Genomic DNA, 72,089 nt, shown 5'->3' with positions numbered 1-72,089 from the left:
CTCCAAACTGGATAACCTCATTCTCAGTTTCCTACAATTCCTTTATCTTGTGCATCTTCCAGACTTACTTCTAGGACTGCCTCTATGTTCTTCTCTGCCAATGGCTCCAGCCTGACAGGTTTACAAAGATTGAAATGCTGGATCCCACTGTCACCAAAACAAGTATCTGAGACTTGAAGTCATGTTGACCCAGTTCTTTCATTTTTCAGCATTTATTGAGCACCTACTAGGCACTGGGGACTCGAGGATGAATATGACGGGGTTCTTTCTAAAAGCTCTCCAAGTATTGGAAAGAGGGTGGGTGAGACACAAGGTCAACAGTTCCTATAAATAGAGTGAATTGGAATCACAGCAGAGGGAGGTACCAACTCATGGACGGGATTGAGGAGGCTTATTAATGAAGGATTGTAGATGAAGTGGAAGGGAAACTGGCCTTGAGGTGTCAGTAGAAATTCCCAGGCAGAGAAGAGAAAAGAGCATTCCAAGTAGATGGAACAGCATGTTCAACACTAGAAAAGCAATAAAGGACATGACTTCTTGGGAAACAGCAAGAATTTTGGCGTGGGAGGGCACACAGTCCCTGTGTGGAAGAGAAGGCAGTCTTTGAGAGAGAGTGGTGAGAGATGAATCTAAGAAAGTAGGTAGAGGCCAGCTTGTGATGTCCTTGTGTGCTCTGTTAAGGAATCTGGAATTCATCCAGCATTCATAGGAAGCCACTGAAAGATCTCAAGCAGAGAGTGACATGATTACATTTGTATTTCAGATAGATCACACGGATAAGTGTCACCCCATTGTAGTAATCAGGCCCTTCCTTCCAGCCCTGCTCTTTGAGGATTTGAGGTTCTTCGGATTGATCCAACTTTTAGCTTCCATGATCACTACTGTTGTCAGATTTTTCTCTCTCTTTCCTCTATGCACAATCAACATACCCTGAGGATCCCCTTTACCCATCAGCCTGAGTTATAGCATTCCCTCAGGAAAGTAAGTCTCAACCATGTGTGGTTGTGTGCATTCTAGGAGAGGTATATCATTTTCACTTGAAGGGCATTTTCATAATACATAGGCCTTTGTAATACACTCCCCTCTTGCCCTGAAATTCTGATAGACCTAAGGTTTGAGAGGGTGGGTAGAGGTGGTTGGACAGACTATCATTTTCAAAAAGTTTATTATTTTAAAGAGTGGGGATCTGGCCATGGGAACTCTAATAAAGATCATGTACTTCTCAATACCGTGGTTGTTATTGAAATACTATAAAATCTGCATTGATATTTTAATAAATGATAACCTCTATAGCTGGTTTAATGGTGGCCCCAAAAAAGATATGTCCATGTCCTAATACCTGGCCCCTATGAATGTTACCTTATTTGGAAAAAGAGTCTTTGGAGCTGTCATTAAGTTAAAGATATTGAGGTAAGAGCATCCTGGATTATCCAGGTAGGCTGTAAATCCAATGATGAGTGCCCTTATAAGAGACAGAAGAGGGGAAGACAAGGACAAGGAGGAAGGCAGAGACTAAAGTTATGCAGCCACTAGCCAAAGAGTGTCTGGAGCGACCAGAAGCTGGAAGAGACACGGAAGCATTCCCTCCTACAGCCTTCAGGAGTGCAGCCCAGCAGACGCCTTGATTTCAGACTTCTGACCTCTAGAACGATGAGAAAATAGATTTGTTGTTTTAAGCCACCAGGTTTATGGTAATTTGTTCTGGCATCCTTAGAAAACTTATATACCCTCTTTCTAATAGATTATGCTTAATAGTCACTTTTCAGAGTGGAGACATTTTTCAAAAGTGTTGTTCGATGCTATAATGCAAATGAATTTCAGCAAGGTAACTTAATCTCTCTGAGCCAGTTTTCTCACCTAAAAACATGGAAAAAGTGATCCCAACCTCACAGAGTGTTAGACTATTAAATGCAACACAATAAAACTACCTAGCAGACAACTGGCAGAAAAGGCAGGTGCTCAAAGATTTATCCCTTTGAGAATAGGACACAACACGTACTGCATAGACACCCTGGTGAAACAAGGCTTTCCAGGAGAGAGCTGGAATAGTTAACATGCAAAGTCCTGGCCTGTATCAGAATCTCTTTTGCATGTAACCACTTACACCCACCTGGTGTCAGCTCTTGTTCTCACCAACTAACCACTGCCCTCTCCCCCAACCTTCCTTACTTCCTGTTTACGTAGATTGCTGCTTCCTGGCCAGGGGAACTGAACGGTTTCAGCCAGACTGCTTTTCCCCTGGACCTATGCCAAGACCACCTTCTTTACCCTCCTCTCATTCTGCTTCCTTCTTGTCTTAGAAGCCGTCACATTAATGAGGAGCAACCTGCTGCCCTGAGCAAGCCCCAGCTAAGCAGTCGGTCCTCTTCCTGGCTACTGGATAGAATCAGATGAACATGAGAAAAAAACATAGCAAGTATTATGTAGGCATCAAGAAACCTGTCCATCCCTGCTCACCGCAGCCCCACCAATCTATTGATACTGATGCTTTTTGCTTCAACTGTGCTAGTCACAATGCCCCCACTCTCAGGCCCAGCGCTGACCTGTTTGTGTGAAGCAGTCCTGACCAAGGCCAGAAGGACAGCAGTAGTTTGAACTCGACCAGAATGCCAGGTTGGAAGGCCATTGAAATAATCTAATGCGTGGTTCTCAATACAAGGCCAATGTATGCATCATCTGAGAGGCTCTTTCAAAATAAACAAACAAACAAGCAAACATTTGGAACTAGAAGGTTGGCATGTATATTTTGAAAAAAATGCCCAAGTGATCATGATTTTCTCCACAACTCCAGGCTTATCATCCTTAACACAGTAGATAAGAATGTGGACTCTGGAGCCTGACTGGATTAAAATTCTAGCTTTGCCCCCTATGAGCTGTGTGACATTGGACATATTACTTAACTTCTCTGTGCCTCAATTTCCTCATCTGTAAAACAGTAGAAATAATACCTACCTTTGTCATAGAATTGCAATAAATGAGTTAACGTGTGAAGACCACTTGGACGATATAAGTGTTTGCTATTATTATAATTACTTTTATCGTTGTTTTTACTGGCCCTCTGGAGGGAGAGGAAGTTGATCAGAGGATGAGATGCCTGAGTTAGTGATTTGAAGATGATACAGATGAAGGTGATGGCAGAGTTCATGGTATGACAGTGGAAGTGGCTAGCGGAGGCTGAATGGAAGGAAGACCATCTTCGAAAGAAGAAAATCTGGAGTAGTACCGAAGCACGTGCTCTTCTGGGACTAGAATGTCTGAGTTTAGATCCTGCCTTCACTACTCAATGGTGGCACAACCACAAGCAGACAGCTTAACTGTTTCCTCATCTGCAAAATGTGGATGATAATCACAGCGAACTGTCTTACGGGGCTATCATGGAATCAAATGAGTTAATACGCGACATGCTGATTTCTTAGACCAGTGACTGCCACGTAGCAAGTGTTAGCTCTTATCCTTATCGTTTTAATTGGAGATGAGAAGGTCAAGGAACTGAGGGGCCAATTGTTAGCTGGACATTGACGTTATCCAAGATGATAGCAGGGTTTGAGGTAAACAGGAACACTGTGAGTCAGGAGTAAAAGTCTTCATTGAATGAATGAGATGACCAGGAGGCTGCTGGTAAAGCAGTAAGGAGGAGGAGAGTGATACTAGCCAAAGGGCACCGGCCTCCAAGCGGTTGAGTCTTTCACAAGAAGCCTTTTTTTTTTTTTAACCAAAAGGTAGGCTATGTTTATTTAGAGTCACAAGCAGTTGACTGACTCAGTATGACTCAAACCACAAAGAAACTATTTCTACTTCACTCCTTTCTGAGTCCTAGGGTTGGGGCCCAGGCTGGCAGGAGTGCTGTCTGGGACCCATTCACAGGTTTACGAGTTTTTCATTGAGGGCAATCTGACTGCGTGAGAATGGCCAGGGAGGTCACCATCAGCAGGTCATTGATGTTGCTGTTGAGCATGGTCTCCAAGTCACTGGGAACTGTCTTGGGCACTTACTGGGAGCAAACAGGACCCCAACACCACATCCTGGCCCTGAACTGAGGAGATAAATTAAGGCCAAGAGGCAGAGGGAAGAGTCAGAGAAGGTGCTGGGGCCATAGGAAAGTTTTCTGCTTAGGAAGTAACAGTCCAGATGGCATGGTAAGAATCTGGAAGGTGGAGGAAGAATGGCAGTAAAGCTGCATTTGCTAAACATCACAATAAGTGCTAGGGACAATAAATGATCTAGATCAGTACTATCCTCTACAACTTTAAGTGATGATGGAAATGTTCTATATCTGCCCTGTCCACTATGGTAGGCACTAGCCACATGTGGCTATTGAGCCCTTGAAATGAGGCTAGTGCAGTCAGTGTTCCTAAACCATCACGGGGGAATTTTATAAAAATGCTGCATCCCAGGCCCCACCAAATCAAAATGTCTGCAGTTTGGTCCAGGACTATGAACCAGAGATCCCCAGGTGACAAATACACAGCCAAGTTTAGGAACTGCTGCATGATCTAAGGAGGCTGGAGAAAGAAGGTATCCATGTGGCTTAAATATAGGAAGGGCTATTATATAAGGTCTGATTTGGAAGAGTTTCAACTTTGTATTTTGTTCCAAGTGACATTGATAGTTTTTATTTTGAAGATGTTTGGCTTGGCTGATATAAGAAAATTTAAAACTAAAAGAATGTAACAGTAGAGAAAATTGTATTACATTAATGGTTTGTACTAGTGTTCCTATTAGGGGAGAATTAACTGCTTGAGAAGAACTATTTTGATAACTGCTAGGATCCAAAAGTGTGAGAGTGGAATCCTTTCTGTGTAAAAGAGAAGATGAATTTGAAATTTGGAGGGCCCTCTAGGATGGACAATGTTAGGGTAGAGGAAGGCTTGGGGAGAGGAGTTACTCAAGCTGGCAGTGGGCTGAGCACCATGCAATGTAAAAGCACCCCCCAAAAAAGCCTAATAAAGTCCACCAAATCACAAATGTTCTTTGAGCATGTTATTTAACCTCTCTGTGCCTCGATTTCCTCATCTGTAAAACAGTGGTACTATTACCTACCACTTTGTAATACCTACAGCTTTTTGGTTGGGAGTAACCTGTGAAAGAGCTGTTTTCCAGCTCTTGGGAAACCTTGGGTTGGCCAGGGGTAAATTAGATCCAGCACAACTGAATGCAGAAGACTGGAGGTAGAGAGGGTCAGAAGAGCATAAACCTCTGAAACTTCCCCAAAAGCTGGGGAAAGCTTTGTGTTATCCCACATTGTGGAATCAGGTGGCTGAGGCAATCTCATGCAGCTCTCATTGGTCAAGGAGGCCTCAGCTTTTATCTGGGTTATAGCAGGAAAGAAAATAAAACATAAAATGATCTGTGGGTCCTGCTTCCAGAACTCCCTGACCCTTAGGCTGGCCACATGAGCCGCTGCCCACTAGTGGGTCTCTCTGCTTGTGTGTCCAGTCTCTGGGGCTGGTCTGCCTGATGTCCTGTCCTCTCATCCCCAGAGTGTCCTGGTCAGGTCTGGCCTCAGCTCTTATCACTCTCAAGGGGTGTCACAAGGAAGTATGTAGATAATAAATGCTCTGGTGCTAGAGTCTAGGGGGTTAGGGAAGGGAGACAGCAGGGTGGGCCTGAGTGATTAGATATCTGATTTGAGGGGCGGGCCTGGTGGCGCAAGCAGTTAAGTGCGCGCACTCCGCTGCGTTGGCCTGGGGTTCGCCGGTTCAGATCCCGGTCGTGCACTGACGCACTGCTTGTTAAGCCACGCTGTGGCGGCGTCGCATATAAAGTAGAGGAAGATGGCCATGGATGTTAGCCCAGGGCCAGTCTTCCTCAGCAAAAAAGAGGAGGATTGGCATCGGATGTTAGCTCAGGGCTGGTCTTCCTCACAAAATTAATAATAAATAAAATAAAATAATAAGATATCTGATTTTACCTTGAGGGAAGCCAGGTTAGGCCAGGCAAGGCCATAGGCAAAATGGGGGCCTAGAAGGGAGGAATAGCTTTCGGGAGCAGGGGTGCAGAGTTCCCCAGAGCAGTTGGGATATAATTGAGACAGAGGGAAAGAGTAAATGTATTCCAGGAATATATGTCAGCAATTGAGCCTTAGAAGCCTCAGATCTGCGTTAAGTCCAAAGAACAAGAAATGGTCAAAAACGGAAGAAGAAGCCCAATGTCAGAAGCAGGTAAATGCAGGAACAGAGCAGAAGACAGGGTCAAGGCAGGATTGAGCAAAAGGTCCAGGATTTCTCGCCACAGTGCTAGGTTACCGGGGGATCCCTTTCCTCAGTGAGGCGTAGAGGTTGGGGAACAAAAATGTATGCCCTGCACATCGAAGCATACCTTTCTTGTGTGGTAAAATATATGTAACATAAAATTTACTATTTTAACTGTTTTTAAGTGTACAGTTCAGCGTCATTAAGTACATTCACATTGTAGTGCAACATCGCCACTATCCATCTTCAGCATTTTTCATCACCCCAAACTAAAGCTCTGTACCCATTAAACAACAACTCATTTCCCCCTCCCTCCAGACCCTGGTAACCACTGTTCTACTTTCTGTTTCTATGAATTTGCCTATTCTATGTACCTCATGTAAGTGGAATCACACAATATTTGTCCTTTTATGTCTGGTTTATGAAACATACCTTTTTCACGTCCCCTCAAAGTTCCTAAGGAACATGTTGTTGGACGTGCCTCAGGTCGTGTCTCTACCAGGTCTTCCAATGAACCAACCGCCCTCCCCTTATCCACCACTGGTTCTGATTCTCCCCTTGATGGAGATGTGTGCAGTCAAGAGGAAGGAGGCCTATTTTCTCCCTTTCCATTATTTCTGCTTGTGCTGCCAATTTGCCTCCTCTGTTCCCGGACCTTGATCACCACTACAAACGTTAGCTCCATTTAATCACGCCACAGCCTTTGTTAACCCCAAAATGAAACGAAGTTGCCCCTCTAAAAAGTGAAAGCTTTTTCAAAAACCTTAGATAGTTCGCATCTAAACAAGCACTTTTGGATTCAAACAGATGGCCATGAAGCTCTTTTAACTAACCAAGGTTTGGTCTGGGACTCACTCTGTGACAGCACCTACGCAGCCTCCCTCACCTATCTGATGTGTGCCAACAGTAAGATGGATATGCCCTTCCACTGCCCACCACCACCCCACTCTCACCTCAAGATGGTTCTCTACTTTTCCAGAACCAGGCCTCTGCCCTCAACCTAGGATTAGTGCCTACTTCATCATCCCCTTTCTGTTCAAGGGTATCAACCATCTCTCTATGGCCCCAATCATTAATTCCCATGGTCCTTTTTACTATTTCTCCTGGAAGGCCTGAGAGTCTTCGCACACCTCAGACCCCTGCTGGCTGCTGTGACCTCCCAGAACTCTCAAGGTGATAGGCAATTGAATCTCACCACGACCTTTGTGGCTCATGAATTTTATTTTATTTATTTCATTTTTATTGATGTCTTAACAGTTTATCACATTGTGAAATTTTGGTTGTACATGATCGTTTGTCGATAACCATACAAATGCCTCCCTTCACCTCTTGTGCCCACTCTACAGGAATTTTATTTTTGAAAGAGATGATGGAGAGGCAAGCTGGAGACTGCAGTCTCGTGAGCAGACACTGTCAGAGGGCTTTGCTGAAAGGCGCTTGTCAGCCACAGAAGGTCAAAAAACTATCACTCTCTTGGTCTGAAAGTGAACACTAAGAAGTAGGAAAGCACACGCGCTTTGGCAAAGTCAGGGTTCAGATCCTGACTCCGGCATCTACTTGGTGGGTAACCCTGGCAGATGATTTACTCTGGCTAAGCCAGTTTTCTCATTTGCAAAATGGAATAATACAGTACCTAACATATAGGTTATATCAGTTTGCATTAGTATTGGCTGTGAGAAACAGAAACACAATATAAGTGGTTTAAACAATACAGTTTATTTTTCTCTCACATCAAAGTCCTGAGGTAGAAAATCCAGATCTGCTTCACAATGTCCTCAGGTTCATCTCACTGCTCTTCATTCCTCCGGTGTGGGCCTCGCCCTCATGGTCCAAGATGGTGACTAGAGTGGCAAACATTGCATCTGTGTCCCCAGAAGCAGGATGGAGGAAGAGATGAAGAAGAAGAGACAAAGGGCATGTACCATCTGTCTTTTGAGGGAAATTGCCAGAAGCTGCCATACAACACTTCTGCTTGTTTCTCATTGTCAAGAATTTGGTCACATGGTCACACCCAGCTGTAAGGCAGGCTGAGGAATTCCAGGCAGCCTTGCACAGCTAAAAATTGTTAATCCTATTACTATGAAAAAGGGCTAAGGTAGATTTAGGGGGACGTTCTGAGGCTCTGTTACATAAGTTACTCATTGTAAAGATTAAAGTGGTCCATCAATAAACGTTGGCTATTTTTGCTATTCTTCCTTGAGGGATTACTAAGAAGTAACTCAGCTAAGCAGGGATGAGAGTGTCCCCCAAACTAGACTTTTGATAGTGAACATGAAGCAGTCTCTACAGAAGCCGGAATATAACGATGTACACCTGAAATTTACGCAATGTTTTAAACCAATGTGACCTTAATAAAAAATTTTTTAAAAATAAAAAAAGGGGCCAGCCTGGTGGCATAGTGGTAAAGTTCGCATGCTCCGCTTCGGTGGCCCGGGGTTGACAGGTTCGGATCCCAGGCACGGACATACACACCACTCATCAAGCCATGCTGTGGTGGCATCCTGTATACAAAATAGAGGAAGATTGGCACAGATGTTAGCTCAGGGACAATCTTCTTCACCAAAAAATAAATAAATAAATAAACAAACAAACAAATAAATAAATAAAATTAAACATAATAAAAATTTAAAAAAGAATTTCCCCTGAATGAAGAGATGTGGCTTTCATTCTACCCCTTGTCTTTGTTAAGATGGTGACTCACCCAGACATCGTAAACTATGAGGTGCTGATTTAAAACTTTCAAAGTTATCTCCTTTACAGATTTAAATAAGTGATATTTAATGGGACTCTTCTTGCTTTGAGAGTATCATATTGACTCACTATGAGCCAATCAGTGACATGGAAGGCAGACTTTCAGAGGGGAGCATACCAATATCCTAACCAGACATGGTCTCTGGAAGGGATGATTCTCAAAAGATCTGTGTACCTCCTCATACCCCATTCACCTTCACTGTGAGTTTCCTTTTCTGTAGCAACTTCCGCTGTCTAGGGCACGATCAGCACCATCTCCAACGTGAATCTGACTTCCCCTCTGCCATCAGCTTACATTCTGTCTGCGGTGCAGATAAGTGCCTGGAGAACATAGCTGCTTCTGTATCTCAATAATTCCTGCATCCTTCACTAACTGAGAGGATCTCTTTAACTCTAGACTGCCCCATCTCCCCCAAAGCCCCTGATGGACAGTCAGTGAATAACAAAGGCATTGGAAGAATTGATCAATTAACTGGGGACAACTAGACAGACTTCCCAGAATCACAGGGCCATAGTGGTCAGATTCCAGTCTAATGGCCTTCAAGAGACTATTTTAGCAGAACCACACCCATCTGTTTTTCTATTGAAATATTACATTGCATCCCAATATGCTAAACTGATAACAGCAGGGCTTGTCTATTGAAGGTAGGGAGGGCCCAGAGCCCACCCCAGTCGGCTTGCTTCTTACCAAGCACCTTCACTCCCATGTGAGGAGTCCCTGGGTACCTCCATGGAACCCCAGGGCTTGCGTCACTAGTCTCAGTTTGAACATCCCTATTCTGGTTCATCCTCTTGCTTTAAGAGCTGGTCAGGTGAAGGGGAAAGAAAAGTTTTGGAATCAGACAGGCCAGATGTCAAATATCGAGATCTTACTAGCTACGTGACCTTTAGGTCTCAATTTTCCCATTGGTAAAATGGAGATGATGAAAGCTGCTTTCCTGCATTGTAATGAGATTAAAGTGAGTTTATGAATATAAAGTTCCCGGCACAGAGCAAGTTCTCAATAAACGTTAGTTTCCTTCCTTCTTTTCCTTCCCCTTAAGGTAAGATGACATCTAGCACAACTTTAACAGATGTTTAACATCTTTTTTCCCACCATACCTACTACTGTGTGTGTAGATGAGTGTGCCTTTATGCATTGTGTCAAAAAAGTACAGGTCACCTCAGGTAGTTTTAGGAACTAGCAGCTAGTGATTACTGTAGTTTGTGTAAACTGTCCTCAGGCATTAATTGAGTTAGTGAAAGTACTATCAGATAAGGCTGTGACATAGAATTGATGGCAGGCTTCTTATGTTTGAAAATATCATTAAAGAAAAATTGGAGCTATTAGCCTGACTATCACAATAAAGAATCTGAATATTGTTGAAGAAATAAAGAATAGTTTCTCCTACCCCCCTGATTGGGCAGAGCAGCCAGAGCACCCTCATGCTCAGTGTAAGGCACTGTGGGTCACTTTATATAAAGGTGAAGGGAGGGGGAGGGAGCCATTCAAGCCAGAGGCAGCTCCTGAGGCATAGGATTCATGGACACCATCACAAAGAGGATGGCTCAGGCCTGGTATCTGAGGGAGTTTCCTAATTTCAGTCCTATTTCTGGGATCAGAGAGCAAGGTATAATGGATAACGGTTGTTGAAGGCAGAACGATGGCCCCCAAAGACATCCACCCTAATCTCTGGAACCCATGAATATCTCATGTTACATGGCAAGGGGGAATTATGGAATTACGGCAAGGTTTGTAAATGGAATTAAGGTTGCTAATCAGCTGACTTTAAGATAAGGAGATTGTCCTGATTATTTGGGTGGGCCCAATGTAATCACAAGGGTCCTTAAATGTGGAAGAAGGAAGCAGAAGAGTCAGAAGGAAATGTAATGATGGAAGCAGAGGGTGAAGTGGATTTGATGTGAGGAGTCAATCTACCATTGCTGGCTTTGAAGATGGAGGATGGCCATGAGCCAACAAATGCAGGTGGCTTCTAGAATCTGGAAAAGGTAAGGAAACAGATTGTCCCCTCCAGAGCCTCTAGAAAGGAACACAGCCTTGCCGACATCTTGATTTTAGCCCGGTGAGACCCATTTTGGTTTTATGACCTCCAGACCTGTAAGATAATAAATTTGTGTTGTTTAAGCCACCAAGGTTGTGATAATTTGTTAGAGCAGCATTAGAAAACTAATACAATGGGTGATGGGCAAACACTGGGCCATTATACAGGGAAGTGGTGGTGGGGAGTGTGCATCAGTGAGTCCAGCTGTGGGAAACTAAATATCACAGAAACATGTCAAGGCTTACAGAAGCTTAACAGTGGCCTCTCTGGCTTATTGGTTTGTTTCTTGGTTAAGGCAGAGATGGCCACTCTTTACCCTCCAGGCCTGCAGAGGAAGGGCAGCAGGCAGTGTGGGCAAACTTTCGCAAAGTAAGCCTTTCGTGCTTTTTCTAGTCAGTCACCCTATGATCTTGGGAACTAATGGTCTCCAGTGCCCCCACAATAGTCCCTGTTGAGGAATCCTGCAGGCTTTCTGACGCTTATACTATTAAGATTGCTTCTCAGACACAGACTCACACGTCCCTGTGAGAACCTGTCTTCCTCTTATAGATTCTCAGAAACTCAGTCTACTTTGCTTTCATCCTCAGAGCTGAGAAGAAAAGGAAGTACCTCAGCATGTGCAAATAAATACCACAAGATGATCATATTGTTAATGATAACAATAGATGCCATCTGAGTTTCCTAAGCACGCTTCACAAAAGCTTTACAGGCCTCATTTCTTTTAACCATCATGGCCTATAAGATACATGCTATTTTTATCTGCATCTTACAGATAAAAGAACTAAACTGCTGAGTGATTAAGAAGACTGTCCCAAACATAGAGTTAGCACGTGGTAACCCAGCTCAGTCTTACTCCAAAGCCTGTGCCCTTAGGTAACTTATCACTGCTTCCTGCTGCCTTAGGTACTACACTATTTCTCCAGAACTAGCTGCAGATTGGGAAGCTCCAGCTTCCTGTAGCTCTCGCAACCCAGGACAGAGATGATGACTGAAAATCACTTCTAATAATAAAATAACTAACATGGTTAAGAAATCTAACAGCATTCTTTCTATCCTGATTCCCATGCCATATTGGCCCACTAAGTGACATTCCCTCCTCAGGCTCCCAGTCAAATATATCCATCTCTTCCTGGTCTAACTTCCCATCCCCTCTTCCCTATTTCCTTACAAACTCCGTTTGCCATGACTAATGGAGGAGAGGAGAAGGAGCAAGAAAATAGGGTGAAGGATGAGGAACTAGGCTGGGCAGGTAGAGGGGTAAGAGTCCCAAGCCCTATAGGAGAATGGGCAGCACTGGTGCCCAACAGGTCTAGAAGCTGAAGGCTGGGGTCCCAGCTGAAGGCTGGAGTTCAGAGCCAAGACTAGCTCCCAGCTCAAGCAGCGTACCTCATGCTTCCTCTTCCCTGTATGCCTCCACCCCATTCCTACTTGGGATTCTCAGATCCATCTTACCAGAGGTAAAGAGGCAAGCCATAAGGGAGAACATGAGAAACGAAGAAAAGAAGCAGAAAGATTCAACAGAATGCTGCTCCAGTTTAGTTTCATTTACAATCTCTTGACTGCTTCCTCTGAAAAGCTCCATCCCTTGCCGTGATGCCCCCCTCCCAACGTTGTGCCCTTGAAGATTCCACTCTGTCACTGACCTACATCAGAGCTCTTTCTCCCTGGGGAAGATAAGTGTCCATCTAGGTGCCCAGGCATCCATTCAACAAACATCACTGAATACCAACTCTATGCCAGAAAGTGTTCTAGGTGCAGGTGATTCAGAGATGAACAAGAAAGATGTTCTCATCAAAATGAATCTTTCCAGAGCAGAGTCTTATGTAAAGGAATCCAGAAAGCCTTTCCAAAGCAGAGTCAGCCAGACACTCAGAGCTACCATGAGGGTCTAGTCTTTGAAATAGACTGATACATTTACTTAAACTCTAAAGTTCCTTAAGCCTGCCGACTCAGATCCTCCAAGTGTATGCCTGACTTTACAAAGGCACAGGTCCTCATCATGCAAAGAAGATAAAGGTTTCATCTTAGATGCCAACTCGGATTGACTGGGAGTGGTTGCCTGGAGTCCTGTGTTGAGAAGGATTGTGAAACCCCACCTGGGCTTGAGCAGGAAAAGTCTCTGTGGCAGACTAGCAATGTCTGCCACCTGTATTTAAAGGTTGAGTGATGGCAAATGTGCTACACGTTAGTATCCTGGCCCTAATGTAGATTATCGTCCATCTTTCACAGTTGTTTCATATCTGTTCGTTTCCTAAATAGGCAACAAGGTCTAGGGAAGATAGCATTACGCAGTGGAAGGAGCACTGGAAGCTGAGCAGAGGAGCTTTCTTTTCTTTTCTGAAAGGTAGCATGGTGGGATGGAATGAGCACAGGTGTCCAGAATCAGAGAGGCAAGCTTTGGAGCTGGGCGCCCCACTCTTCCACAGATATCTGATCTTGGACATGTTACAGTTGGTTCTTGTTTTTCACGGTAGTTATGTTCTGTAGTCTCTGAGAACACTGAATTAGCAAATATAGAACTATTACTCCCAGAGGAAATACAGGGTTAGGTTCCTGCGAGCCTCTGGTTGCAATCTTTTTGTCAACCAATCAATACATAACTTTGTTTTATGTGTGTTTCTGTTTAAAGACACCTTGTTTAACATATATTATTGATTCATTAATATTGCCAACAGCACTATAGCTCATGCCTGAACAAAGCTTATCTAACACATATTTTCTCTGTAAGGTATCACAGCCTTCTTGTGCTTAGGAACACTAGACAGCACCTCAACATCTGATTGGAGATCACTTTAAACGGCAAAATCACCAACAAACAGCACAAAAATGTAAAACCGTGGCACTAAATAGACTGCAAAAGGAAATTTGTTTGAGAGCTAAAACAAGAAGGCAGAGCAGGGGCCGGCCCAGCCCTGTGGCATAGTGGTTAAGTGCGTGCGCTCCGCTGCTGGCGGCCCAGGTTCAGATCCCGGGCACACACCAATGCACCGCTTGTCAGGCCATGCTGTGGCGGCGTCCCACATAAAGTGGAGGAAGATGGGCACAGATGTTAGCTCAGGGCCAGTCTTCCTCAGCAAAAAGAGGAGGATTGGCATGGATGTTAGCTCAGGGCTGATCTTCCTCACCAAAAAAAAAAAAAGGCAGAACGTTGCCTTGTTTACCTCAGCTGGGAATGTGCACATTGAACGACTCAATTTTCACCACTCTGCACATGTCTGTGAATGACTGTGCAAGCACCAGGATTATTGATTTCAGGTTACAGATAAATTTTAGTGAGTAACCAAATGTGCAAATACAGAATCCATGAATAGTGAGGATGGACTATACTTACCTCTGTGAGCCTCAGTAATGGTACCTCCCTCACTCTACAGATTAAATGAGAGAAGGTATGTAAAATGCTTCACATGATTCCAGTTAGTTCTTCTTTATACCAAATATTTGCATTTTTACCTTTTGTACCTTATCTGCCATGCTCAATCCTGAGAGATAAGTAGATACCAAGAAATTTCCAGCCAAATGTACCATTTTTATCCCTGGAGTATAAATCAAGAACTACTCACACTAGCTCAAGTAGAAAAGGAGGTGTTTTGAACTGATGTAAGAGGTAATCTCCTGGGGCACTAAAGTGCAGAGATCAGCACAGCTAGGCCACCCTGGAACAGGACTGAAACAGGAAGATTAGAAGCAGTCCCATCTCTCACATGGCTGCGTCATCTGCCATCCGTACATCTCTCTGAGCATCTACTACACTTTTCTACTTTCCTCAGCGCACAAGTTTCCTCTGCTTTCTCTGGCCTCCTTGCACCCTCCTGATTTGGGCTCATATGTGGTTCTGGCTTCCACGGTGCTGATTGTGGCCTGAGTCTACATGGCTGGTACGCACCTGTGGTCTTCGCCTGTCTAGCACCCTTCTGCCACTTCTGGTGACAGAGGAGCTGACTGCACCTTTGGCTCCAGGGTTGGCCTGTGACCCAGGCCTGGCCGTTGACTCTCTCTCTTGAGAATTGTTGCTTTCTTGGCTATCTTTTATCACTTCTGTCATTACTCTGTATATCTTTTTGCTGCCTCATGGCTTTTGTTTGCTCAGAGCTCTTGTTTACTCGTGGTTTCTGCTTACTCATGAAGTCTAAATACTGCCTTCTCTCCATGTCTTTCAGCTTCTGCTCTCACTTACAATTTTTTTTCTTGTCTCTCTAGTTCTCATTCCTGAAAGAAAAAAATCACTGGCACAGTTCATTGCCATTTATTTGGACAAAACTTCCATGCCAGGATACGCTATAGGTTAATGTCCAGCCTATGGATCAGCTGCTTCTAATTAAGTGCCTGCCATTGTCCAACAAGCTGTGGGAAGGGGTGTAGGGGTAGGAGGGGTGCATACAGTATTGAATGTGGTCACCTACGTTTAAGGATTTATATCAAGCTGGTTATCCAGACACCTTCTTTTTCTAACACCCCAAGTCCAATCTATGAAGAAATCCTATTCGCTCTACTCTCAAAATATGTTTAGAATGTAATCACCTCTCACCATTCCCACTGCTACCACTCTGCTCCAAGCCGCACTGCCTCTGACTTGCATTACTGCAGCAGTCTGCTAAGAGATCGCCTGATTCTATAGTCTATTCCCAACAGAGCAGCCAGAGTGATTCTTTTAACACCTAAATCTGGGTCATTCCTTTGCTTCACATACTGCAAGGGGTCCCGTTTCACTCAGAGCAAGAGCCGAAGTCCTTGCCTTCCGTATACTTTGACCTCACCTGCACCGCTTTCCCCCTTGCTCACTCCACTCCAGCCACACTTGCCTTTCCTCAGGTATTCCAGGCATGCTCCCACCAGACAGCCTTTGCTCTAGCTGCCCCACCTGCCTGAAGCACACTTCTTACAGACACTCCTTGACTGACTCCTCCACAGCCCCTGCCTGACCAACCTATTCATTACTACAACTGTAGTGTCAAATGCAGTACAGTAAAGACTACAGTATTAAATACTATAGTTCCCACATAGCCATTTCCTCTTACCCTGCAGTACTTTTTGTTCCTGTACGTATCACTTTCTAACATACTATATAAATTACACTTATTATTTATTGCCGTCTCCTCCTGCTAGAATGCAAGTTCCACAAAGAGAGACGCCTTTGTCAATTTTGTTCCCTGATGTATCCTGAGGATTTAGAACAGGGCCTGGCCCAAACACGCCATAAATATTTGCTGAATTGAATTGAATTCCTTGGTAGTGAGCTATAAATGTCTAGGTACACTGAGACTTTCCTATGCAATATAAAATATCTCTTTCAGGGAAATTTATAGCTCCAAGTGCACATATTAGAAAAGAGGAAAAGTCTCAGATCAATAATCTAAGCTACGATTCGAGAAGCTAGAAAAGAGCAAAATAAACCCAAAACAAAAGGAAGGAAACAACAAAGATAAGAGCAGAAATCAGTGAATTTGAAAGGAATACTATGAACAACTCTACACACATAAATTTGACAACTTAGATGAAATGGACCAGTTCCTGGAAAAATACAAACACAACTCACTCAATATGAAATAGGTCATTTGAAAGCACTCTAACTATTAAAGAAATTCACTACATACCTATCAGAATGGCTAAAAAAAAAAGTAACACCAAATGCTGGTGAGGATGCAGCGAAACCAGATTACTCATACATTCTGGGAGGGACTGTACAATGGTACAGCCACTCTGGAAGACAGTTTGGTAGTTTCTTAAAAAACTAAACATGTAACCACATACAACTCAGCAATTGCACTCCTAGGTGTTTATCCCCGAGAAATGAAGACTTGTGTTCATGGAAATATCTGTACATGAGTGTTTATTGCAGCTTTATTTATAATAGCCAAAAGCTGGAAACAACCCAGATATAGTTTAATGGGTAAATGGTTAAACAAATAGGGTATATCCATTCCATGGAATACTTAACTATAAAAAAAAAAAGAAGGGGCCGGCCTGGTGGCCCAGTGGTTAAGTGCGTGTGCTCTGCTTCAGCTGCCTGGGGTTCATAGGTTCGGATCCCAGGCGCGCACCAACACACTGCTGGTCAAGCCATGCTGTGGTGACGTCTCACATAAAGTAGAGGAAGATGGGCATGGATGTTAGCCCAGGGCCAGTCTTTCTCAGCAAAAAAAGAGGAGGATTGGCATCGGGTGTTAGCTCAGGGCTGATCTTCCTCACAAAACAAAACAAAACAAAACAAAGCATATTATTGATACATGAAAAATCTGGATCAATTTCCAGAGAATTATGCTAACTGAAAAAAGCCCAAAAAAGTACATATTGTATGATTCCATTTATAAAGTCGTCATTTTTTTTAATTGAGGTCACACTGGTTTATAACATTATGTAAATTTCAAGTGTATATCACTATATTTTGGCTTCTGTATAGACTGCATCGTGTTCACCACCAAAAATCTAGTTTCCATCCATCACCATACAAATGTGCCCCTTTAGCCCTTTTGTCCTCCCCCCACCCCCCTCCCCTATGGTAACTACCAATCTTTTCTCTGTATCTATGTGTTTGTTTGTTTATCTTCCACCTATGAGTGAAATCATATAGTATTTGTATAGAGCATTCTTGAAATGACAAAATTATAGAAATGCAGAACAAATTGATGGCTGCCAGGGGTAACAGACTGGGTGGGGTGAGGAGAATGAGAGGGAGGTAGGTATGGTTATAAAAAGGCAACGTGGGGATCCTTGTGGTGATGGAAATATTCTGTATCAATATCAATATCCTGGTTGTAATACCGTACTATTGTTTTGCAAGATGTTACCAGGGGTGGGGGGAAACTGGGTTTATTAGTCAGGGTTCCATGGAGAAATAGAACCAATAGGATAATATAGATATAGATAGATATAGATATAGATATATAAGAGGAGATTTATTATAGGAATTGGTTCACACGATTATGGAGACTGAAAGTCCCATGATCTGCCATCTGCAAGCTAGAGAACCAGGAAACAGAGTGGTGTAATTCAGTCCAAGTCCTAAGGCCTAAGAACTAGGGAAGTAGATAATATAAGCCCAGGTCCAAAAGCCTGAGAATCAGGGGGCCAATGGTATAAGTCTCAGTCTGAGGCCAAAGGCCCGAGAACCAGGATCACTGATGTTCAAGGGCGGGAGAAGATAGAAGTCACAGCTCAAGCAAAGAAAGCAAATTTACCCTTCCTCTACCTTTTAGTTCTATTCAGGTCCTCAGTGAATTGGACCATGCCCACCTGCACTGATGAGGATGATCTTCTTTACTCAGTCTACTGATTCAACTGCTAATCTCTTCCAGAAACATCTCACAGACATACCCAGAAATAATGTTTTACCTGGACATCCCTTAGCCCAGTCAAATTGACACATAAAATTAACCATCACACTGAGAAAAGGGTACAGAGATCTTTCTGTATTATTTCTTACAACTATACATGAATTTACAATTATCTGAAGATAAAAAATTTGATTAAAAAATATCTCTCCCTAGATTTTAAGATACTGTGGGCTACATTTAGTTATAGCTATTTTAGGGGGAGAAGACAAGTACTTTATTAAATTTAATCACTGATTGTAAAACTGCATCTCAATTTCAGAAATGTTAAAATGTGGGAAAGTACATCTTAGAAACTAGGGAATATGTTAGTGTGCGTGTTTATTTGTGTAATTATACACACTAGACACAGGAAACCACTTGGAAGAAAAGACACCAAAATAACAGTAGTTATCTCTAAGTGGTAGATTATGGGCATTCTCTGTTTTTTTTTAGCTTGTCTGCATTTTCTCATTTTTCTATGCTGAACACATACTACTTATGCAATTTTCAAAGCATACCATATTGTTAAAACGTTGTTTAGACCAACCCTTAATCCATTGCTTGAAAACTTGCAACCAATCTCCAAATAATTAGTTCAGTCTTTCATATCAAGTAATCAATATTTCCCAAAGCAGCCCAGGCAGCTCTCATTGTTAGAAATGTTGAAAGCAAAGGTCTGTACTGCCTGTGCCTTCAGAGGGTTTAAGGACATGGATTCCCAGCACAGGTCAATTAACTCAGCTTATTCATAGAGGAAAACAATAAACACCATCCGCATGGCTCAGAAGGGCCAGGCACCCCTCCAACATTGTCAAGAGACACAAATCCCTCTCTGCCAAGCACCTCTTCTCACACCGGACAATTCCTCATTTCCTCAAGTGGTCAGCAGGAAACAAACAGATTTTAAAACGGTTGTTACAATCAATGGCCAGAAACAAAAAGTGTAAAAAGCAATCCATTCACAACCAAGACCCCAAATCTTCATTATGAATTTTAAGGTCAACCTAACAAGAACCATAAAGAAAACTCCAAAACCTTAATGACACAGTAAAAGAAAATCAAAGTAGATGGAGAGTTATCCCTGCTCATAACTGGAAAGACTAAGCAAATGATACAGTATCACTTCCCATTCACAGATTTAATGCAATGTTAATTAGTGGCGCATTATGAGTTTTATAAATAAAAAATACAAAATAATTGTAAAATGCACACGAAAAGAAGCGTACAAAAATGTTAGTGTTCTGAGAGGAAAAAGATAATACTGCAGAACTTCTGTTTCCTGGATTTAAAAACACTGTGATGTCATAGGACAGCAATGATCAAAACTCTCCGGCAGTCAACTCCCAATGGAAGGGGCTGTTCTGAGTCAGCATGGTGAAGGAAAACGTGGGGGAAGAGGACTGGGTGAAAGACCACTCAAAGGCGATTGGGAAGGCTTTTTTGTTTGCAAAACAGAGACCTCCTCCAAGGTCGCTCAAGTAAAAGAGGGCTTATTTTAAGGCTATAACAAGCAATTTCACCTCATCTAAGCATGGAAACAAAGAACAGTCAGACTTTGCTGCCCTAAAACCATGAACCAAGGCAACTCTCCATATCTCAAGAACCCTTCCTAGTGCATCCCCAAATCCCGAAGTTCTGAGCACCAGTTGGGTGACACCTCACCCCACCTCCCACCCGCCCTGCAGTCCCAGCCCCTGAAGCAGTGGCAGCTCTGGAGGATGTTCATACCACCTCCTCACTTTTGCTCTCCCAGTGTTAGAGGTGGTAGCTGCTTCCTGAAATATAAATCTCTGGTTTTCCTAGCTTCCCCTTTTTTTCTTTTCCAGCTTTCCAACAGCCATGTAACAAATTCCCTGAATTAAATCCCTTCTGTTTAAGTGTCTACAGTGGCTCCTGTTCTCCTGATTGGACTCTGATTGCTACACTGCCAGCTCCAGCACTGCCCTGTTTTTTCAGTCCAGCCTGCACAAATCACAAACTGTTTCTCTAGACATGGCCACTTTGAGCGGATGGTCTGTCACCTCAAATTCTGGTGCAGCTGAGAATAGGACAGCCCAGAAGCTGGTGGCACTGGGAGTGGGTGAGTGGTATGGGGGTGAGGAGGGTTCACAATTGAGGAAAGACCACAAAGAGATTTGAGCAGAGTTACCCAAACACACAAAGAGCAAAGTCTGATATCTGAAATCCAGAGAGAAATCAGTGACTGGTAGTCACTGAGGTAACCAATTGGGATGAAAGCCAAAGGCAGGTACAGTTGCAGTCGTGGGGAGTAGATTCCAGGAACGGGACTGAGACAGACTGGGACAGAGAAGTGGACATTTCAGAAAAGTCAGGGGCAGCTACGCAGAGACGTGCTTACACAGAGGGCTGGATGGTGTCAAGTAGAGTCACATAAAGGAACTTGGGAGCAATAGCCATTTATCTGAGTTTGCCCTAATGTGACATAGTCCCTGAACTGCCCCTTCTTCTTTTTATCTTCTTAATAATTGTCTTTTATTTCATGATTAATATTCTTGTTTTCTTCATTTTATTTGAAGAGATTCTCCTTTTTTAAGTGATGAAAACAGGATATCAATTTTGGAATATTAAAATATTTAAGGAAATCGTTAATGGCAAGGTTAATGGGTTTTATGCTATAAAACACAAAGCCAAATATTTAATTAAAAAGTGAACTCACAATAAAGAGCAATGAAATTTCTCTGAAATTTACCACTGAAAATAAATGTCAAATAAAGTTTATTATCTATAATATGTAAGAGACTGATAAAAATATGAAAAGATCAGTACCCTTTTTTGGAGTAATAAATACCCACAAGATATAAATAACAAAAAGTACAAAAAGTAAATAAACATTTGGGAAAATTCCCTACTTCACTAATCATTAAGGAAACTGAATTCAAAGCAATGATGAGGTAACAATTCACTCCACTATGAAAAGTAAAAGTGAGAAAAATACAATGTTAGCATAACAATGGGTAAACAGGCACTTGAACATTGCTTAAGGTACTGCAAACTAGGAAAACCTTTCTAAGAAGTAACATGGGAATATACCTGTTAATTCCACTTCAAGGAAGAAAATAAGAAAGACTTTAAAAACTATTTTTTATATCCATACTACTTATTATTGTAAAAAACTGGATATAAGTAAATACCCCAAATAAAAAGAATAAGTCATTATAAAAATATTGACATAGTAATACAATAGAATATTGAATTGCTAACAAATCTATGAACAGCGTGTATTAATGGAAAAGAAAAAACAAAAATTAAAATAGTACGAAAACAACCTCTTCCCACACATCTATGGACAGCTAATCTTCGACAAAGGAGCCAAGAACATACAATGGAGAAAGGAAAGTCTCTTCAACAAATGGTGTTGGGAAAACTGGACAGCCACATGCAAAAAAATGAAAGTAGACCATTATCTTACACCATACACAAAAATTAACTCAAAATGGATTAAAGACTTGAATGTAAGACCTGAAACTATGAAACTTCTAGAAGAAAACATAGGCAGTATGCTCTTCAACATGGGCCTTAGCAACATATTTTCAAGCACCATATCTGACCAGGCAAGAGAAACAATAGAAAAAATAAACAAATGGGACTACATCAAACTAAAAAGCTTCTGCACAGCAAAGGAAACCATCAACAAAACAAAAAGACAACCTAACAATTGGGAGAAGATATTTGCAAACCATACATCTGATAAGGGGTTAATCTCCAAAATATATAAAGAACTCATGCATCTCAACAACAAAAAAGCTACAACCCAATTAAAAAATGGGCAAAAGACCTGAGCAGACATTTCTCCGAAGAAGTTATACAGACAGCCAACATGATAAGATGTTCAGTATGATTAACTATCAGGGAAATGCAAATCAAAACTACAATGAGATATCACCTCACGCCCGTCAGAATGGATATAATTAACAAGACAGGAGGGCCGGCCCCGTGGCTTAGCGGTTAAGTGCGCCCGCTCCGCTACTGGCGGCCCGGGTTCGGATCCCGGGCACGCACCGACGCACCGCTTCTCCAGCCATACTGAGGCCGCGTCCCACATACAGCAACTAGAAAGATGTACAACTATGACATACAACTATCTACTGGGGCTTTGGGGAAAAAAAAGGAGGAGGATTGGCAATAGATGTTAGCTCAGAGCTGGTCTTGCTCAGCAAAAAAAAGAGGAGGATTAGCACGGATGTTAGCTCAGGGCTGATCTCCCTCAAATAAATAAATAAATAAATAAAAACAAGACAGGAAACAACAAGTGTTGGAGAGGATGTGGAGAGAAGGGAACTCTCATACACTGCTTGTGGGAGTGCAAACTGGTGCAGCCACTATGGAAAACAGTATGGAGATTCCTCAAAAAATCAAGGATAGAACTACCATATGATCCAGCTATTCCATTGCTGGGTATTTATCCAAAGAACACGAAAACATCAATGCGTAAAGATACACACACCCCTGTGTTCATTGCAGCGTTATTCACAATAGCCAAGACTTGGAAGCAACCTAAGTGCCCATCAAGGGATGAATGGATAAAGAAGATGTGGTATATACCCACAACAGAATACTACTCAGCCATAAGAAACGATGAAATCCAGCCATTTGTGACAACATGGATGGACATTGAGAGTATTATGTAAAGTAAAATAAGTCAGAGGGAGAAGATCAAATACCATATGATCTCACTCATTAAGTAGTAGATAATAACAACAACAAACAAACACATAGAGACAGAGATTGGATTGGTGGTTACCAGAGGGGAACGGGGGAGGGAAGAGGGCTAAAGGGATAATTAGGCACATGTGTGTGGTGATGGATTGTAGTCAGTATTTGGGTGGAGAACATGACATAATCCATGCAGAAATAGAAGTATAATGATGTATACCGGAAATTTATGCAATGTTATAAACCAATGTTAGCACAATAAACAAAAAATTTAAAAATAAATAAATAAATAATAATTAAAAAATAATAAAAAAAGAAAACAACTTCTTGATATGTGTTGTACATGTATTTATACAACAATAAAGATTTTAAAAGAAAGCAAGCAGAATCTTATAAATGGCAGATATTTTGTGATAAAGGCATTCTTTGCACTTTTTGTTGATCTGTTTAGAAATTTTTTGGTTGGATCACCTCTAAGTTTGGTTAAATATCCATAAAACAATAATATATGCAGTTTTCAATGAATTCTCCCAGATAATCAGCTATGAAATTTGGCAGGTGATATATATCACAATTCTCTATCCTCCTCCAACTCATCCCCATTTGAGAACCCCTAGAAATAGCTCAAATTTAGAACAGAAACTCCTACCACTTAGTTATTGTGGTGGATTCTGTGGTACGCTGCATACCTAGATCTCCCCTTCAGGACTAAGGCACTCATTCCTCCACCTGCTGTGAGAGTTTGCTGATAGCTCTCAGATGAGTATCTCTCCAAGAATTGCTCTCCCTCAACTGAAGAAAGTTGCCTTGCCCAAGGTGACGCCCTTCTCCTTGGGGGTAGCCACTTCTAGTGACTGGCCAGTGACGGAGGGAAGGGGGAGATAATAAAGGTCAGGCTCCCTTGCCTCAAGGAAGGGCACCTCCGAAGGGTCACTCCAGCCAAGAACTCCCTATGGGAGCCTTTGTTGCAACTTCACCGCTGTTTACTCCTCCTTCTGTCCAACCTTCCATCAAGAGAGACCAACACTGAGGCATCAATATGGCACCATTATTCCAGGAGACCAATCAGCCACTTGATGGCAGGTTGATTATAGTAGAAGGGGCAGTGATTCATTTTAATTCGAGTAAATACATATTTCAAGTATGGGTTTGCCTTCCTGCCCTCAGGGCCTCAGCCAGCACCACCATCTGAGGGTATAATAGAGTGTTTGATCCCCCAACACGAATCCTGCGTAATATTTTTATTGGACCCAGGAACCTATTTCACAAGAGTAGGTGCAACAGTATCACATGACCATAGGATCCACTCTTCCTATTTCATACCACACTACACAGAAGCTGTCAGCTTGACAGAGTGATGAAATAGCCTTTTGAAGGTGCACTTGTAGTACCACTTTGGAGGTGATACCCTGCAAAGATGGAGTGACATTTTCCAAGATGCAGCATACACCATAAATCAACAATTGTTATGTGGGCCTGGGTTCTCAATAGGTATAATAGATGGTTTTGGATTCTAAAGAAAGGAAGTAGGAGTGGCCCTGCGCCCTGCTTACCATCACTCACAGTGACCTACTTGTGGTATTTAGGCTTCTTGTCCCAGCAAGTCTGGACTCTGTGGGTTTAGAGGTCTCGGTGATTGACTAGGTAGTCCTTCGCCCAATTTTTATGGTAAAAGGAGCAGCCATGCCTGAAAAGGGCATGGTAACCAGAGGCCCACCAGGTTAGCCACCTAGACAACAGAGCTGAGGGTGAGGGAAACTAACATGGGTTATAGAGCAGGGAGACAATGAGTATCAGTTGCAACCTGCAGACCAGGAGCAGTACCAGGAGCTGCAGTTTGTGCCACTAACATTCCTCTTGTAATTTCCCCAGGCAAAGTGGCCAACCAGGATCCTGGAGGAGCTGTTTCCAGAACTTATTATACAAAGTGAGTGGATCCAGAGCAAAAGGTTGTCTGTAATGGATGCTATGTTGTGCACTCAGATCCTCCCTTCCAGACTGAGGCAATCATTACATTGGCTGCTAGGAATATTGGCAGCTGATGGCTCTCAGATGAGTCTCTCGTCTGATACTGTCCTCAGCTGAAGAGAGTCACCTCATCCAAGCTCATAGGCAGCCCACGTCTAATGACTAGTCCATGCCCAGCCTTCTTTGCTCCAAGGCAGGACAACTCCAGAGCTCCCCAAAGGATTCGACGAGAGACCTTTGTCGCGACCGCATTGCGGTTCAATTCCTCCTCCACCCAGCCCTACATCCTTCACTCTTCTGGTATTGAATCCTTGGGCACTCCCCAATAAAATTCCTGTAAGCAAATATCCATCTCAGAGTCAGTTTCTGGGGAACTCAGTATGCAACAGTTGTATTAGTTTGTTTCGGTTTTGTTTTTTTTAACACAAAATACTATATAACATACAAGGCTTTGTGTGACTATTACATAGATATTAAGAATCCCTGGGAGATCTATGTCTGGAAAGCTCATTTACCTCACCAGCAACACTGGCACTGTTTCTTCTCCTTTTGGAGACTTCATTTTCCTAGGACCCCATTGCATGTGTGGAATACCAGAAGCAGCCAGGAAGTCTTTCAGTTCTGCTTCTGTCTAATGGTCATGTCCTTTCTTCTTCAGCTCTCTGATTATGTCAGGCCCTCAGCTTTTCTATCCCATCTCTCCAGAAAGCCACTGGTCCCACTAGCTGTCACTTGTCTCCCTCCAACCATAGTCAAATAACTTCCAGATGCTGAGAGCATTGTGGAAACGTCTCCAGTGTCACCAGGAGGAGGGGAACTTAAATCCCTGTGGCTTGCAGTCACCATCTTGTCTCTCTGTGTCTTTCCTTTGCCCCCATGGCTTTTCTCTCATGATCAGAAAGCTATGTCACTTCCTTACTCCATTGCATCTTCAAGTTCCTCTGCCCACTGGAATTTCAACATCTTTTTACACTAAATCTCTGTATTATACTTTCAAATTTTATAATTATTATTGTATTATTCTACTCTTAAATTTCTGAATGACACAGCTATAAATGGGAACTAAGTTCTTCTCTTCCTTCCTTCCTTCCATAAATTTCTTGTGTACCAACTCTGAGTCATCTCTTAAGTGAAACTAGGCTATACCTACCTTTATTTAAGGTTATTAAACATGATATTAGGGATACAACCATTCCTTATTGAAACCTCCCTAGGGGCCAAAGTTGGCAGCAGAGTGCTGGTCTGGCTGGGTCTTGCAGCACATCCCACTGAAACAACAGCCCAGAGCTGGTGCCTTTGGATGGAGAGTACATTAACAGCATTCTCTTTATATAGGAAGGCCTCCAAGTTTTGTAAAGGCCCATTATATTTAGTGTAGTGTCAAATTAATAAACAGAAACTTCATTAAATTGGAGTCAGGAGGCCAAAAAGGGGAGCTTTCATGCCCTAGTCTATAGCAGAGCCCAACAGGAAGAAGAAAGACTTCCTCTTCTTGATCAGCAAGAAGCTCAGCCAATGAGAGACTGTCACACCTCAGCCAATGAAAAGCCACGACACATGGAACTCTCAGCTCCTCCAATGAACTCTTTGTTTACAATGGCCCTCCTAACTTCCTCTTCCTCTCTATAAAAGAGTTTCTCCTCCCTTGCTGCTGAGGAACTTGCATGTGGCTCGCCATGCCTTGCAGGTCCTACTGCAGTTCTTACTGATCCCAAATAAACTCATTTTTGCTGGAGAGATAACTGGCTATCTATTTGTGAAAGGTCAACAGTAGTAGAGTGATATATCACTAACCAGATTTCTATTGATCTACCAGTCTTTAAAGGCCAACCGGACAGGGAGGCTGGAAACTACAATCCAGCTCCCTCCCCAGTGGCTCCTTTAAGACATCAGGTCCTCTTGTGCACTTCTAAATCAAGAGCCACATAAAATTGGGCCTTCTCCATCCTCACACTGTTGTTGACCTTGGTCCTGAAGCCGGGACATACTTCTCAACCTTTCTACAACCTTCAAGTTTCTGACCTTACAATTCATTCTCCCCTGAATAGCCTTGCCTCTCCCTCAGGGCATAGCTTGGGGTCAGCAGAGGGAATTACTGCTGTCTTCAGCACATTATCTCCAAGTAGTCTTTGCAAATGGAGAAATGTATAGAGATGTAGACAAAGACTGTGACTTTTAATATGATTACTCCTCCAGTTGCAGAACCTTTCTTGTTTTCTGCTCATCTTTTCTATCTGACCATAGGCCCCATTCCTCTGACTTTGACTTCAAACTTTTGTTTTGTTCCTAAATCAAGATTCAGGCTGTTGCATGCTTGGACAAATTAAAGAAAGCTGAAAGAAGGAAGATAAATTGCATCACAGAACCCTGGAAAACTCTAAAATTGGAGGCACCAGGTGCCTCTGAAGATGGGAGTGTGGGGTGTGGGTAGAAAGAAAAGGTTGTTTGAAAGTCTTTATAACAACCATTTAGATCCCCAGATCTTCTTCCCAACACAGCACAGCCAAGTGATAACCTTCCACTTCCATCTCCCTAGAAGAAGCCAGGACGTTTATTCTCTTGAGAGGCTAGGTCAAAGGCTCTGGGCTTATGCATCAGGCACAGCTGAACAGAGGGGGATTAAGTGGAAGTCTCTATATGGAATGATGAGCTACTCCTACCCCACCCTCCAGCCTTTTTCCCCTGATAAGCTCCCAGAAGACTGGAAGCCAGATTTATAAACTCGTATGCAAAAGGATTTCTTTGACTGACTGAATAAACAGCCTAAGAGAAAAGATCTTCAAATAATGTCATTTGGAGGTCCCTCCCCAACAAAAAGGAAATGTGACACTGTCACGAACTAGGTGCCCCAAGGAACTCAAGGGTGAGTTTGGAAGCATTTAACTGTTTTTTCCGAATTGTTTTTTTCCCCTTTGGTTATGTTAAGGAGATGCAACCACCAACCACCCTGAACCAGACCAAGCCTCACCACAATAGCTACGCCCTTGACCTCTGCCTCATTTTAATGCTAAAATCTCTCCAGGAGGAGCTTAGGCCTTATCACTGTAACCCGAAGTGTATATGAAAGCATGTTTTCCAACTGAGCCTGCACAAGCAAATAATTGCCTCTCCCTTTTGAATATTCATTCCCCAACCAAAATAAAAGATCCCTGCTTCTCTTTGTTTGGGGATGCCATGACTTTGGAAATGATTCCTCATGGTCTCCTATTTACTGCAAATACACTTTACTTTGTGAGACAACTTCCACTGGTGTAGAGTCTTATTTAACTCGCCAGGAGGCAAACCCACTTGGCTCAATAACAACACTACTGTGAAGCCCAACAGTCAATAAGCTCTGCCCATTCACAGGGGGCACTTGAGCTCCTCACTCTTAAATATGAATAGACAGCTATTTATAAAAAGTCACTAACGTGAAATACAAACAAACAAAAAGAGTTCAGAGGGAGATGACAACGTAGGAAACAAAAGAAAACTTCAAACACTAAAATCAATGTCCTTAGAAAGGTAAGAAAAGATATTGCACCCATAAAACAAGAACAGGATGCCATTTAAAAACAAAACAAAACAAAAGTGGGAACAAAAGGGAGGGGACAATCCCAGAAGCAGAAAGAGCTTTAGAAAATAGAAATATGTGGAGCCGGCCCCATGGCGTAGCGGCTAAGTACATGCGCTCTGCTGCTGGTGGCCCCGGCTCAGATCCCGGGCGTGCACCAACACACCACTTGTCAGGCCATGCTGTGGCGGCATCCCACATAAAGTGGAGGAAGATCGGCATAGATGTTAGCTCAATGCCAGTCTTCCTCGGCAAAAAGAGGAGGATTGGCATGGATGCTAGCTCAGGGCTGATCTTCCTCACAAAAAAAAAGAAAATAGAAAATAGAAATATGATAGCAGAAATGTAAAAGTTCAATAGAAGAGTTAGAAGACAAAGTTAAGAAAACCTCCCAGAAAAAATAAAGAAAAGCTAAGAAGAAAATTAGATCAGTTCAAGTGATCCAATGACTGAATCAAGAGTTCTAGAAAGAGTGAGCAGAGAAAATGGAAGAGATGGAATTATTAAAATAAGAATATACATGATAATTTCTCAAAACTGAAGGAAATGTGTTTTCAGATTGAAAGGGCCCATTGTATTCAGGTACATTCCGCACAGTGGATGAAAAAAGACGCTAATTTAAGGTGCTTCATCATGAAATTTCAGAATATTAGGAAGAAAAAGAAGATCTCAAAAACTTCCAGAGAGGAGAAAACAAACAAACAAATCTCAAGTCCTGTAGGAGGTATTAGTGTCAAACTTGTCAGTAGCACCACGGAAAGCTAGAAGATAAAGAAGCAATGCCTTTAAAATTCTGAAGGAAAATTATTTCCAACCTAGAATTCTACACCCAGACTATCATTCAAGTGTGCTGCTAAAATACAGATATTTTCAAACATGCTAGATCTCAAAAAATTTCACCTTCATGAACTTTTTCTCAGGAAGCTATTGCAAGATGACCTCCAACAAACCAAGTGAGTAAATCAAGAGGGAAATATGAGGTCTAGGAAACAAGAGATCCAACAAAAGAGAGCTGTAGAAGGAACCCCCAAAACGATGAAAAAGGGAAGTCTTAGGATGACAGCCAGACAGCTGGCCTAGAGAACAATCAGTCCAGACCAAAGCTGGACAATGAAAGGCTCCAGGATGACATTCAGAAGAGACGTCTGTGAGAAAACAAACAAAACTGATAGAATGAGAGATTTACAATTCTGTCAGACGGCTTGGGCAGAGACCAGTGATTGCCGTATGGAAACTGAAGTTCAAAAAAGACAATTATTAACCTAAGGGAAAACAAAATGATTATATAAGATACAAAGAAGCAGCTCACCTGTGAACAATATCTCCATAGGCATAATAATGTAAACACTGAAAATGAGCTTAACCAAAGTTGTGATATAACTATAATGGGAGCATGGTTATAGGTGAAGAGTGTGTGTCGTAGGGGGTGGTGTGAGAAAACGAAATCCTACTCTCTGTCAGAGGAAATCAGGAGAAAATACCAAAACTAAAAAGTCATGAGAAGAAAAAACAGAACAAGAAATAGCTAAAAGATATGAATATAATTGGCTCTGTAGAGCAGAAATCAGAGGTGGGAAGGAGTGGACAAAGGGACTGCCATTATGTTTGGTTGTTAAAAGCCTTGTATTTGACTTTTTATACTATTTACCTGTACATTTTGATTTTTAAAAATGGTAAAGTAAAAAAAAAGTGAGTTAGAAAGGAAATAGGGAGAAGAGAAAATTAGGGTAGAAAAAATAAGATGAAGTCAGAAGTAATATTAGATCCAGTACACATCATTGCTAAAGATTGGCTGAAAATTTGGTTCTGAGCTTTTTAGCAGCCAGCACAAAGTGGGAATTGTAATCATTTATACAGTTTCACAATGTCCAAGAGATAAAAACAAACCACTTACTCAGGAGAAATATATCTATTCCTGGTACTGAGATCTGAGAGACATTTTTCCCGTCTGTCCTACAAAGGACACCGTGTGACGTAGTGTAGCACATCGTCATCAACTTGCCTACAGTAAATGCAACAGTAAGTTTCATAGAGCTGTTTCTAGTCACGTCTCTCAACGTAGAATGATGGCAAAATGCCAATGCAGAGTCCAGTAAAAGCAATTCTGTGAGAAGATAAAAATATCTGTTCACGTCAAAGAAGTAATATAGCACGGTGGCTAGGGTATGGGCATGAGCTCCAAAGCTGTCCCGTAAGAAAGTTACTGAACTAGCTGTACTCAGTTTTCTCATCTATAAAATGGGTCTAAATATTATCATTTCACAGGATTTTGTGAGGATTAGATGAGTTTGTGCATGTGAAGTACTTGAAACAAGGCCTGGCATATATAAGCACTCAAAAAAAAAAAAAAAGATAGCTATTATTCAGAGAAATGTTTTTTAAAAATGAATCTTATATGTTAAGACTACAGTAAATAAAACAGCGTGGTATTGGTGAAGGGATAGATACACAGATCAATGGAATAGATCCACACAAGTACAGCCAACTGATTTTCCAAAAAGATGTAAAAACAACTCAACGCACCAAAGATAGTCTTTTGAACAAAAGGCCGCTAGACCCCTGGATATCCACAGGCAAAGAAATCAGCTTCAACCTAAACCCCACACCTTATGCAAAAACTAACTTAAAATGGACCGTAGATTCAAATGTAAAATGTCAAACTATAAAATTTTTAGATGAAAACGAAGGAGAAAATCTTTGGAACCTAGAGTTAGGTGAAGAGTTCTTAGATATGACACTCAAAGCATAATCTGTAAGAGAAAAGTTGATAAATTGGACTTTATCAAACTTAAAAACTTCTGCTCTGCAAAAGATCCTGTTAAGAGAATGAAAAGATAAAACACAGACTGGGAGAAAGTGTTTGCAAACCAAAAAGTATTGCGGAAAGTATAGCAAACCAAATGTCAGTAACAGACCATAAAGAACTCTCAAAAATCAACAGTAAGAAAATAAACAATCCAATTAGAAAATGGGCAAAAGACATGAAGAGACATTTCTGTAAAGATGATATACATATGACAAATAAAAATATGTTCAACCTTATTAGCCATTAGGGAAATGTAAATTAAAACCACAATGAGATATCACTGTACATCTACGAGAATGGCTAAAATAAAAAATACTCATAAAACCAAACACTGACAGAGAAATCAGCTTTATCATATATTGCTAGTAGTAATGTAAAATGGTATAGCTACTCCGCAAAATAGTTTGGCAATTTCTTGAAAAACTAAGCATACACTTACCACATGACTCAGCAATCATACTCCTCAATGTTTATCCAGAGAAATGAAAATTTGTGTCCAAAAACATGTACAAGCACGTTTATTGCAGCTTTATTTGTAATATCCTAAAATTGGAAACAACCCAAATATCCTTCAATGATAGTCAAGCTATGGTACATCTATATCATGTAACACTACTCAGCAATAAAAAGAAACAAACTCTTGACACACACAACAACTTCGCTGGATCTCAAAAGAATTATGCTGAGTGAAAAAAAGCCAGTCTCAAAAGGTTGCATACTGTATGATTCCATTTACACAACATTCTCGAAATGATAAAATTATAGAGATAGAGGACAGATTAGTGGTTCTAGGGATTTGGGTTGGGGGAGAGGAGGAGCAAAGATGTGACCATAAAAGGGTAGCATGAGGGATCTTTGTGGAAAAAAAAAGTTCTATTTCTTGTGATTGTGGTTACATGAACCTATACATATGAAGCAATTACGTAGAACTACACACACACACACACGCACACACACACGAGTGCATGTAAAATTGTGAAATCTGAATCTGAATAAAATCTGTTGATTATACCGAGGTCAATTTCCTGGATTTGATATTGTGCTATAGTTACACGAGATGTTACCACTGGGGGAAACTGGGTGAATTTACACAAGACCTCCCTGTGCTATGTCTACAACTTCCTGTGCATCTATAATTATTTCAACAGAAGGTTTAAATAAATAGATGCTATGAAAAATGTTAGGTAAATTCTATAATAAAACCTCAATGATTTGGGGATTAAAGTTACATTTATTTAGCAAACTCTTTATAGATCGTATAAAATGATAATTTAAACATTTGAAGGGCTAGTAGAAATTGTAATCTAAGAATAGCGCTTCTTTCAAAATATAGTAAAAGCAAAGAAGGGTGTGTATATGTAGAGGGGGCATCCTTATGCAGTTGCTGTCTCAAGAAGGAAGTAGCATATTTCCAAGCGTATTTCCTTACAGAATGGTACTTCTTACCATAGACCAGTGTCTGGCCCTCAGCTTTTCAGGTTTAAAAACCTGATTTTCTTGCAGACTGAGCATGGATTCCCATTAACTGAGCTCACAGACTGATGTGCTGTGCACAGCAATCTCAGCCACATTTAGGTGTGCAAGAAAAGCCATGTTTCTTTCTGTTCTTTAAACTTACTTTGAACTCCAAATTCCCACCCTATAAACTGGAGGAAATTCAACGTAAGTAATTCTAGGCAAAGACACCCTTCGTCTGGTTACTGCCCAGACATCCACTGTTGTAGTCTGAAAGATACTCCTAAGAATGGTGACTGTGGCTTTTGTGATGCTTGGGACTCAGAAGTCTTCAGAATGTAGGATCCAGCCTCCCTGGACACTCTGCGCAGCCATTTTCCTCTGAGGTCTTGCACCTTCTCAGGTTCTGACATCTCCCCTTCCCCAGCCTCAGGGCAATTTCTAGAAAAACCTCTTAGTTCTCTAAGACACTTTCTCTCCTAGCTCTCCAGGACACCCAGCATTGTCTGATCAATCAGCTTAGCTTTTCCAGAAGGTGCAAAAAACCACGAACTTGAAGCCAATTCTACTTTTTGTCCTGCCAAAATCCCTGTGGTAAGGGATTATAAAGCCTCACGACCTTATGAAGTGTGGGGACCAGAAAAATGTAGGGAGAACAAAATAAAACCAATATTTTAACAAATCATTCTGCCAAAACTACATCGAACCAGAAAAGCCACTTTATTAATTTGCAATGAGCAATGAATGTCACAGCAACAGGTCACATCCACGTGGCTAGCCCATTCTCCTCTCTTTAAGTAGACATTCAAGATCCTAATAAGACTGTTGCTTGGTGAGTCTGAAATCAGAACCAGGGGCATTAGAATAACTCAGCACATAAAAGAGTCATGCTGTCATAGCCTGATGGATGATTCCCACAATATGGATACTCATGTCATGCTAAGGGAGCTGGAAACACTGGAAGTTCATTGGCTATAATCCCCTGAATCCATGTTCACTTTGAAAATGTCTTCGCCAGTGGAGTTGCAATATTCAGAGGAATTTGGCTGGGGCTCTCTCTCCTAGGAGAGCGCTTGGATGAACACTACCGACATTTGTTCTAGAGATGGTCCTTTTTCTATGCTTCCACAACTGACCACTTCTTCCATCAAATAACAGGCCAGTCCTGTTGGCCTAGGGTTCATGTCTCTTCAGGATGGTTTTGCATAGATCTGTTCCAATCAATTACATAGGAACTTTAAATTTGAATTCTCAAAGAGCCATGTAATTTCTTTGTTCTTGGGTTAGCCTTCCTGCACCCACAACATCCAAATAATGGTATATATAAAACAAATTATATTAGAAGATCTTCAGTGTGGGATTCTAAACACCAGAAACATCCAAAGGGATTATCTTAAACAATTTAAAAATAATTATATATTTAAAAAATTGCATCATTGTAACCATTGAAGAATAGTTAATTGTTAAATGCAGCATGCATGATGATGGGTGAAATCTGATGGATGCAAACAATCCAATAATAATGTCACTGAAGTCAGATTTTTAAGTGTTGAGTGCACACTCTATATTAAGTATAGAGTGGTCTCACTGTAAAAGTTCTTGGGTATTTATGTCTTTGTGTGTAGCAATATCCTTCTTGGATTATTGTATGTGTGCTGTGTTGAGATATCTAAACTTCAGACATATCAATAATCTAGTATAGGACAGGCAAGTCCCTGACATTTTCTCCCACTTTTTGCAGAGAAATAATGAATGTTCTAATGAACTTTAGAATTTGTAAAGTCCTTAAAAGCAATCTTTATGGTAATTCTTCACCTATAAATCTATGTATACATCAAGAATTATTATCCTATTTTCTGTTTTGTAGAAGGAGAATAAGAAAATATAATTAATAATAATAGATTTCAAGGTCATTTTTCCCACGAAAAGTTTAACAAGTTACCTCATCCATGGTAGCAAGAATGAAACTCAGCCTGCTCCCTCAGAGTCTGTTCAGTTACCTTGTATTCTCTGGTGTCCTCTGCTTGCCTTATTTCTCTTTCCAATCTTTTTTCTTTTCTTCTCTAGTTTTCTTAAGATGGCACAAGCAGGGTTCTCATCATTACTAATGAGATCTTTCCAATCGTAATTCATTACGTCCAATAAAGCCACAAAAAACACCAGCCAACCATCTTCAAGAATGATTTTGTAATAGTTTTATCTACCAAGATAAATGGATATGATGTAGCATGTTATGGCTTCTGAAGTAATTCTGGTATAATTTTAGGATTCCAAAATGAGAATATGAAGTTTTTTTAAGTTCACTTCAACTGATTTGGGGGTAATACTTAGCATAATGTTTCTATCAAGTTGAGCGGTTTTATTTTGATTTGATTCCTTGACTATTTATGAAACACATGAATGTTTATGAAGTACACGAATATATTTACTTTGAGCTTTGCTTTCCTCCAACTCATGCATGACAACCTTTTTTATTTATGTAAACTCGAAATAATAATAATAAGCTAGTTGTGTTCAGCTCTGTCCTTTGAGATGGAGAGAAGCAGTCACATCCTCAGACGGCAGTCATATGGTCTCCATTACCCCTCAGCATGATTACAAGTAATGACTGTGCTCAGAATCTGTTCAGAGGACGATTTCACCCAAGACACATTTTTGCTAAATAGAGAACATGAGGCATTAGGAGAAGATGAGGCTGAGAAGAGTTAACATGTTTTATTTTGCTAAAACAAAAAAAGATCCAGTCCCATGTATTCTTATTGCCTACTGACTCCATCCTCTTGCGACTGGAGCATCATAACCCTGTTCACGTCCTCATGATTCTGGCCAGAGCTCCAGCCTTGCGCATACTCTGTGACACTCATTTGGTCGGGAGGATCCAAGGGCACAGGGAGAACTGCCTACCTTTGCTGTGTTGTAGGAGGTGGCAAGAACATCTCTTTAGGTTTGGTTTTCACTGCAGAAATTATAAAATCAGATTACTGCACATAATGGGGCTTACTCTAAAAAGCTAGAGTGAGATTTAGAAGCCTTTCAGCCCACTTATCAAAATGCTTACAGCTCCCATTTCATTACAGGTGAAACAATAATAAATATAGAGCAAAAGAAGTAAATCCACATCTGGAGGATTTTATTAGGTTAAACAGCAAAAGTTGTGCAGATCCCAGGCAATGAGTCTCATATTAAAAGTCACAGCAATCCATAGGCACATTTCATCAAAAGCCATAAATAGACGTTATAATGTATCTTTTTCACTACTGATTCTATCATGAGTCTAACTGAAAAACAAAATAGTACCAGCAAACCTCAGAGTCGGGGTTTTTAATTAGTATTTTTTTAGCAGCATAGCAGTTCTAGGAGTGATAGAGACCTATCATATAGTATTGTCCACAGAGCGGTATCAAGGCATTTTTATACTGAAATTTAATTGAACTTTTTACAGCAAATATGTTTTAAAGAAATCTTTTTTTTTTTTGGTGAGGAAGATTCACTCTGAGCTAACATCTGTTGCCAATCTTCCTCTTTTTTTTGCTTGAAGAAGATTAGCCTTGAGCTAACATCTGCGCCAGTCTTCCTCTATTTTGTTTGTGGGCTGCCACCTCAGCATGGCTTGACAAGTGGTGTAGGTCTGCGCCCAGGATCCGAACCTGCAAACCTGGGCCGCCAAAGCGGAGCCTACTGGACTTAACCCCTATGCCACTGGGCTGGCACCTAAAGAAATCTTTTGATTTGATCTCTTAACAGGCACAGGCTGGTTGTGAGAGAAAGTAGGTCAAAATGAAGTTATTACACAGTCAAGAAAAGATGATCTATTTCTTGTAGTTAGTATTTTTAAACTTTGTTTTATATTTGGGGAATTTTAATTTATTTGTAGCTTACAATATGAATTTATTTATGTTTTTGGTTACATATGTTATATGCATGCGTATACCCACATGATATGTGTATCTACGTGGTATGTATAGCCAGTAGTGTGCTGGTAAATCAGCCCTTCAAAAAAATTAAGTCCTGACTTATTGCCTTTGCCAATTTTCATGCTGTAAATACTCCCACTGTGGCTAATTTCAAGCTACCAATACGATGCCAGTGAACGTGGAGTTGGGAAGAGATGTGCACATTTGGCTCTTGTGAGCCAGTACGAAAAAGCTCCAGCACACGTGGAGTATCTATATGTGTGTGTACACATATGTATATAAAGATATGTGTACACACACACACCTGTGTGTACAGGTATGAACACACCACACAAACACACATACACACAACCCAAGAGGGCTATGGAGTAGAGGAAGACTGAAGCCAGTGCCCGCCTTGAAATCTCACTTCTACCACTCACTAGTTATTTGACCTTGGGCAAATCACTTAACTTTTCCATGCCTCGTTTCCTCTTTTGCCTAATGAACATAATAATAGCACCACTTAGTAGGCATGTTGTAAAGATTAAATAAATTAATGTACATAAAGCGTGCACAACAATAACACTTCAGTGCTAGATATCAGCTACTATTGTTGTTGTTGCTATTAATATTATTATCTATACATAACTCTATATGTATATATAGTGGTTTGTCAGGATCTTGCCCACCAGAAGCAGCTGATGTTCCACCTCCATCTCCTTCTCCACGTCGCAATCTTTGCCCTATCTCTCCCCTCCTCCCATTTGCAGGTTCGAGTTAGCCTTGTAGAGACTAAGTTCTGTCCCCCTCAGAATCAGCAAATCTTTAGACGAGGCGGAACCTGTTCTGTTATCAGTCATCAAGTCTGCTGTCTTGCCTGCTTGTCCCTCTCCCTCAGTCCCTGGAGAGCTCTAGTTACTGGAGCACTGTCCCGGGTGTTTGGCTACACACCTTCATCCCCCAGAATCTTTGAGCTCATCTGTTGCCTCTCTTGGTTTCCGACTGGTGGCTTGCCCTGGTCTTTGCTCTGAGTGAGTTCCTGGATCTCTGGACCTCGACTGTTGGGTTCCGACTCATGACTTTGCTTTGGTTTGGAATCCTGACTGATAATCTTGTTCTGGACCTCCCAGTTCTTATCCGTTTTTACTACACTCCAATTCTCTTGATCTGGGATATCTCTAACTGTGACAGTCATTCAACCTGGGTTTTCCAGATACTGTCAGTTTTAAATACTCTGTCCTTTTGACTCTAGCGTTGTGGTATACAAAGTATATTGCCCAGAGAATTTTTGATGATAGAAAGAAATATAAAACCCCATAGTCAAAACCTGTCCCCCCTTTTTTTTTAATTCAGAAAACATGATCATGATCTGTCTAACTTTTTAAGTTTCAGCACTAAAGTGGCCATGGTCTTAATGCCCAACCCCAAACCACGGTCCAGGTTCTCCTCTCTGTCGGTCAGTACCATATTACATGGTGGAGGTGATTGGGAAAGAAGGCACAGTTCAGAGGAGGACCCAAAAACCTCCTCCTTGCCCCAGATTTCAAATAATGGCAAGAATGTCGCACATTCTATTCTCATTTTTAAAAATTGTTTACTCTACTTGTGTGTATGTGTTGTAATCATCTGATATTTGTTGTCACTTGAATTTAATGGAGGCAAACAACTTGATTGTCTCTGTTTTCCTCTTTTCTGCCTCTTATGACCACATGTATCAGCAGCTGTCTCTAAAGATGGCGTGCCCTGGGAAGCTCCCCTCTAAATCGAAAAGTGACTAAATTTATGCAAAATCTAAAATCAGTGGTTTGAACTCTGTTACCCCACCCTGTTTCCAGCTGATTCCATCTCTGTCAGCAGCTTTTCTGTCTCACCAGGCATTCAAAGGCAAATTCTTGAGAATACTCCCTCTGAGAAAGCTTCAAAATCCACATTTCCACTAGAGTTCTAAACAACAATTTCTCTAACTCAATGTCTCCTATTGAAGGGGAGAAGCACTCTAGCATCATTTGGTGGCGGTATATACGGCTGCATGGGTGGAGGTGGTTGTGGGGGTAGGGCAGTAGGAGTAGGAAGGGGAGGGTCGTAGTCAAAAGCCTTTTTTCTTTAGAAACTCCCACACAAACAACTCTCGGTCCCTCTCTTTTCAGAGTTGACTCAATCTAGCAGTTTAAATAAAACCCATTCTTTTCTACCCAATCTCCTTTATTAAGAGAGAAAAAAGAGTAGGATTAGATAGAGAACTGAACTGAATCAGGAGGCATGGATTTTAAACCAGCTCTCTTACTAACTCTCTTTATGGACCCCCAAAGGGTCCACAGACAGAATTCAGGGCATCCATGAATTTGGAAGGTGAAAAAATTACATCATTATTTTCATTGACTTCTAATTGAAATTTAGCATTTCCTTCAGGATCTCCCCGTCCTCTGCCCTATCTTTCACCTCCTCCCATTTGTAGACTTCAATACACAATGTAGTCCTTAGATTATTAATGTAGACAAGAAACCAGAGTATTAGCAGTACTTATGACTTTCCACCAATAGAAATCAGATATTTTCTTACTGCTTTTACATTTGTTGTTGATATCTCAAAATACCATATTTGCTCATCACTACTTCAAAATTATGGTAGTTAATACTTATAATCTAAAAAGTGTTAATAAAGAAGCACATATATTACTATAACACAGAATTTTTAATGTTCTGATAACTGCATTTCAATAGAATTGGTTTCCTTTGGATCCTCATGTATTTTATTATTTTAACATCTTTATTGAAATATGATTCATATAAAACACCCATTTAAAGTATACAATTCAACGGCTTTAATATATTCACAGAATTATGCAAGTTTAGAACATTTTCATCACCACAAAAAGAAACCCATACTCATTACCAGTCACTCCTCAGCCTCCTCCTCCGATCTCCCAGCCCTAGACAACCGCTAATCTACTTTCTGTCTTCAGATTTGCCTATTCTGAACCTTTCATATAAATGGAATCATACAATATGTGGTCTTTTGTGACTAGCCTCTTTCACCTAGCATAAAGTTTTTGAAGTTCATCCAAGTTGTACCACATATCAGGACGTCATTTCTTTTTATTGCCAAATAATACTACATCGTATAAACAAAATATTACCATATTACCATATTTTGTTTATTCATGTTGATGGACATTTAAGTTGTTTCCACTTTTCAGCTATTATGAACAATGCTGCTATGAACATTCATGTACAAGTTTTTGTATGGATTTATGTTTTCATTTCTAATGGGTTTATATATAGGAGTGGAATTCCTAGGTCATATGGTAACTCCAGGTTTAGGCTTTTGAAGAATCACCAGACTCTTTTCCAAAACTGTTGCACATTTTACATTACCACCAGCAGTGTTTGAGGGTTCCGATATCTCAATATCCTCTCCAACTCTTGTTATTTGGTGTCTTTTTAATTACAGCCATCCGAGTGCGTATGAAGTGGTATCTCATCATGGTTTTGATTTGCATTTCCCTAATGGCTGATGATGTTGAGTGTTTTTTCAGGTGGTTACAGGCCATTTGTGTATCTTCTTTGGAGAAACGTCAGTTCAAATCATTTGCCCATTCTTTAATTGGGTTGTTTGTCTTTTTAATTATGAAACTGTAAGAGTTCTTTATATGTTCTGGATACAAGTCCCTTATCAGAAGTATGATTTGCAAATATTTTCTCCCATTCTGTGGGCTACCTTTTCACTGACTTGATGATATTATTTGCAACACAGAAGTTTTTAATTTTGATGTAGTACAATTTATTTTTTTTCTTTGTTGATTGTGCTTTTGATGTCATATCTAAGAAACTATTGCCTAGGTGATGGTTGCACAATTTGGTGAATATACCAGAAACTATTGAAATATACACTTTAAATGAGTGAATCATATGTGAATTAATCTCAATAAAGCTGTTTTAAAGAAAAAACCAAAATGGAGAAGAAAAGGACAGAAAAATCCAGAACTTGGTGTCATTGTTTGATCATCTCTGTACATGAACCAATAAATCCTCCTTATTGTTTAAAAAAAACAAAACACAAATCAGCTTCTAAAATTTGATCATGGTGATGGTTGTGTTACCGCCCAAAGTGGGGCCTTCTGCTCGCTGCAAGACATGGCAATAGTCAAGAGGCAAGGTGGTAGGAGAAAAAGGACTTTTTTATTACAGCTTGCTAACAAGAGAGAAGATGGCCAACTCATGTCCAAAAGAACCATCTTAAGGGGGCACAAAATCTTACAGCAGTTATATATATAACCCAATAACCATTGAGTTATTGGGGAGAGGGTTAGGAATGTTGACCTTCTGGTGTTACAGACTGAGAGTGCCACGCCAGATCTTTCAGTTTTCACTGATGATGGCTATCAGCATAGATTCTCTGTTCGGGGGTCATCACATTCCTAAGGAACTCAAAAAAACAAAGTTATCATCTTATCGCAGCTGGGAGGTACACGCACAAGCAGGAGTCGTAAAATCTACAGGGCAGTTAGATATCCTGGAGGGTGCATATCCAGCTAGGTTAGTTTGTCAGAGGTCATTCAAAGTTACTATAGAGTTTTTCTTTTCTACAATATGGCTTCCCTTATGTCAACCTTGGCTTGAGCTGGTATCAGTTGCACAACTCTGTAAATATACCAAAACCCATTGGACTGTATGTATTTTAAATGGAAGAATTTTATGGTATATGAATTATATTTCAATAAAGCTGTTTTTAAAAAGACTAAAGAAACCATTGCCTAATCTACAGTCATAAAGATTTACTCTTATGTTTTCTTCTAAGAACTGAATGGTTTTAGCTCTTACATTTAGGTCTTTGATCCATTTTGAGTTAACTTTTGTATATGGTATAAGGAAGGTGGGTCCAACTTCATGTACTTTATTTTATGCTCTTAAAAACATTATTCTGAGAAGGAATCCATAGGTTTCACCAGACTGACAAGGTGGTCCATGGTACAGAAAAAGTGAGGAATCTTTGCTCTAGAAATTGGATTATATACCCTTACCTCTCTGGGCCTCAGTTTCCTCATCTGTAAAATTCATGAGTAAAATTGAATTGGGAAGCCCCTTCCAGTTCTATGGTGCCCTATACTGTTTAGACATTATGGGTAGAGAGCAATGACTCTTTTCTTAAGAAAGTACTTCATGTCTGTGACATCAGCTGCTTCTAAGTTTTTTGTTTTTGTTTTTGTTTTAAAGGAAGCCATTGTCTGGCAATCACGGGAGGGCTCAGCCAGAGCTTTGTGAAGTGTTTTAGGGGGTAGAGGTGACACAATAGGGGAAGGAAATGTTTTCTATTGAAAAGCAGTCAATTGCCTTCAACAAGCTGCCAACAAACTGGAAAAAGATTTTTTTTCTGGTTTCAGCTGAACGCCAGCTTTTGGAAGGTAAATAGAGAGGGCTAGATGAAAGGGTTACAGATACCCTCAAATGAGGGAGGGAATTGTTTGTTCAAAGTTAGCATGAGGAGAGACGCCAAGCATACAACTGAGCCACTATCACTAAAGTCATTAAAGGGAGCCATCAAAGAGAAGAAAAATCAGGAAAATACAATCAAATCTTTACTTTTACAATTGTAAAGATACTTTTACAATTTTATAATTGTTACTCTATATTATTTACCTTTTTTCTTAAATTTTAAACATAGTATGGAGGGTTTTAAATATATACTGGTTATGTTTCTTTCAAAATTAATTAAATGATTGAGATAAATGATTTGCATTTTTAAAGACTTTAGCATCAAAGTCTATAAGATATTTGATCATTGTCTGTATGCACTGTAATTTTTCCTGGAATCTATTTCTACCCAGAGGAACTACTGATAATAATAATTATAAACAGAAAGCAAAATGTTTGCGAAAAGTTCTGTTAAATATGGAGTTTTAAAAAGACTATGGGTTATTTGCGGAAGGGCTAGCATAGTCTCCTGAGGTTTATAAGCTATCTACCCTGATACATAGACACTGCTAAATTCTCCGTGGTTTTGCAAATTTTGCATGCCATGTGTTGACATCCTTTTAAATTAACAGTACCCCTTATCAAGGAGGGGGAGAAAATCCTTAGAGGCTTGAAAGTCAGGACTTCCGCTTTTCCCCCGCCGCGGCACCTTTTCCTCAGGCTTTCCTCCATTCCAAGAAGTCCCGTCGATGTGGGGGAAGAAGAGTGTGGGCAGAGAGGAAGCTGGGTCAGAGCTTGAAGAGCCTGCCAGTTAGTCAAAGGTCAGCACGGAAGGGACTGTCAGTGAGAGGACAAGGCAGCTGACCTCTTAGGCCAGCTGAACTGGACGGTGGCCAGCCTCTAGCTCCTTCCTGGGCCCGAGTGGAGCGCCCCACAGTTCTGTGTGGCCCTGCATAAAGACTAAAATGCTCTGTAGAAACAGGGTCTACTTTCACCTTTTTAGGTGAACAGACTGAGCCAGGTTTCAGTAGGGGGTCAAGGGACAGAGGACAGACAGGACCAAACTGGTATTTGCGTCAGAAACTTACAGGCTTATTTGGAAAGACTGAAACTAAGTAAAGACTTCTTATTAGCATAGGACTAGAGTTGTGAAATCTGTTCAAAGGGTTTTATGCAAGGATGATTTTTTTTTATATATATATACTCTCATGGTGATGGGGAAAGTAGAGAAAAATACAACATCTTAATTAGAGGAGAAAACTATTGTTTTTCATAAATTCGTAACATTTCTCATGCGAGCAGTTTTCTTTTTACACTAGGACATAGGAATAGTGCTCCCAAGTTTTTGCTCCTCTCCTCAAAACAAAAGGGGAAGTAATTCTTTTCACAGAAATGAAATGTGCACTTTTTTAAAAAGAGCATTAAACCAACATTAGATGACCTATTCTAAAACAATCTTCCTCTTTAATTGGACTTTTCTTAAGATTCTTTGAGAAGAAAAGTTGACATCTAACTCCATGTGTTAGTTCCTTTTTTGCTTTCATAAATTTTTTTCTCATATTTACTTTCTGGTGGGAGTAGTATTTTATTGTTCTGTGAAAATCCAATTACAATCCGTCAGGTATGGGTTATGAGTAAAGTAATAAGTTATAAGTCAGGTAATGTGTAAAACTGAAAAACAGACATTTATGTCCAGAAATGATGCACCTTTTTGCTCTTTCTGCATTTAGGTGATTTCAACCTATTTTCTGGAAATATGCATTGAACCACAAGTGGTATCATCTCTCTCCTGAGGACATAAACTCTCCTAAATTCCTGTCTAGTTCACTGTGTTTTTCGCAGAAGGAGGAAGCCTGAGGACTGGCTCCAACTGGGAGGAATGTTACCCAAGGTGGCCTGAGACAACATAGCTGGATGGAGAGTCCCAGTTTTCATCATCTTAGTTACAAGGAGACAAGGTCATGGCACAGAAGACAACCTCGTGCATTGGTGGGCCAGGCAAACACCAAGAAGTGAGTGGTGATGCTGAAACCAGGGGAGTCAAGATCTGAACAGAGCCAGGCAGATGGAGGGGGGCAAGGAAAAGGTTTCAGTTCCGAAGCCACGAATGGGAAGCCAGTGCCAGAGGGTTCCTTTTATGCTGGCTGTTGAGAGAGGTTCTGCTGCTTTGAGCAGCCAACCAGCACTCCAGGATAAACACTGCAAATCAACGGATATATCAGATCTATTTTACTCTCTCTTTTATATACTTTCTTTTCATCTCAGTGCTGTATAGTTTCTTATCCTTTCATTCTCCCTTCTACTGGTTCCTGTTTTTAAGCTCCGTTCTCTACAGCTCTAGGTTCCTTTTCGTTTTTTATTTTCTTCTCGTTAAAAGCTCTGTAAAAGCTAGCAGTTTTGCAGTTTTTTTCCTTTGTTCATGTAGTTTGATCTGGAAACCAGGACTTTATGTTGGCCGTGATTTCTCAGGTCTCTAATCAACTCTGTGGAAAGTGAAATAGCTTGGCAACAGGCATAATAATAATAATTAAAAATAACAATGAGCACAGAACTAAGAAATGAGGTTCAAAAATAAGAAGGCAAGTGACACAGGGCTTTTGTCTGAAATTATCTATTCTGGCCAACTGAGAAGCACCCTTGCAAATCAGTTAATAACATCTCTCTCTGTGGAGAAAAGCAAAACTACAGGGAAATTTCACCTTCAAGTGTGGAGTTTGCTTTGTGTATTACCTTCTGGTGAAATTCTCATAGATAAACCTTTGAAAACCCAAGATAAAAACAATGGCTGCCACTAGTGAGACTTCCAAGGGTACTTTTAAAACAGTGGATTTGTTATTCTGGCACAACCACATCTGAGAAGTTCTCGCTTAAATCCATGCATGGTCATTTTACATCTCCCATTATGCATTCTCGTTTGCTGAACCTAAGTCTTGCCAACGAGTTATTTTAAAAAATACTTTTTGAAATTACCCACACCCTAAACAGCAGAACTGCTGTGTGTATACAAATGCTCTGGAGAGGCACAAGTTAGGTATTGGGTGTAGACACAGGACAAACCGCATGGTCTGCCTTGGCAGCCCTGTCCTCACCTGCAAGCTGCCCACACACACTCCCTTCCAAACGGTGCTCCTCTGATGCCAACTGGCTGACTGAGCCACTTTGCGAGGAAGTCTATGGGAGGGGATAGGAGGGGTTATGTGGATAAACATTTTATAAACTAAACTTCAAGCTTAAAACATGATTCACCCTTTCAAACAAATTCACATTGGAAGTCCCACCTCTTCTTAAAAATCCTGGACACTGATGAGTTAAAGAGTTATGGAAGCTGGTGTAGCCTGGGGCTCTTGTCCAAGGTCTGCACGAAAAGGCAGCAGGAAGGGTTTGGTTCTGGCTAGGCTACAGACGGGCCATCTGGATGCAGGGAAGGCCTAGAACGCCAGAAACAGCTTTTCTTTTTGGTGTTAGGCTTCATTAAGTTCAGCTTGGGGAGAGTCTTTTTGGTTTAAGACCCAAACTGAGAGTCTTCTTTGAACAGGGATTTGATATTTTGAATTTTATATAAAACAAACACCCACTATATATATTCCTTTGGTAAAGAAGATCACAAAAAGCAATGTACACGATTAAACATATTTTTTAAAGGATGTAGACCAGATTCACTAGACTTATAAATACATAGAAACTATGTGTAGTCTTTAAATAATTTTTCTAGGAATAGATGAATCTGGGTAGGTTGTCTGAAAGAAAAATTGTTTTTTATATTGTACCACTCTGTGACTCTTATAAAGAATTATTTTATTGTCTTTCCCGTAGTTCACTTGAAAAAGCAATTTCACCACATTGAAATTGCTTCTAGGTCTTTAAAATTATTTTCTTTCTCCATTTTTGTTTTATTTTTAATTATATTACATTTGGCATAATGTTAGTGTAGGCCAGTTGTAATTCCTTTCACAGGAAATTTTTCTTTAATAAAATTGCACAAAAAAAAACCCTGCAGGGAAATTATAGCAACTTCCTACTCTATATCACTCATGAACATACACTCTGTTTGGAAACCACCCTCTTTGAGAGATATGATCTTTTCTTCCCTAGCTATAGCAATCTGTGTTAGATTTGTATGTGTTATTCTTAACAATTAAAGGAAAAGGTGAATGTAAATTCACTCAGACAAAACAAAGCAGGAAAGAGAACATTATCCTTAAGAGAATTCATACCTTAAGGAAGAGAAAACGCACGTATCTTTCTGGGTAGAGAAGGGGGAGGCGGGTGTGGGGATTTTTTTCTCCCCAAGGCATTAATTGCCACCTAGCAGCAAAGAAGAGAATTGCGCACTTAACTTTGGACTTGAAGTCTAGAAAACATTTAAAGAGCACATTACTTTTATTATGACCAGTATCTAAGGAATTATTAGCCTACTGGTAGACTAGGGATTGAATTTTTTCTCTCTTGTCTTGAGGGAAGAAAAAGAAATACAACAAATGAAAAATTTCACCTTGTTTATAAGAATACTCTTTCCATCATAAAATATAAAATATCTCTGTTCTTTGTTTCTCAGTGGTTACCCTTGCCACCTCGGCTACAGACCAAAGGAAAAGAAATTCTGAAGCCACCCTGACACTAAAAAATTCTGGCTTTGGCCCATTAAAGAAAGAAATGCCTGTTTTTAATACAGAAAACGGTTTCTCAAATAATCTCAGGGCAGATTTCTATAAAAATTAGATCAGAATATATTTTATTTTGCTAGAACAAAATAAGGTAGTGGTTGTTTGTTTTGAAAATTGGAGGACTTCTTTTTATAAAGGATGAAATTATTTCCAAAACAAATGATTATTCAAATGTTTTAAAAAGAGTGTCCTTATTTCAAACTTCACCAATCATGTTTTTATTTTTGTAGCAATCAGCCAGACTGAATGCCAGAGCTTTAAAGGAGAGTCTCTATTATTGTTTCACAGATCTTGGCAGCTAAATAAAAATAAATAAAAATTTTCAAGAGACTAAAGCAAAATTAAGTATTTGAGAGGACTTCAAAAGCTAACAAGTTGAAAAAGTAGGCTCTTGACTAAAAGTGTAACTTATTTAAGATATTAGATATGAAGGGAATGGCTCACTGTACACTTCCAGTTTGCCACTTTTTATCTAAATAAATAATAAGCATCACTACTGTATTGATTATATGAGTATATTATCACTGAGGCAACCAGCAACATTTTGGAAGACAAATGCTGGCTTTAAAAGTAATAATAATAGTAGCTAAGATTTACTGAGTATTTACCATGTGCCAGGCAGTGTGCTAAGCACTTTAAATGAGAAATTCACTTAGTCATCACAATAATCATAAAAGATACTAGCCAATATTATCTCTATTTTACAGGTTTAAGCAACAACAACAACAAAAATGTTCAGAGAGATGAAATAAGTCATTGAGGGTCTCAGAGTTTATAAGTATCTAAGCTTAAAAACAAACCCAATTCTGTCTTAATATTGGAGCGCCCCAGCATTCAATTCTTGGAACTCTTTTCTACCTACTCTCATTCCAACCTCATGGCTCTAAATAACTTCTCTACGATGATGACCCCCAATTTTGGATCTCTAGCCTGGACCTCTTCACTGAACTCCAACTCGTACGTCAACTAACGACTCCGTGTCTCCATTAAGATATCTAATAGACATCCCAAACTTGAAATACACGAAACCGCATTCGTCGTCTTTCCCTCCAGACCTGCTCCTCCTATCTCTCCTTTGTCACAGTTCATTGCAACTCCCTTCTTCTATTTAGTCAGGCCAAAAACGTTAGTCATTTTGAAACCTCTCTTTGTCTTACATGCCACATCCAATCCATTAGCAAAGTATTGTTGGCTCTGCCTTCAAAATATCTCCAGAATCCCACTACTTCCTACCATTTCACCACTACAACTCTGGTCCAAGCCATTGTCATCTCCCACTTGGATTACTGTAACAGCTTGGTCTTGTTAGCATGCTTGGTCCCCTATAATCTTTTCTCAACACAAGGGTCAAGGATAATCCCTTAGAAATGTCACTCATGACATTTCTCTGTTCAAAATCCTGTAGCAGCTTTCAAATTTCACTCAAAGTCCTTGCTATAGCCTAAAAGCCCTATACTGTCTGCAACCCCCATCTCATTGCCTCTTTGATTTCATCCCATAACACTCTTCCTCAGGAATTTTTATCTGTTTACTGTGGGATTCTCAGCATCTTAGTAATAATGCTTGGCAGGGTAAGGTGATCAACAAATATTTTTGCATAAATGAGAAAGATCTGTCTTCCAAACCTGTCCTTTTCATTATTCCCTTCTATGCATATATTAGTAGCTCTGTGAGTTGAAGGTGGTTGGCTGAACTCTTCACAGTGGCCTTTATATCAAAGCCCCACTTGTGGACCAACAGAAGAGACATTTGGTCTTATGGGATTTTAACGGCTTTCAGCTCCTTTAAGCAGTAGTTGCAAAAAGTAAGGGTCTTTTGTAGAAAGAATAGGCCAGAAAAGCAGCACTACTTCTCCAATCTAAAGGCCATTGTTAGTTACTTTAGGATTTTTTACAATTAAATAAAAATAAATTCTAATAAGAGCCAAGTTGAAATTTTCCCATAGACATGTAATATTCATTGTTACTCAACTATCTAGATGACATTCTGTAATAATTGCTAAATTTCTGGAAAAAATATTTCTAAACAACTCAAGTATGCCAATGGCTTTTGTACAGGCCTCTCTTTTGGTCACACACTGACGGAGGGAAATTATATTATACACTTTAAATACAACTCTAAATTGTTATTCTTCCAAATTATTTCTATTAATTCCAATTTGCTCTATTCCAAGCTTTAGCTATTATCCAAAGAGAATCTTAGCTTCTGAATAACTAGTAAAAAAAAAATAATAACAAGGTGAGAGTGGATACAGAGAAGACTAGATTTAGAGTGAGCTACCTAAAGACTATCAAATGTTGGTTATGGGGTCGGCCCCGTGGCTTGGAGGTTAAGTGCGCGCGCTCCGCTGCTGGCGGCCCGGGTTCGGATCCCGGGCGCGCACCGACGCACTGCTTCTCTGGCCATGCTGAGGTCACGTCCCACATACAGCAACTAGAAGGATGTGCAGCTGTGACATACAACTATCTACTGGGGCTTTGGGGGGAAAAAATAAACAAAATAAAATCTTTAAAAAAAAAATGTTGGTTAAACAATGATACACTCAAATGATGGAATACCTTACAGTTATGCAGACATTTAAAAGCATATGACATGAAGAAATGTTTGTGATATAATGTTTAAATTAAAAACCATAAAATAACCATATACAATTTGATACAAATTTTTGTGACAGTTTGTTTTGTTGAGATATTAATTCCTTGTGTTCTCCTATCCCCCTGCCCCTTACCCCCATTCAAGCAGGTATCCAGATCTCAGATTTTTGTAAGGCAAAAAGCAAAAGCTTCTTAGAGACAACATAAGCTCTGTCTTTTGAAATGAGGAGAGGAAAAAAGGAAAGAAACACCTTTGAGGGTGAGGCGGAAGAAAGATTCCTCAAGGTTTAGAAATCTGAAGCCTGTAGGTTGAGTGAACAGCTAAGACTCCTGTCTTGCTCTGTGACAGAGCCCAGGATGGTGGCAAAACCTCAAAGAGGAAGGCTGCACCTGGGTGCAGGGGCTGCCAGATTCACTCAATTCCAGATTCTTGAGTTCCAAGGGTGGTAAAGGAATATTGGAGTCATCAGACCTGAAGGGAAGATGGCACAAAAAAGAACCTCAGCAGTAAATCAATGTGGACAGACAACCAAATAATTTGAAGTAATTCTAGGTACTTCCACAATAGTTAAGGCCCCAGGAACTTTGTACAATCCTGGATGGAGAAGAAATGCTCAATAAGAACAGAGATTGAATTTCCACCAGCATGGCAGGATGGGAGCACAGGGGTAGATTCAAGTCTATCTAAAGAATGCAGTATTTCTTTCTATGGAATGAGAGCCACACCCACAATTTGCATATGCACATGCAGACACTGTATTACATATTATAAATAATGGAAAATATATTCTCAGGATAATTTTTCTCTCTTCTTCAGGTAGATATTATTGTAGGGGAAAAAATGACTAAAATTTTAACAGTGATTTTCTCTACCTAGTGGATAATAGGGGATTATTTTTCATACTGTCTGCATTTGAAAACATTTAAAATAAATGTGTATTTCTTTTCTAATTGTAAAAAAAATTATAAGACCAACTGTAAGCTGACCTTTTTTCCTGTATATTTGAGCAAATGGAAAACAGGGAGGGGTATATATCATAATCCTAGGTTCTATTTTCCAGCAGTTTCAGACCTACTGATATTAATGTTCCTAGAAGCATAATATAAACTAAACTTCAAGAATGTTTTCTCACATTGAAAAAAACTATTGTATACCTCCTGCACCCTGTAAAAATTCAAAATATTATTGTATCCATCAGAGTCCCAGAAGAAACAGATGGCACACTCAAAAGGGGTAACTGAAGAGAGTATAATCAGAATGTGGTCAGGGAAACGGCAAAGGATGACGCAGTACCACTGCCAACCTGTGGTGAGGGAGGGTAATAAATACACTGACCTCTTTCCTATTGCCTTCTGTTCCTGCTAGTGCCCTCCATCAGCTGAGCTCACCAGAAGCCAGAGAGGAAGGGACCTTGCTGCTATAATCCATAAAGAGTGAAGTAGATCTACAGGGGCAATAGAGAATACCTAGTGCAGTGGCATTAAAGTGCAAACAATTTTACAATTTTACTATAAATATTTCCAAATTTAAAGATTTCTACTAGAAACACAGAGTTTTGGACTTCAATCTTTGGTACTATGCAATATACTTGGAATTGTTATCACTACTACTGCTGCTGTTAACTTTATTGAACACCTAGTTTGTGTGACACATTAAATATATATACAAAGGGAAATAGAACCCAGTCCCCATCCTCCAGGGGCTTATGATTTAATAGATGGAGACAACATGTAAACAAGTAAGTGCAATTTTGTTCTCTGTGTGTAGCAGGATGTTAAAATGGTACTCTTTCTATCTCTGTTTTGGCTGAGGCTCTAAGAAAGTAAAGCACCAACTATTCCCACATTCCACAGTAAAGTGGAAGACCACCAAAAGAAGAAATTGAATGAGGGGGGGTGCTGCTTTTGCAACTCAACTGTCTACCCACTTTTAAGTCAGAAAAAAATTGAAGATTTTGAGAGGGTTTTTGGTGTGGTATGTGTTGACATTGCTTTTTCCTCTCCTAAGGCCTAGGGAGAGGCTTTAATGGAACTTTGATAAATGACTTCTAGAGTTGGGGGTGGGTGTCGGTGGGGGGGTCATAGAGGATTAGCGTCTGGCTCATATCTGAGGAAATCATTCATTCAATCCTTATGTAGCTCTTATTAAGTACAGGCACTATTCTAGGCACAGGTGACTACAGCAGTAAACAAAATAAATGAAAAGCTCCTGCTTTCATGGAGCTAACATTCTAGTGAAACGTAGGCAGCAAGAAATTTTGACTGACTAACTGGAAAGATAAGTTTTAGATTTGGCCCAAGTCTACACTCCCAGAGGCGTGAGGCAAAGCCACTCTGTGGGTGTTTCTTTGGATTAGATACGGGCCACTGAAGGCAATCAAGTGGAAGCATGAGGAGATCTGCGGAGAACGAAGCTGGAGGTGTATACCACAGATGTTAGCAACTGACATTGAGCTAAAGGCCAGATGACATGTGTTTACCCAAGTGCAAGTGAGAGATTGCCAGTATTTGCTCATGGGGGTAAGGTGAGGATGGAGGTGTTTCCAAAGAATACATAAAGTAACAAGGGTCAAGTGTAAACACCTGCTAAGCTCAGAGAGCATCAACTCTTAATCACAGAACTGTACTAGCCAAGTTAAGAACACTCTTGCTCTTTCCTCTGTTTCAACTAGGGAGAAGTAAGGCAACCCAGCTGGTAGTTGTGGTGAGAGGGGGCGTTAGGGGAGAAATTTTAGGCAAGTACGTAGAGAGGAAGTCAAGCATTCCCCTTTTGCCGTGGTAGCAGGGTCAAGCTGGGGGAGGGAAGGGGCTTTGCCCCTAAAGTTTTTATTATTATATTGAACTTATTAATTACTGATCTGAGGCTGTTGAATTGACTAGTTAACTTTTTTTTTACTTGAATGTCAGAAGAGTCATGATATTTGTGCCATATTTCATCCAAGGATCAGGGAAAAATTAACTCCACAGGGTTTGTTTTAACTTGTGTTGGGAAAAGAGTGTTATTTGCAATCACACCCTACTCATTTGTTCAACACTCCAAACACAGTTGCTAAACAGAGTAACACAATGAGATTTACATGTCCACGGGAAAAAATTTTCAACTTGCCTTTTATTTAGAATTTATTTTTATTTGATTCTAAAAAAGTCTGATATAACTTACCAATGACCTTTAAATTAAAGAAGTAGTGCTACATTTGCTGACCCAGTCTTCCTAAAAAATATGTTTATTGATCAATTTTTCAGCTCCTGGTTAAGGACCAAAATGTATCCTGAGCCAAATTCCCAAAACATGAATAGAGGAGCTGAAAGTCATCTAAAATCTTTAGTAAGTGCTTAGGATCTTCCCTTTTGACAAAAAGGCCAAAAATGTCCCTTCTGATGGTTTACAAGAGGAGCTTTGAAAAGAGCCATTCTGAAGAGGCTAGCCAATCACTGTGAATGAAGGATATATCCCAAAGCCCCAGATATGTGCTTAGGAGATAATAATCAAAAGGACAGGTTTTAGAGTGAGAGATGCATCATTCTTTCATTCATTCATTCATTCAACCAATGTTTAGTGAGTGCCTACTATAATGTCAGGCTTTGTTCCAGGCACTAGGAATACTTCAGTAAATAAAAGTTGAAATTTCCTATCCTTGGATGTTTATGTGATTTTCTGTTACATAGTTACAATATCCCCACCCCCACCCCTCCACTTTTACTTGAGCTAGCTTCAGTGGGTTTATTTTCTTTGTATCCAACAGGCTCTTTCTATAAAAGTAACACAGTAATAAGAGGTTAACATCCCTAATGGCAGGGAGTTCCTACAAATCAGTGAGAAAATGATTAACACAATCATAAATTGAGAAAAGGAATGAAGTGGCAATTCACTAAAGTAACATAAACAGCCAAAACATATCTGAAAAGATTTTTTTACTAGTAATCAAAAAATACAAATAAAATTAAAGCAAGAGGTTTTTTCTCTTCCTGCCTATCAACTTGATAAAGGTAAAAAGTACTTTTACTATCCAGTATTGGTGAAGGTATAATGTGGACTCTCAGGCACTGTAGAAAATAAATTGATATAACTTTTTTTTTGCAATTTAGCCATATTTATCATAATTGTAAATTTGGGTTCCCTTTGAACATCAATTCTATTTCTATGAATTCATCATAAGGAGGTAATCAGGAAAGCATACAACATGTGTGCATGTACAAGAATATTCATTATAGTACTTTTATAACAGCAAAAACTTGGAAATAATCTAATTGCTCACCCATTGCTAAGTAAATTATTGTATTTCTACACAATGGAATACTAGGCAACTATTGAAAATAATACAGATCATTACTTATGGACATGAAAAGGTGGCCATAACCTTTTAAGTCTAGTATAAAACAGTCTAGTATGATTTTATTTGTAAAAAGAGTTATATATTTATTATACACAATGTGTGAGGCATTTGAATATATAGAGATATGTAGAAAAGAATGTTTACTATATAATCATTTTTAAAGGATCATTTATTAATCATTCATTCAACATTCATTCATTTAATAGTATTTATTAAGCACTTAATATGTGCTAGGCATTGCGCTAGGTGCTAGGAAACAAAAGAGAACAATCTGTTAATTTAAATCTGTTCATTTAATCCACTAAATTAACAGTGATTTTGAAAAATGACAACAACCAGTATTGGTGAATTTAGGGAGAAGAGCACTCTCATATACTACTGTTGAGAGTATAAATTGGTAAAACATTTCTGGAGGGCAATTTAGCACTTTTTATAAAAGCCTTAGAAATATCCATTTCATTTGACCCTAAAATTCTATGTTTAGGAGTTTATTCTAAAGAAAGGAGTATAGATGTACACAAAAAAATATATCAAGCAGGGATGGGGGAACCTAAATATTAAACAATAGGGATTTGGTTAAATAAAATATCATATGTTCATAACGCAGAATACTAGGGAGTCATGTTTAACCTGGAAAATGTTTAACATGAAAAAATGTCCAAAATATATAACCGAAAAGGTTTAAAAAGAGTGAGATACTAAAGTGCTCGGAACTTGAGCAAATCACTTAAGTGATCTGGGTCTCTTATTTCATCTGCAAAACTTAGATCTTTAAGGACGCTTTCAACTCTTACCTTTCCGGCGTCTAGTTACTCATCCTTTCTTCTTTGTAAAGAAAATAAGTCATTGGCAGTAGGTAGATATTAGGTGGGCAGCTGTTTGCAGAGTGTCCTAAACTATTTCATTTGGGACTTACTAAAAGACACTCTCAAAAGAGAAAATGCGTGTTTCAGAAGAAAATGTCAACTTTTTTCCTTAGTAGCCTAGTATATCAGGCATCGTGCTTGGTTTTGAGGGCACAGAAAGACATTAGTGCCCTCAAAGAGTTAAGTCTGGTGGGGGGAAACCAATAATAGCGATAAACAGTGATCAACGACAGCAAAGCCCTGAAAGATGAGTTCTCCAGGGAGTGGGTGAAAGGATTTCAAAGTAGAAAGAAAAGCATGTGCACAAACAAGATACTCAAGGAAGGGTATGGCTGACACACAGAAACGGTCCATTATTTTGTAGCTTTTCTTGCGGTCTCCTTCTTCTCACAGACACACAACACGCCAAATCTCTGTGGACGCCGAATGAGAGGGTGAGCGGCCAGTCCGTCACCCAGAGTCGCAGCTGTCGTCTCGAGCGATTTCAGGCGGATCCGGCTGAGTCGGTGAAAACTGGCGGGAATCTGCAACACACGGGTAATTTCTCCGAGGATCCAAAAGGGTGACTTGATAGTGGCCGCTCCGCAGCTCTTAGCCCTAGCGGGCACTCCTGGTCCAAGCTTTCCCGCCAATATCAGTTCCTCCATCTTCCGGGGCCCCGCCCACTATCGAGACGGCCGAGAACTTGGAGGGCGGGGGAGCACTGAAAGCCTATCGATATTTCTGGAATAGACTGCTCTGGCCTGCGCCGCCGCCGTCAAAATCCCGCAGACTTCTCAGTAGATCGCCGAGCGGTAGTTTCGGCGGTGCTCCTCGATCCGCAGCTTTGCAGGAGGTGGCAGTCAGGCCCGCGCCGGAGCCATGGTGCGTCGGATTCCGAGCCCAGGCAGGGTTGGGGCAGAGGTCCGCTGACTGGGGGATGGCGAGCCGTCTCTCCTGTCATTCTTAGAGCGGCCCGGGGCCACGGGGCATGGGAACCTCAGCCGACGGGAGGGTTCCGGCAGTGATTCAGCATCTCTGGCCTGGCCGGGAGAGGGGCGGTCGGTAGTCGGTGCGGCCTTTCCCCGGGCTTGTTTCCCTTTCCACCGGGCCTCGGACACCACGTTCTTGGTGTACTAGCGGAGTTCGTTCCTTCAGTGGAGTACGTTCTGAGCGGTCCAGAGTGACCCCTCGTGCTCAGTGTGGGAGAGAGGGGAGAAAATGGGGACTTGACTTAAGAGGCCTCCCTGTACTGCCAAGTGCGGACCCAGGGGTTGGGTTCCTGGACCGCGTCCATTTACCTGGTGGGCTTGTCTGATATCTCTCTCCTCCAGAGCTCGATCAGAAAAGGCCGTTTTCAGTCACTTTGTCCAGTCACCTGGTTTTACAGATGAGTAAACCGAGGCTGAGAAAAGTAATGGAATGAGGATTACAGTCTAGGGCTCAGGGCTTCCTGTCCTATGTCTACCTTTCCAGCACCTCAGCTTTCTCATCCCCATGGTCATTCTCCCAAGTACTGTGCTGGAGACTTGTTTTAATGTGGTCACTAAAGCAGTAACGGTTCTGTCTTATAGTATTTGTGTCCACCTCTAACTTCCTGAGGATATTCTTGTGTTTATTCATTCAATATGAATGTTTATACAAGGCACTGTTTTAAGTGCAGTGAGGGTTCAAAGATAAATCAGACATGTCCCTAATCATAATATACGGTAAAAAGGAACATGTAGATAAAGAACTGGTGGGAGTATGCGTTGGATTTTGGGAGAAAAGATGGAGAAGACTTAAAGAGATAGATATTTGAGCTAGTTTAAGGAAAGAGAATGCTTTTGACCATTTATTAGGGCCCAGTCTAAAGGAAAAGCATAAGCAAAGAACGGAAGGACAGTTGATGCAAATGAACTTCAGTAACTGCACCCAAAAGGAGTGCTGTGAACACTGGTAGAATTGGCAGTGGGAAGATAGGTGCCATTTAGATCTGCCCCCCACCATTAGCTCATGGTAAATGTAGCATTGGCTTGCAACTGAGTGCAGTAGTAATCTTCAGTGAGGTTGCATTAACAGCTTTGCATTAATATTGAGTGGAAACAGATGGGAGACCATTTTTTAATGATAGAGCTTGCTAAGATTTGGAATTTGTAATGCTCTTGTATTAATGGGTCTTTTTTCTTTTACTTTCAGTTTCGCAACCAGTATGACAACGATGTCACTGTTTGGAGCCCTCAGGTAAAATAATGTTTTATACTACTTCTATGAAGTAGCTTTTGGTAGCTGCAGTGTGTTTATAAATTCATGACATTGTAGGTTGGGAGAAAATGAAATATAACTGTTTTAGACATTCCTGGAACCTAAATTTATCATTAAAGTAAGTTTCCTACTTAAAAAAAAAATCATTTGAGATTTAACTATGCTCACCTGAGATTTGGGAACTCTAACTTTAAATATATAAAAGCGTCTTATAAGATGACTCTAAGATGTGTGGTTTTTTTCTCTTTAGGGCAGGATTCATCAAATTGAATATGCAATGGAAGCTGTCAAACAGGGTTCAGCCACAGTTGGTCTGAAATCGAAAACTCATGCAGTGTTGGTTGCATTGAAGGTAAGTAAAGCAATAAATATATCTTCCTCCTTTAGAAAACAGAACTATCAAATGTAAGTTTCACTGTATAGATAATAAAATTGTAAACTTGTTTTTGTGTTTTATGACATCTCTATTTAGAGAGCACAGTCAGAGCTTGCAGCTCATCAGAAAAAAATTCTCCATGTTGACAACCATATTGGTATCTCAATTGCGGGACTTACTGCTGATGCTAGACTGCTGTGGTGAGTATGATCATGAAAAACAAAAGAAATACCCTTTTTGATTCGTAATTGATTACATTTCTTGAAAAGATCCAGATAAGATATTTTAGGAAGCTGACTGCCAGAGTGTTTGTAAGTTAAGCTTGTGAATACGTTAGTGGATTTGGGGACAGTTACTAAGTATTCCATTTCTTGATCCCTGTCGTAACTAATAGAATTGACTGTATTAATATTAAAGCTTTTAGGAAGTCACTGAATAATACTTGTTAACTCACTATATATTGTTTGAGACAATGTTATGTCTAAGAAGAGCTTGACATTTTTGTCTGGTTTCTAAGGATCAGCCGAACTACCTTTGCGTTCTTTAATATGCCAGTATTTATTAGACATTTATTTTTCATAAAGCACAGTACTAGATACTGCAGGATATACAAAGGTGAATCAGACATAGATCTTGTCTTCTAGGAACTCAAAATCTAGTAGCGTATCTATAATACAAAGTAGAAAGTGGAGAGTAACAGGTAGATTTCTGTGAGAGGCCAGAGGAGATAGAGATTATTTCTGGTTGAGAGGCGGTGTATAAATGAAGAACTGGGGCTTTGAAATCATGCAGATTGAGTTTAGTTCCCACTTTCACCACTTAGTATCTGAGATTGGGCTAGTTACTTAAACTCTCAATTTTTCTAGTATTTTTCTGTTTCAAGGTCATTGTTAAATAGCCTAACACATAGAGCACTTAACATAGTGCCTTTCAGGTAATATATGAGTGTGTGTGTTGGGAAGTGGGAGGTCATTTGCCAAAATTAATCTCTTAAAGTCTGTGATTTCATTAGGGAAGAAAGAATATAAACACTAAGGACAAGTAGTAAAGCTAATGTTTAAGATTTTCAAGTTATCTAGCAAGCCTCCTGCTGTCTTAGGTCAGCAATATAGTGACAGCATTATCGGTTTCTGTCAGCTCTTGAAAATGTAAAATATGTTGCATTGTCAAACGTTTTATTTAACCCAGTTTCTCTAAAATATTGCCATGTTAACATGTAATCAATATAAAAACCTTATTGATGAGATATTTTACATTATTTTTTGTAATAAATCTTTGAAATTTCATGTGTATTTTGTGCTTACAGTACATCTCAATTCAGACTAGCCACTTTTTCACTGCTCCCTAGTCACATGTAATTAGTAGCTGCCATATTGGGCAATGCAGTTTTAGACAGCCTTGGGAAATGGACTTAAATAAAATTTCTGAACAAATAGGTTGGTTCTTGCAGTCACCAGTTGATCGTCAGACGTGATATACACATAAACGGGACAAAGCAACATGGAAAGAAAGGCGCATATTCATTTCTTGTTGTTTATTCTTTTGTCTTTAATAGTTACGCATGAATTCCCTTTGCCCCAATATTATACTTGCTTGAGTCTTGCCAGGTTTAACAGTGAGACTCAATAGTCTAGTGTCCAGTATCTCTCTAGAGTGCTGCTTATGGATAGAAGTAACATTGGCAAGAATACGTAACAATGTCTTAGTATGGATTCTATTTCTTGCAGTTGCTCTATTGGGGAAATTTTAGTTAGCTCTCAAGAAAACAGCAAAGTAATTACTCTTTTTGCTGGTTCAACACCTAGAATTAAGACATCTTATTGACAGTGGGAAGGATAAGAGCAGAGAGGTTGTTCTTTTTCTCTTGCTCAGCCTTCTCTTCTCTATTCTATAAAGTGCTCTGAGACAAAGCTTATGTAGAGCTGAGGAATATTTTAGTCTTTTTTTAAAAACCTCAAGTAGCCCCAGAGTTTAGTATAAAAATGCATCCTTGTGGCCATGTCTTTCTGGTTCCCTTATATGGATATAATCCATGTAAATGTCTGGAAGAAAGCAAAAAGAAATCAAACTTCTTTATTTAGATTGGAATAACTCTCTATGATTTGAAATTACTAATTTTTCTTGTTTCTTTTTTAGTAATTTTATGCGCCAGGAGTGTTTGGATTCTCGATTTGTATTTGACAGACCTCTTCCTGTGTCTCGTCTTGTATCTCTAATTGGAAGCAGTATCCTTTTTATGTTAGCATTTATGGACATAAACTTTAAAGAGTTTTAATACTTAATCCTTATGTTACTTAGGAATATGATAATACATTAACATAGGTAGGATTGTGAAAACTTTGGCAGTCACTTTTCAGGAACAGAATGTTTAAAATGTAGAAGGAGAGCGTGGGGAGTTTTCCCATGAAAGAAGGGGTTCTAAATAAGGAATTGTGTTGGTCTTTCATAAGCCCTTGTAAGCAATTGATATTTTCCAGGCTTAGATAAGCCCAATTTCAGGGAAACTATCCAAGCATCATTTTTAGAGGAGATTTAAAGTTCTTTATTGGTGGTTCTAGATGTCTTCAAAAATCGTAGACCCCTTATATTCAAAACAAATGAGATTTTCTACATGAAAGGAGATCATTTAGCTAGCACTCATTCTTGGGTTTGGTGGATAGTCAAACATTTATTAATATTAGGCCAAGAAATATTACTCTGTTTTATTTTCTTCTTTCTGTGGTGGATTACACAGCAATTAAGAAACCAGAACTTAGAAGATAAAAACAACAGCAACAACAAACACATAGAGATTAGATTGGTGGTTACCAGAGGGGAAGCAGGGAGGGAGGAGGGTTGAAGGGGTGGCTGGGCACATGTGTGTGGTAATGGATGATGTTTAGTCTTTGGGTGGTGAACACAGTGGAGTCTACACAGAAATTGAAATATGATGTACACCTGAAATTTATATAATGTTCTAAACCAATGTTACCTCAATAAAAAATAAAAATAAAAAAAAGGGCAATAAGTCATTATATGTGATCTGAAAATAAACATACTTTTTATTACTTTAAAATAAAATCTCATTTCAGATCTAAAAAACCACCAGAACTCTTTGTTAATGTTTAATTAGAAAATAAAGATACTACTTTATTCCTTGTTAGAATAGGCTCTTTAACTAGTTTAAGAGACCCAGATACCAACGCAACGATATGGCCGGAGACCATATGGTGTTGGGCTGCTTATTGCTGGTTATGATGTAAGTTCATTGAGTATTGTTATATTTTAATGACTTTGAAAAGCTGACTAGAAATTTCTAATTTTTAGCTCAACTATATACAAGAATTATGTTGTGTATTTTTTTTTTTTATATTTGTAGGATATGGGTCCTCACATTTTCCAAACCTGTCCTTCTGCTAACTATTTTGACTGCAGAGCTATGTCCATTGGAGCCCGTTCTCAATCAGCTCGTACTTACTTGGAGAGACATATGTCTGAGTTTATGGAGTGTAAGTGATATATTTTTTTTTGCCCCTTCCAGTCTTTCCATTGTGAATAAACACAGTATTCCACATGAAGAAAACTATCAGTCTTCTTCCACATGAAGAAAACTTTTTAAAAAATTAAGCCCACGAAGTGTTTATTATTTCTGTCACACATATTGGTTTTTACCTCTTCTGGCTACCATAGTAGTTTCAGTCACCAGTAGAACTTTTTCAAAATACAAATATATGTCCCCAACCTTGAAGATTCTTGATTCCGTTGGTCTGAAGTGTGCCCCAGCCAGAGTTGAGAACCACTGTACTAGCTGCCAATTGTAAGTTTTGTTTACAACTTTCAGTTTTCTATGATTCTGTTCTTATTTTTAGCCAGACTTTTCTACATTAAGTAGTCCATAAACAAGTAAAAAGTCCATGTAGCTGTGGGAAAGAAAGGTAAAAGATGTAAGATGTGATGATAGGGCAGGTTGTCAAGTGCTTTGTTTATGCAAGGGTCTTGGATTTTAACATATGCTTTTTATGCGTCTGTTGAGGTCATCATGTGTTTTTTTCCCCTTCATTGTGTTGTGGTGTATTGCACTGATTGATCTTTGAATGTTAAACCAGCTTTGTACTCCTGGGATAAATCCCTCCTGGTCATGGTGTATAATATAAACTATATATGAATATTTATATAAACATATAAATGTTGGTGGATTTGGTTTACTGGTAATTTTTTGAGGTTTTTTGTGTCTATGTTCGTAAGAGATATTGATCTTTAGTTTTATTTTCTTGTCAATGCCTTTGTATAGTTTTGGTATCAGGGTAGTACTGGCCACATAAAAAGAGTTGGAGACTCCTTTTATAAAGAGCAAATACAGCAACTAGCATTCCACAGAATACATTCTACAAAACTTTGAGCTGTATCATTTGTGAATCAGGAATTTGATTAACAGCATAAGAAAAGGTCAAATTTAGTAACAAAAATCATACATCCTCTCATTAAATAAAATAATAGTTACCAATGTTATTGATTATTATTAAAAGATTATATGGCTAACTGTTAAATTTTTGGCTGTTTTTATTTTGATATATTTAGCGTGTGACAAAACCGTGATTTCAGACCATTAGACCTGACAAATAAAAGAAGCCTAGCATGAAGATGAAGTTAAGAAATAATTGTTAATTTATTACCTATAGGCAGTTTGAATGAACTGGTTAAGCATGGTCTGCGTGCCTTACGAGAGACACTTCCTGCCGAACAGGACCTAACTACAAAGGTAAATACCACGTTTTCCAATTGTAGATGTTAACATTTCAGTTTAATCACTCACTGCATAAATGTAAGTAATAGTGGAATGTATACTTAGAGTTCTTTGATTTGGGAGATGGTTGCCTTGCCTCATTCTTTCTCTTTAAGCTATTTACTAAGTGACTGGATTTTGAAGTGATTTTTAAACATTTCTTTTTGGTATAAAGCAATAAAACCAGTAAGTCTGATGTAGAGTGTCTGATGTAGGAATATCTTCGTATTATTAATTCAGTTAACAAGTACATGTATTGAGCACCTACCATGTGCAGGCTCTAGGCACTGAGAATAGTAAACACAGCAGACATCTTGGCCTTCATGGAATATACTTCCAAGTGGGGAGAGGTAGACAATATACCTATAAGTAAATTATATAGTATATTAAAAGGTGATAAATGCTGTAGAGAAAATAAAACATATTCATAGGAGAGAGAATGACCAATTGGGTATAGGAAGGATTTGTGGCGAGTGTAATTTAAAATAGAGTATTCAAGGATGGCCTCACTGAGAAAGTGAAATTTGAGGAAAAGTAAGTGAGCCATGCAGGTGTCTAGAGCAAGATTATTCCAGGGAATACAAATGCAAGGGGCTTGAGTCCAGAATGTTCCTAGTATTCAAAGCAAGTCATTGGAGTCAGTGATCAAGAGGAAGAGAAGGAATGAAGTCTGAGAGGTAATGGAGGCAAGATTGTGTATGTCCTAGAAACCTCTGTAGGTACTTTGGATTTTACTGTGAGCAGGCTGTTAGAGTTTGAGCAGAGGAATAACCATGATTTGATTTAGGGTTTAAAGGAGTCACTCTGGTTGCCATCTTGAGAATAGATTGTAGTGGAGCCTAGGTGGAAAGAGTTTTAAGGCTGTTACAGTAATTCAGGTGAGAGATTGTGGTGGATTAGAGCAGAGTCATAGAGTTGGAGACCATGAGAAGTGGTTTAGTTTTGGGTATGTTTTGAAATTAGAGCCAGAAAGGTTTGCTAACAAATTGCTTGTGAGGGTGTGAGAAACAACAACAACAAAAGAGGATGTCTTCAAGGTTTTTGGCCTGATTAAAGAAAGGAGAGATTTATGATTTACTGAGATGGATAAGACAGTTGCAGGAACAGGTTTTGGGGTAGGGGTTGTGGAGGAAGATCAGGCAGTCAATTTAGGACATATAAAATTTGAAATGCCTGTTGTTTGTCCATTTGGCTATATAGACTAAGCAGTTATCAGATGTGTACCCCCTGGAGTTTGGTAGAGAATGGTCAAGCCTAGAATTACAAATTTTGGAGTCTTTATGTAGAAATGGCTCTTAGAGGCTGGACTGGATGAGGTTGCTAAAGGAATTGAATAGTTAGACAAGAGGTTTCAGGACTGGGCCAAGGGCACTCGAACCTTTAGAGATTGGAAGGTGAGTAGGTATCAGCAAAAATGACTGAGAAAGATGGCCAGGGAGGTAGGAGGGAAACTTGGAAAATGAGGCATCCTTAAAAGCGGATTAAGAAACTGTTTCAAGGAGAAGGGAATGAAAAATTACTCATAGATCAAGGAAGATGTGGATTGAGAGTTAACCATTAGATTAGCAATGATGTCACTGGGGACTTGACTAGACAATCTTAATGGAATGGTGGGGCAAAGGCCTGATAGGAATGGGATCAGGAGAGAATGGAAGAAGAGGAATTGGAAACTGCTCTTTGGAGGAGATTTTCTGTTGTGGGTCCAGAGAAATAGAGTAGTGGCTGAAAGAGAATATAGTTATTGTTTTGGTTTTTTAAGATGGGAGAAATTACAGCATGTTTGCTGCTGTATTATGAAAATAATCCGGTATAAAGGGAAACATTTATGTAGGAGAAATATGAGAAACTGGTGGACCAATGTCCTTGAACAGTATACAGGTGGAAAGACAGGCCTTAGAGAGGAAATTAGACTATTCATTCACAGTAACAGGAAGAGATAGAGTCTAGGGACATAGATGCAGGAAAGAGTGGATGCTGTGGGAGCTTGTGAATGTTCTCTTCTAATGGCTTCTATTTTCTCAGTGAAATAGGAGCAAGGTTGTCAGCTTCAAGGAGAATGGAGAATGTTAGAAAGAGTTTTCTGGGAAAAGGAGAGATTGAATGATCTAGAGACCCATATAATACAATGCAGGAATTACTACAGGCCTTGAGGTTAATGATCATTAATTAAAGTGAGATCAGTCAGCATATTATAAATCCATTTTGTTACAGTGATTGGATAATTATTATTTAATACGTATGTGAAGACAATAGCCTGCATAATCTTTTTCAAATAATTTTTCTTATTATAATAAATATTCTTTCAAAGAAAGTTAGGAAAGTACATTAAATTGTTTTTATTTGTTTAAAATATCTATAATGTTGTCACTCCAAAATGACTATCTTAAATTTTGGGTATAGAATTAACTGTTGACATTTATAATTTGGAAAGTTTGCTCAGGTATCTGGCTTCCTGATTTCATATTTTTATTGAATCATAGAGAATGGCCTGTATATCCTTATGCCTCAAATTTTCACTAAAATTTTAATCTTACAGGAGCTATTTTGCACTGGTTAGCATTCACTGAACATTTTAAGAATTGCTCTTCAATATTTCCACGTAGAACATAGTTCTAGGCCCCTACCAAATGTAACACTTTAGAACCCCAAATTTATTCTGTTTCCTTGTTAAGAACCATTGTGTCCTATACAAGAAACAAATTTGATTATTTCTTACGAGTTAGGCTTACTTCCTAGCTAAGTGGTTCGCTCCCTCACGCTGGTCTGCAGCCCATTCCCATTACGAGCCAAGTTGCAAATTTCTAGGTGACATAGACCTTTGGGGTTACTCATGATTACCAAAAGTGAATATTAAATCTGCAAATTACAGGGATGTACTAGTTTTCTTCTTTCTTTTTTCCCTACACGTAAGTATTTTTTGAGTCTTATTCAAATGCTATATAAATTTTTATTCTGCTTTTTTCACCCAACATTTTATCATAAGCATTTTTCCAGCCTAAATTCTCTTGATTTTTTATTTTTACCTTCTTTCTCCTCAGAATGTTTCCATTGGAATTGTTGGTAAAGACCTGGAGTTTACAATTTATGATGATGATGACGTGTCTCCATTCCTGGAAGGTCTTGAAGAAAGACCACAGAGAAAGGCACAGGTATATAACTAATCATAACACAAGAGGCTTTAATTCTATTGTAAACTGCTGTTCCTTCCACAACTGTGTAAACCTACCATTTTTGTCTTTAATTATTGAGATAGGGTCATAATTCAAATGGCAGTAGGAAAACTAAGAACTGACAGAAGTAAAATACTGAGGGGGCAGTGATCTCCATAAACAAAAAGAGTTGATGGTTTGGTTATATATTGCTGTTTCTCATGATTCTGTGGGTTGACTGGGGCTCAGCTTGATGGCTCTTTTGCTGATTTCCCTTGGGATCTCTCAAACAGTGCAGTCAGTTGAGGGGGTGGGGCTGGAACATCCAAAATGGCTTTCTCACATGTCTTCTTTACTCACACTTTCTAGGTATCTTAGAGGGATAGCTAGAAGGCTGGGACCTCTGCTAGGATCGCTGGGCCTCTGTCCATGTGCTCTCAGGGCCTCTCCTTCACCAGGGTCTCTCTAGCAGGGTAGCATCTCGGACCTCATGCAAGTTCAGAAGCTCAAAAGTGAAAGCTGCCAGACATTCTTAAGGCTGAGGCCCAGGACTGGCACAGCATCACTTATGCACTTTCTGTTGGTTGAAGCAAGTCATAGGGCCAACCAAGATTCTATAGGAGTGGGGACTGAGAAAGTTTGTTGGAGACCAGCTTTGGAAACTAAGTTGGCTCTTCACAAATAGTGAGAAAAGTGTCAAGAAATGTTGGTGAATCTCAGGTTGAATACTGGTCTTTTTTGTTGGGTGTTTAGAATACACATTTGCTATTTAAAGATGGTTATTTGATAGCTGTGTAATTGAAAACAAAGTGTCCTATATAGAAATTTCTTCTGCAGCATGAATTTTTTTTTTCAACTTGAAAAGGATATTGTTGATAATATTTGGAGGAGCAAGATTTGCATTATTTAAACTGATGTTGGTAAGAACCAGCACTGTTGGGAAGAATGTAGTGCAGTGCTATGCAGCTGGTTTGTTTGATTGTATTTTTGCTGTGTTTATTAGTGCTAAAGAGGAAAAGAATGTCTAAAATGTGCCGATTGTATTTTAAGGCTAGTAGTAATAAAAGGAAGGCCTTTATTCTTGAGCAAGACAAAGTATGATAAAATGCTGGAATTGTTCAGTGATGCTTAGGTTTTCAGAACTGTAAAATTATATCTATTCAAAAAAAACCTTTTTTCAGAAATCTTAACAGGGCAATGAACTAAAATTGAGTATCCAAAATATCTCCTAACCCCTTTCCCTTGTAAGTATTTTTATAATGTAGTATTTGTGATTAGAAGTATGTATTGGTCAAATGTTCTTTTTACATATTTTCTTTTTTCTTCCCCTCTTAAGCCGGCTCAACCTGCTGATGAACCTGCAGAAAAGGCTGATGAACCAATGGAACATTAAGAGATAAACCAGTCTATATGTGTATTATAAAATATGTAAGAATGCAGGAACATGTACTGATGACAATAATCTATACTTTGAACCAAAAGATGCAGAGTGGTGTAATGGTATGTTTTAAGAATCAGTCCAGATGTGAGTTTTTTCCAAGCAACTTCAATGAAACTATATAATGGGATGCATTTTTCTTTGAAAGGGTCTATATAATCATTTTCTAGAAAGTATAGTTATCTCTACTAATGTTTTTATATGAAGAACATAGTGTCTTTGTGGTTTTAAAGACAACTGTGAAATAAAATTGTTTTACCTGCTGGTGTATTGGGTTTTTGTTTGTTTTTTAAGTAGCTTCAACTGTAAATAGTAGTCTGAGATTACAACTGTTCATTTGCCATATTTGCCAAATGAAATTTCCTTATTTTTAGTGATGGAGAAAAATATTACCTCTTATCTATCACAGCCTTATACTAGTTCTCCAATGTATGGACTGGCTGCGTGAGAATCCATGGAGATTTGGTTCAGAATACAAATTTCAGGGTTCAACCTGGAGGTTCTGGTTAAAACCTAAGAAACCACCACTTCCCAACAATAGTAATAGCAAGATTATTAACATATGAACAGTTTTTCTTTCCAACCAGCAGATGGCAGTAGTGATAGCTCTGGTCTCAGTATAGGGAACTTCTGCAAAAATAACAAAAGGGAAATTTTAATCCCAAACCATCATTTCCTCTTATTCTGCCCAGCCCCACTCCAGCATAATTTTGAGGCTGCCTTCCATTATTCCTGTGAGCTGTGTACACAGATAGTACAGAACCATCTTTATCTTAGACCATGCAAAATGAGATTAGAGGAAATCTGGTTTAAAAAACAAAACCAATAATCCAAAATTTTGCTGCTAAGAAGCCTATAGGAATTATTTTATTTTCTGAGATTCATATCTTTCTAAGGAGGAGCAGTTCATTTATAGATAGGGAACTTGGATTTTAGACCTAATTCTACTAGCCAGCTGCTATTGACTTTGGGTAAGTTACTTAGCCCTATTTTTTTTTTTTTTTTTTTTTGTGAGGAACATCAGCCCTGAGCTAACATCCATGCCAATCCTGCTCTTTTTGCTGAGGGAGACTGGCCCTGAGCCAACATCCATGCCCATCTTCCTCTACTTTATGCTGCCACAGCATGGCCTGACAAGCAGAGCTTCAGTACACACCCAGGATCCAAACCCAGGCCGCCAGCAGGGGAGCGCGTGCACTTAACCACTATGCCACGAGGGCAGCCCCTACTTAGCCCTATTTTAAGGAAATCCTTTGGCAAATTATTGTGAAGGTTAAATGGGAGAATTTATGTGAAAGCACCTTGTACACTCTAAAATTCATAAATGTTAGTTTAATTTTTTTTCCAGGTTGCCCAAAACTTTAAAAGCTTTAGCAGGTTTAAATCTCTCTGTGACTTCTTGAAGGGAGAGTGGTAAGAGAAACTTCTGGCAACCTTGTTGAGAGAAAGACCTCTGACTAAATACAGGAATGTGTGAGATGTTGGTCTCCACTCTAGAAGCAGCCTCAAGAGTCTGCCATTTGAGCTTGGGACAAGGCCACAGGTACTGTGTGACCATGTGACCTACAATGGAGTTGCATCAACCACATGTAACTTTCACAAGCAGGAAACAGTGAATGAGGGGGAGTCCTCCCACCTGCCTTCAGAGTCAGTGGGCATGTGGTCTGGAGGTGGGAGCATAAGTGGGAAATTTCATAATCTCTTCAGGCAGGTCTATCTTCCCCTGTGACTTTCATTGTGTGAGCCTCTGTTGAGTGATTCTATTTAAAGATTATGTGTATGTGTATCATATTTGTTGTTAATGCCATTGAGTTGATTCCGACTCCTAGCAACCCTGTGTACAGCACAGCTGAAACCTGACCCGTCTTTTTCCTCCATCCTCTCACCTTCCCGTGCCATAGCAGACAATGCTCTGCTGCTATTCATAGGGTTTTCATGGCCAATTTTTTTGGAAGTGGGTGGCCAGGTCCTTCTTCCTAGTCCTTCCTAGTCTGGAAGCTCCACTGAAACCTGTCCACCATGGGTTACCCTGCTGGTATTTGAAATACTGGTGGCATAGTTTTCAGTGTCATAGCAATGTGCAGCAACCACAGTAGGACAGCCGACAGGTGGGTGGTGTAGCAGTGAAAGCACCGAATCAACCTCGAGACCACCAGGGCTGGCTATCATTTTTGTATCTGTTTCTTAAGTGTAAACCATTATTTGGTTGGCGCTCAGCTGAAAAAAAACAGTAATCTGTATTGTACTTTGGGGCAATTTTAGTAATTTTTTCAATATGTGATTTTAGTCATATACACTGACTTTAGACTTTAGAACTCCTCCCCACCCCAATAAAATTCAACCCCACTCTCTGTACAGAGTTCATTGTGATGCCTTTTCATGTCATTTTGTCTAGTATGTTATGCTCTTATTCCATTTAGTTTGTGTTAAATAATTATAAACAATAAAATTCCTAATAATGTGCTCTCATAAAATCTATCACTTTGATATAAAGATAATATTCAATTCACATGGAATTTGTTAAGCATCTATATGTGCATCTTTGAAGAACTGGTATGGTTAAAAATAAGAGGCAGTAAAGTAGGTGACAGGATTCACCTGTCCCAGCTTTTTCAGTGTTTAACCATTTTGTGGTTTGGGGGCAAGTCCCTTTTCTCTAGGCCTTGATTTCCTAGACATTTAAGTTTTTATGATTCTTGGTAAATGACAAAGTCCTTGCTCTCAAATAATTTATAATTTCAAGAGCATTCAAATGATAATTACATGCTAAAGTAAAAATAAGTCCCAAAACAAAATGCATGTTATAACAAGTCAGGAAGAATTAGGCGATATAACGTCCTCATATATGTTCAACAAGCTCTATTTAAGAATATACAACATCTGATAAGGGGTTAATCTCCAAAATATATAAAGAACTCATGCATCTCAACAACAAAAAAACTAACAACCCAATTAAAAAATGGGCAAAAGACCTGAGCAGACATTTCTCCAAAGAAGATATACAGATGGCCAACAGACATATGAAAAGATGTTCAAAACCATTAACTATCAGGGAAATGCAAATCAAAACTACAATGAGATATCGCCTCATGTCCGTCAGAATGGCTATAATTAACAAGACAGGAAACAACGTGTTGGAGAGGATGTGGAGAGAAGGGAACTCTCATACACTGCTGGTGGGAGTGCAAACTGGTGCAGCCACTATGGAAAACAGTATGGAGATTCCTCAAAAAATCAAGGATAGAACTACCATATGATCCAGCTATTCCACTGTTGGGTATTTATCCAAAGAAGTTGAAAACACCAATGCATAAAGATACATGCACCCCTGTGTTCATTGCAGCGTTATTCACAATAGCCAGGACTTGAAAGCAACCTAAGTGCCCATCAAGGGACGAATGGAGAAAGAAGATGTGGTATATATACACAATGGAATACTACTCAGCCATAAGAAACGATGAAATCCAACAATTTGTGACAACATGGATGGACATTAAGGGTATTATGCAAAGTGAAATAAGTCAGAGGGAGAAGGTCAAATACCCTGATTTCCTTCATTAAGTAGTAGATAATAACAATAAACAAAAACATAGAGACAGAAAAAAAATATATACAACAATATATATACTGCCAATGACAATTTTAAGTGCAGACCTAAAATGAGATTTTATAAAATACATTATCTTGGGGCCAGCCCCGTGGCTTAGCGGTTAAGTGCGCGAGCTCTGCTACTGGCGGCCTGGATTCGGATCCGGGCGCGCACAGACGCACGGCTTCTCCAGCCATGCTGAGGCCGCGTCCCACATACAGCAACTAGAAGGATGTGCAACTATGACATACAACTATCTACTGGGGCTTTGGGGAAGAAAAAAAGGAGGAGGATTGGCAATAGATGTTAGCTCAGAGTTGGTTTTCCTCAGCAAAAAGAGGAGGATTAGCATGGATGTTAGCTCAGGGCTGATCTTCCTCACACACACACACAAAATAAATAAATAAATAAAATAAAATTGTCCTTATAAAAAAAGTTTAAAAAAAATAATAAAATACATTATCTTGCCTTTTCATATTTAATAGTTTCCTTAATGACTCAGTCATGATAAGCCTCAAGTTGTAATCTGTAACACAGTGGGCCTCCAGGGCACAGTTAGTCCTGCACCATGCTTGCCCTAAACTGCTGAGCTTTCTTATTGCTAACTCTAGTTTTTATGCTTTTTGGGGCCTCATTTCATGCCAATAGATCATCACTTCTTAATAAGTGGGCTTAGAAACCAGATAACTGCATTTGTAAAAATTCCATGTTAAAAATGAATACACAGAAATAGAACAACCTGTTGTACACACATTTTGGGTTGATCTCAAAGGAATTATGCTGAGTGAAAAAGAGCCAACCTCAAAAGGTTACACTGTATAATTCATTTATATTACATCCTTGAAATGACAAAATTATAGAGATGGAGAACAGGTTAGTGCCATGGGTTAAGGAAGGAAGCGGCTGTGACTATAAAAGGATAGCAGGAGGTATCCTGGTAATGGAATTGTTCTGTATCTCAACTGATGGAGATCACATGAATCTAAACATGGTAAAATTGCCTAGAACTAAATACACAAGTGCATGTAAAATTGGTGACATCTGATTGAGGACGAGTGAATTGTATCAATGTCAATTTCCTGGATTTGATATTGTACTGTAATTATGCAGGATGTTACCACTGGAAAAAATTAGGTGAAGAATATATGGGATCTCTGTATTTATGTCACTCTACAATTATCTCAAGATAAACAGTTTTTAAAAAATGAATGCACAGGATTTGAGGAGCACTCTTAGAAAGTGCAATAAGCACATGGCCTTTGTAATATATTTTGGTTGCTCAAAAAATTTATTTTTACTTTTTACTCAATGTTTCCAAAAAGAAGGAACCTCAAAATAGCTGGATTCTAGATGGGTAAGTCACTATTTGTGTTCTATGTCCCTGAGATGAACCTGTTAATAAGTGCAGGTTCTGTCATACCTCTTTGTATTCACAATATTTTTCTCAAAGACGTCAAAATTTTTTTATTAATAATTGGCCAGAAAAACCTTTTTTTGCGGGGGGGGGGGATATGGAACCTCAAATGAGCTAAACCAAAGATGCCATGGCTGACTGTAGCTGTAACAATTAGGTCTTTGGAGATAGGTAAAATCCTTTAAAACAGTGACTGTTGGGGCCAGCCATGGTGTAGTGGTTAAGTTGGCACCCTCAGCTTCATGGGCCGGGGTTTGGTTCCCAGGCACCGACTTACACCACTCATTGGTGGGAATGCTGTGGCGGAGACCCACATACAAAATAGAGGAAGACTGGCAACAGATGTTAGCACAGGCCAAATCTTCCTCAGCAAAAGAAAAAAAAAGTATTAAAAAAAACAAAACAGTGACTGCCGATCTCCCTTTATGCATAAAAAAATTTTAATCTACTGGGTACTCAGAAAGCATCATGAAAGGGACCGTTAGTAAATAAAGACCAGAAATCATACCAGTGAGACTTGAACATTGAGGCAACTCCAGCCTAACTGCAGAGGCAGAGATTCAGACTATTGCAGATGATAAAAACTGAAATAGATCTTCATATAATCTAGTATCCCTTATTAG

General features: G+C 39.7%; 1 protein-coding gene across 1 annotated transcript; it reads left to right on the top strand.

The window, feature by feature from the left end:
• Positions 1-55,296: 55,296 nt before the first annotated feature.
• PSMA1 (proteasome 20S subunit alpha 1) lies at positions 55,297-66,731 on the top strand. Its single transcript, XM_058546033.1, has 10 exons — positions 55,297-55,379; positions 56,673-56,717; positions 56,989-57,090; positions 57,211-57,314; positions 59,251-59,339; positions 60,282-60,352; positions 60,473-60,602; positions 61,773-61,852; positions 64,915-65,025; positions 66,362-66,731. The coding sequence occupies exons 1-10, from the start codon at positions 55,377-55,379 to the stop codon at positions 66,416-66,418; spliced, it is 792 nt and encodes a 263-aa protein (XP_058402016.1). The 5' UTR covers positions 55,297-55,376; the 3' UTR covers positions 66,419-66,731.
• Positions 66,732-72,089: the final 5,358 nt, after the last annotated feature.

This window comes from Diceros bicornis, chromosome 7, assembly GCF_020826845.1.
Source record: "Diceros bicornis minor isolate mBicDic1 chromosome 7, mDicBic1.mat.cur, whole genome shotgun sequence".
NCBI lineage: Eukaryota > Metazoa > Chordata > Mammalia > Perissodactyla > Rhinocerotidae > Diceros > Diceros bicornis.
The sequence above is the reverse complement of the archived record's forward strand: the minus strand, read 5'-3'. Positions and strand labels throughout refer to the sequence as shown.

Coding starts and splice junctions, on each gene's coding strand:
- PSMA1 (XM_058546033.1), top strand. Junction 56,718..56,988: donor TCACTGTTTGGAGCCCTCAG/GTAAAATAATGT, acceptor TTTTCTCTTTAG/GGCAGGATTCATCAAATTGA. Junction 57,091..57,210: donor CAGTGTTGGTTGCATTGAAG/GTAAGTAAAGCA, acceptor ATCTCTATTTAG/AGAGCACAGTCAGAGCTTGC.